The 72,089-nt window shown below is 51.4% G+C and overlaps 1 protein-coding gene across 1 annotated transcript; it reads right to left on the bottom strand.

Moving 5' to 3' along the window:
• Positions 1–42,772: 42,772 nt before the first annotated feature.
• Positions 42,773–61,387, bottom strand: LOC119964201. The gene is made up of 2 exons (XM_038793487.1): positions 61,297–61,387; positions 42,773–43,828 (listed from the first exon to the last, which is right to left on the bottom strand). Exon 2 carries the CDS (start codon positions 43,817–43,819, stop codon positions 42,911–42,913), a length of 909 nt encoding a protein of 302 aa, XP_038649415.1. The 5' UTR covers positions 43,820–43,828; positions 61,297–61,387; the 3' UTR covers positions 42,773–42,910.
• Positions 61,388–72,089: the final 10,702 nt, after the last annotated feature.

Here is a 72,089-nt window from a genome sequence, read left to right as displayed (position 1 = left end):
CTCAAGCGAGAGCCCAACATGGCCGGAGAATCACGCCCCAAGTCTTGGAGTTGGGCTGATGGCTCAACGCTCGGACTATCTGTAGTCTCACCTTCACTAAAATATTGAAACAGGAAGAGGCCATTCCTCCCCTTGAGTCCATTCTACTATTTAATTATATCACGGATGATGTGTACCTTGACTCCATTTATCTGCTTTAGCTCTCTTATCCCTTAATTAACTTACCCAACCATGAATCAATCAGCAGAAAATGCTGGACATACTCAGCAGGCCAGGCAGCATCTGTGAAGAGAAAGAGTTAACAGGTGTAACCTCCCCCTGTCCCAGGTGGCATGCTTGGAGGCATGAAGGGTATTTCATTTGGCTGGTTGGTAGCGTACCTGAACCTACCTCCTTCCTGCTTCCACCAGAATTAGATTGTGACCATGGGAAGGCCCATGGCCAACCTTCCGGCCCTATCAACAATTGAGGCCTTGAGTGGGCCAATTAATGACCATTTATCCCACCGTCGCTGGTATAAACCCAGCAGCAGATGAGCCTGTCGCCATGTACCGCACATGGCAGCTAAAACCATGTGACCAGCCTGTCATCTCCAGGGGGAAATGGGGGATGGGGAGGTGATGGAGAGGCTCGACATCGGGAAGGGGTGGTGCCGAGAGCTACCCCCCTCCCTACCTTTGCTGCCAAACCTACCCTACATCCCTCTCCCCACATAGACCCCCTCCCCCCATACTACTGACCTGTGACCTAGGTCTCTCTGCAATACTGGGGCTGTGGTGTCTGTCCTTCCAGCAGCAGCCACTACATCCTCCGTGGCACTGCTGAGCAGAGAAGCTGCCGGCCTCTGATGGGACATCAGAGGCCGGATTCTTCACAATTGGCGCGATGGCTCGACGCTGGGGTAAAAACCGGCATGAACCACTCTGGCGTCGGGCTGACCGGAAGTTGCAGAATTATCCGCAGGAGAGGTCGGCGCCGGAGGGGTTGCTGCCGCGCCAGCCGGCGTCGAAGGGACTGCGCGAGTTAGCACGAGCGCAGAACCGCCGGTGTGGTTCAGCGCATGCGCAGACCGGCCTGCGTATTCTGGCGCAATGGCAGGGGGGTGTCTTCTCCGCGCCGGCCATGGCGGAGCCCTACAGGCGCCGGCGCGGAAGGGACAAGTGCCCCCACAGCGCAGGCCCACACGCAGGTCGGCGGGCCCCGATCGCGGGCCAGGCCACGGGGGGGGGGGGGGGGGGGGGCTCGGGGTCGGATGCTCCCGCGCCACCTTGAGGACCGCACCAGCCAACTTACTGCCAGGAGGGTGAATGCGATGATTTGATGGTTTGTTTGGTCGGGTAAAGCTCGGCGGGTGAAGAAGCTGCTGCCGGAGCGGGGTCGAGGGAGGGTGTGGTTGGCTCTCCCGAACTTCATGAATTATTACTGGGTGGCGAACACAGCTATGGTTCGGTAGTGGGGGAGGGGTCGGTGTGAGAGTGGATGGAGGCAGCCTCTTGCAGGGATACGCGTTTGGGGGTATTATTGACAGCGCCTCTGCCGTTCTCGCCTGCCAGGTACGCCACAAACCCAGTGGTGGCGGCAACCCTGAGGGTGTGGGGACAGAGGCGGCAGCACCTGGGGCTGGAGGAGGCCTCGGTTTGGGCACCGATTTGTGGAAATCACGGGTTTGTTCCGGGGAGGCTGGATGGGGGGTTTTGAGGGTGGCGGGTGGGGATTGAGCGGTTTGGGGATCTGTTCATTGACGGCAGCTTCCCGAGCTTGGCGGAGTTGGAGGAGAAACTTGAGCTGCCCGTCGGGAATGGGGATTTGCAGGTGAGGGACTCTGTTCGGAGGCAGGTAGCGTCCTTTCCTCACCTGCCGGCCCAGGGCTACAGGACAAGGTGGTGTCAAGAACAGGGGTAGGGGGGGGATGGTGTTGGAAATTTACAAGGAGCTGATGGATTGGGAAGGAGCCCCGATAGGGGTAGAGAAGCGCAAGAGTTGGGTAGGGAGTTGGAGGCTGGGCTGTGGGAGGAGGCCCTGAGGAGGGTGAATACATTGTGGCCGTGCGCTAGGCTTAGCCTTATTCAGTTTAAGGTGGTCCACAGGGCACAAATGACTGTGGCCAGGATGAGTAGGTTTTATGAAGGGGTGGAGGATAGGTGTGGGCAATGTACAGGTGGGCCCGCGAATTATGTCCACATGTTTTGGGCTTGTCCGAAGCTTGAGGGATTCTGGAAGGGGTTTGATGACGTTATCTTGGAGGTCCAGAAGGTGAAGGTGGTCCCGAGTCCAGAAGTGGCGATCTTCGGAGTGTCAGAAGACCCAGGAGTCCAGGGGGCGAGAGCGGCCGATGTCTTGGCCTTTGCCTCCCTTATTCGCCCGGAGACGGATATTGTTGGAATGGAGGGACTCGGTGTGGGGGGGGGGGGGGGGGGGTTTGCCCAAAGATGGCAGCCGCTTATCGACTTCTTCGAGAAAAGTTAAGATGCCAGCCAGTGGGGTGGGGGGTGTTTAAAATGAGGAGACAGGGGAGTTGGGAAGCAGAGGCGGGCAGGTGGGGTATTTTGTTGAGTTTGTTAACTGCAGCCCTGTTGTCATTATGTTTGTTGTGTGAAAATATAAATGCCTCAATAAAAGATTTTTCCAAAAAAAACTAAGATTCTAAAGCGATGCCAACAATTGGAGCAAAGGGAAAAAACATAAGCTAAAAGCAGCGATAACATGAGCGGATATTCATTCACAGATTTCTGAGCTTGCTTATTGAAAAAAAGGATTGCAAACAATTTATGAATTGCTGATGGAGGTATTTTTAGTTACGGCCTTTAGTTTAATGTCCTGTTTATCAGAGCTGCTAAAAATAAAATCAGCGCAGTATCTCCCTCCATACTTCAGCCTTAAACTTCCTCTCCTGACATTGATTCAATCTGGCCAGATCTTGTGAATTGATTCCAGATACACAATTGCCACAGCTTGTTAATCCGCCTCTCCTCCCTTTGCACTGGACTATCAGAGATGATTCCACACACTCTGTGCAGACACTGCTCCGTCCTGCCCACCTCTCCCCTCACACCCACTCTAGCTGGCCTGCTCTTGTCACTGTTCTCTTCCTCCAATGTTCCTGCCCGACTCTCTGGTCTTGCTTCCTGCTGCTGTACACTGACACTCCTGTACCCATGCTCCCTGCAGCCTTGACTATGACCCTCTGAGCTGACAGCCCTTCCCCAGCCAGCAGGAACTGTCTCCATTCATTCCTGGCATTGCAGGCAAGACCACCATTTTGGGCCCTTCGCTAATTGCCCTTGAGAAGCTAATGGCGGGGTTTCATCTTGAATGGCTGCAGTTCCTGAGCTGGAGATGATTCCCATAATTTAGTACAACTGAGTGGTATGATCACCTGTTTGGCGGGGAGTTAAGGATCAAACACATTGTTGTGTCTCTGGGATCACATACATGCCCAGACTTGATAAGGGCAATAGATTTCCTTCCCTAAAGGACATTAGCAAACCAGTTGGAATTTCACCTCAATCTAACAACGTTGTGCTCACTTTTAGTGTTCCTTGTTGTGGGATCTTGCCTCCTGCATTTCCGACATTACAACAGTAACTACATTTCAGGGAGTATTTCCCTGGATGTGAAGTGCTTGGGATGTCCTGAAGTTGTGAAAGGTACAAGATTTTCTTCAATTGCGGCCCCGCCGAACGCGATGGCGGACTCAGTCGGCGGACCTGGACCAACAAACAAGGTCCCACCGATCTGCCCCGCGCCGACCCGTATGACCCGCTCGATCGCCGCCCCGGCCGCCCATAAGGCCGCCCCCCCCCCCCCCCCCCCCCGTGCTTGATTTCCCACCCCCCCCCCCCCCCCCCGGCCCCCACTAGGGCGGCAACGGACTGAGTTCCCAGCCGCCGCGCAAGAGTCCCGACCAGCCAGACATGGTTAGAACCACGCTGTCAGGAATTCTGCCGGTCAGGACCGGAGTATCGCTGGGATGGTCTCTGGCAATGCCCCCCCTCGCCCAGCCGTGTCGCGTAATTCGCACGTGAGCAATTCTCTGGGGACCGGAGAATCGCGGGAGTGGCACCGGGCCCGATTCGGGCGTAAACGTCGATTCTCAGCCCCCGCGCCAAACGTGATTTCGGTGCAGGGCTGCGGAGAAACCAGCCCCATAAATCTCTACTCATCCTAGCTCACAGTCAGCCCCATGCACCCATTGTACCTGTGCTCACTGACCTGCACTGCCTCACAGTCCAGACAGGCCTTCAGTTTAATATTCTCATTCTTTTCAAATCCCTCTATAGTTTCTCTTTAATCTCCACCATCCCTACAACCCTCCAAGAACTCCTTACTCTTCCAATTCTGGCCTCTTGCCTATCCCTGATTCTAATGACGGGTTGGTTATGAGGGGGGGGGGGTTGGTGGCAGTGGAATTAGTGTGGGGTGGGATTTCTTTCGAATTGATACAGAGTGATGAGGAGAGAGAGGAGCAGGGAAATTAATTTGGGATTGACGCAGGTGATGGAACCATCAATTCAGCGAACACGTGTAGTTGGATCTGAACAGAGGCTTTAATACACTTACAATACGGGCAGCACGGTGGCCTAGTGGTTAGCACAACCGCCTCACGGCGCTAAGGTCCCAGGTTCGATCCCGGCTCTGGGTCACTGTCCGTGTGGAGTTTGCACATTCTCCCCGTGTCTGCGTGGGTTTCGCCCCCACAACCCAAAAATGTGCAGAGTAGGTGGATTGGCCACGCTAAATTGCCCCTTAATTGGAAAAAATAATTGGGTAATCTAAATTTTAAAAAAAAAATACACTTACAATAGAGCCAGCCTATTCGTCATTGAACTTCAGGTGAACTGGCAGGCTGGCTCTAAGGCACTGATCTTTATACATCGGTCCCAGGGGGAGGAGTCCTGGGAGGAGCCCAGTACAAACTCTCGCGTACTCCCAGAGCGACTCCCCCTGGTGGTCGGATAGTGCAACTGCACTTACAATGGGTAGATAATGAACATATATACATGGAGTGATATTGGCAACTATAGTGTGAATCATATTCACCACAGCAGGGCTTTGAGAGAGTGGGGCACTGGGGTTAGTTAGGGTTGATACAGGTTGATAGTGGGAGCAGTGGCCTGAATTCAGGATTGACGCAGGGCAAGAAGGCTAGAATGGAGAAGTGAGATTGGAATTGATACTAATGTCCATTTAGGGACCGAAACGTAACATCCTCAGGCATTCAGGGCCTGTACGTGACTCCAGCCCCACAGTAAAGCTGGTGTTCCTTAGCTGCCCTCTGAAGTGTATCAAACTCATTACCTCCAGCCGTGCAGCTGAGCCTGCCATCACCTTCTCAGCGAAACCAGGCGATTGGCAATAAACTGTCAGCAACACCCACAATCCAAGATTGAAAAGTATTGGAACACCGATGATCTGTGCTTGGAATTAATTTATGCAGAAACCCAACTGAGCATTCTCCGGGGAAGACTCCTGCCTGTGGATCAAGAAACAGGATCAGGAGTCAGAGGTTTTTTTTGGCTGGGTTTGGAGCCCAGCCCAGAGGAAGTCAGACCTGGGCCTCAATGGCAGAGCAGGGACTCCACTGGCCAACATTAAAACAAAAGGCCTGTTTCCTGTGTCAAGCCCCCCCCCCCAAAAAAAACCTCGACTTCCTGCTCTGCCGTGTGTTCTTTTGAAAGGAGCAGAGCGTGCACAACTTCCCAACTGTGCAGCTTAACCCTTCCAGACACAAATTTCCTATAAGCTCCTGGCGGATTGGGCTGCAGGATAACTTTCCCAGATTCGAAGAACAGTCACAGCCCCCTTGCAGGTGTGAGCAGATGGCAGCACAGTGGTTAGCACTGCTGCCTCACAGCACCAGCGACCCGGGTTCAATTCTAGCCTTGGGTGACTTTTCCCCCATGTCTGCATGGGTTTCCTCCGGGTGCTCCAGTTTCCTCCCACAGTCCAAAGATGTGCAGGTTAGGTGAATTGGCCATGCTAAATTGCCCTTAGTGTCAAAAAGGTTAGGTGGGGTTGCTGGGTTGGGGGGGGGGGGGGGGGGTAGGTTGCGGGCGTGTGCCTAGACAGGGTGATCCTTCAGAGGGTCGGTGCAGACTCGATGGGCCAAATGGCCTCCTTTGGCACTGTAGGGATTAAATTGTTCTTTGACTGGGTCTAACATGGGTTTGTGATACAGAAAGAGAGATACATGAAGACTCCACATATTATCATTAGAGGGAATGGGATCCAGCTTTGCTACGCTTGCTCCAACCAGAGACGCAACATTTTCTGGATCCCTGGACAGTGGGGGCGAAGGGGCATGAAGACCCCTGACTCTCCACGTGCAAAATCCTCAGCAGTAGATGCCAACACTCTGCCAACCCCTACTTCCAATTCTCTGGAGTCAACTCAGTATTCAAACAACACAAAATGGGAACACATAAAATCAGCTTTAGTGCAACAATTCTCCCAGCGATGTATCACTCAACAGGAGCAGGAGGTGATGGGAGATTGGTGTTGGGGTAAGGCATCTCCAAAGGCTGCTGAACCAGCAGCACTGAGGGGGAAGCCCCTGTCAGGAGCGGTGTAGCCCCACAGGCGTTTTGACCAATCGAGGGGCCTGGGAGCTGGCGGGGGTTGATTGATAACGCCAGACTTGTGACTATTCAAGTCCAACATCACCGTGGACCAGAGTCGACCCCGTCCTCCGTCCTGGAACTGGCCGCAGCCCGTTCTTCCTCCCCCACACCTCCACCTCTGATCTGAGTTGGATTTCATCCTTTGCCACCCCACACTTATCATTGACCCCCCCCCCCCTCCACCGCACAACCAGGTGTCAGTGTCTTAGCAGATGGAGGGTGCACAGGAAAGATGTGACGGTGGAGGCTCCGAGGTATCTTCATCTTCCTCTGGCTCCTCAGGAACTTGTCGTCTTTGTGGGGCCTCTTGTCTCTGCAGCTGGCCCTGTAGGAGTTATCAGAGAAGAACATAGAACAGTACAGCACAGTACAGGAGCTTCAGCCCACGATGCTGTGCCGACCATTTATCCTAATCTAAGATCAACCTAACCTACACCCCTTCAATTTACTGCTGTCCATGTGTCTGTCTAAGAGTCACTTAAATGTCCTTAATGACTCTGACTCCACCACCTCTGCTGGCAGTTCATTCCACACACCCACCAATCTCAGTGTAAAGAACCTACCTCTGATATCTCCCCGATACCTTCTTCCAATCACCTTAAAATTATGTCCCCTCTTGACAGCCATTTCCACCCTGAGGAAAAGTCTGGCTATCCACTCTATCCATGCCTCTCATCACCTTGTACACCTCCATCAAGTCACCTCTCTGCCTTCTTTGCTCCAGTGAGAAAAGCCCTAGCTCCTTCAATCTTTCTTTATAAGACATGCCCTCCATTCCAGGCAGAATCCTGGTTAATCTCCTCTATCCCCTCTCCAAAGCATCCACATCCTTCCTATAATGAGGTGACCAGAACTGGACACAATATTCCAAGTGTAGTCTAACTAGAGTTTTATAAAGCTGCAGCAAAACCTCGCGGCTCTTAAACTTAATCCCCTGTTAAAGAAAACAAACACACCATACGCCTTCTTAACAACCCTATCAACCTGGGTGGCAACTTTGAGGGGTCTTTGTACGTGGACCCCAAGATCCCTCTGTCCCTCCACACTTCCAAGAATCCTGCCTTTAACCTTGTATTCAGCATTCAAATTCGACCTTCCAAAATGAATCACTTCACATTTATCAAGGTTGAACTCCATCTGGCACTTCTCAGCCCAGCTCTGCATCCTGTCAATGTCCTGCTGTAACCTGCAACAACCCTCAACACTATCTACAACTCCCTCAAACCTTTGTGTCATCGGCAAACTTAATAACCCACCCTTCCACTTCCTCATCCAAGTCATTTATAAAAACCACCAAGAGCAGAGGTCCCAGAACAGATCCTTGCGGGACACCACTGGTCACTGACCTCCAGGCAGAATACTTTCCATCCACTACCACTCGCTGTCTTCTTTCGGCCAGCCAATTCTATACCCAGACAGCCAAATTTTCCTGTATCCCATGCCGCCTAACGTTCTGAATGGGACTACCATGGGGAACTTTATCAAATGCCTTACTGAAATCCATATACACCACATCCACTGCCCAACCTTCATCAATGTGTCATGTCACATCCTCAAAGAATTCAATGAGGCTTGTGAGGCATGACCTGCCCCTCACAAAGCCATGCTGACTATCTTTAATCAAACTATGTTTTTATAAATCCTATCTCTCAGATCCTTTCCAATATTTTGCTCACCACAGACACAAGGCTGATGGGTCTGTAATTCCCAGGGATTTCCCTATTCCCTTTCTTGAACAGGGGAACAACATTCGCCTCCCTCCAATCATCCGGTACTACTCCAGTGGAGAGTGAGGACACAAAGATCATCGCCAACAGTGCAGCAATCTCCTCCCTCGCTTCCCGTAGTAACCTTGGGTATATCCCTGATGCTTTTCAAAATTTCCAGCACATCCTCCTTAATATCAACCTGTTCGAGTCTATTAACCTGGTTTACACTGTTCTCATGAGCAACAAGGTCCCTCTCTCTAGTGAATACTGAAGCAAGGTATTCATTTAGGGCCTCTCCCATCTCCTCAGACTCTAGGCATAAGTTCCCTCCACTATCCCTCTCACTCTGATCATCCTCTTATTTCTGACATAAGTGCAGAATGTCTTGGGGTTTTCCCTAATCCTTCCCGCCTGGGCTTTATCATGCCCCCTTCTAGCTCTCCTCAGTCCATTTTTGAGTTCCTTCCTGGCTGCCTTGTAACCCTTTAGAGCCGAGTCAAATCCTTGCTTCCTCAACCTTACGTAAGCTTCCTTCTTCCTCTTGACTAGAAGCTCCACTTCTCGTCATCCAAGGCTCATTCACCTTCCCATTCCTTCCTTGTCTCAGTGGGACAAAACAATCCAGCACTCGCAGCAAGTGCTCCTTAAACAATCCCCACATTACTGTTGTGCATATCCCCCAAGAACAATTGTTCCCACTTTATGCTCCTCAGCTCCTGTCTAATAGCAGTATAATTTCCTCTCCCCCAATTAAATACCTTCCCATTCTGTCTGTTCCTATCCCTCTCCATGACTATGGTAAAGGTCAATTAGTTGTGATCACTGTCACCAAAATGCTCTCCCACCGAGACATCTGACACCTGGCCTGGTTCATTGCCGAGCACCAAGTCCAATATGGCCTCCCCCCTAGTCGGCCTATCTACATATTGAGTCAGGAATCCTTCACACCAGACAAAATCTGCTTCATCCAAACCATTTGCTCTAAGGTGGTTCCAGTCATTATCAGGGAAGTTGAAGTCACCCATGACAACAACTCTGTTACTTCTGCACCTTTCCAAGATCTGCCGCCCAATCTGTTCCTCCATCTCTCTGCTGCTATTGGGGGGTCTGTAGAAAACTCCCAATAAAGTGACTGCTCCTTTCTTGTTTCTAACTTCCACCCATACTGACTCAGTAGACAAACCCTCCTCGACTACCTCCTTTTCTGCAGCTGTGGTGCACTCCCTAATTAATAGTGCCACTCCCCCTCCTCTTTAACCTCCCTCCCTATTCTTCTGAAAACATCTAAACCCCGGAATATCGAACAACCATTCCTGCCCCTGTGAAATCCATGTCTCCGTAATGGCCACAACATCGTAGTTCCAAGTACTGATCCATGCTCTACATTCATCTCCCTTATTCCTGACACTCCTTGCATTGAAACAGACACACTTGAACCCATTCCACTGAGTGCAACTTTGCCCTATCAACTGTCTATCCTTCCTCATAGACTGGCTGCATACTATTTCTGCCTGTTCAACAGCTACCCTATCCTCTAATCCATAGCTCTGGTTCTCTCCCCCCCCCCGGCCAAACTTGTCAAAGATGGCAATGGAAGATTTGGATGGCCACCAGGTTCCAGAGCTGACAAGGAGATTGAAATATTTCCGGCGCCTGCACTCCTGTTCTGTTGCTGACCTCCAGCTTTGCCCCTGTTGGTCAGTCTTTGAGGCTCTCTCACACCATTTGCATGGAACAGAGTATGTCTGTCCTCCAGTTACTGGCTCCAGCAGAACCTTCAATGAGGTGTCCATAAAACAGGGGCACTGGGAGGGGTGGGCGTGGGTGTGGGCAGGGGGCTGCCTGGCACCAGGGGTCCTCCTTTCTCAATGCTCCTTCTTCCATGCCTTGTGTGAATGGCAATCTCAGCAATCTGGCCCGCCACTCCCTCTGACTCACTCCCTTCACTTGTCTGCCATCACTCATCGGGCAAGTGCATCTTTCAGTCAGTAGCAGCTTTGCAGAACAAAATTGCAACCTGTGGACATTGGCGATCAGTGTGGGCTCAGGACTCAGAGATGTCGGTAGTTTCAGGCCCCGACGCCCCCCACTCACCACTCAATGGAAATCCTGCCCTCTCACTACAACTCCTCTCAAATCCTCCACTCTCTCTAAATTGTCCAATATCCAGTGCTGAATGAGGTAACATTTTCTCCAGTTAAATATTGGGAAGACCGAAGCCATCGCCTCGGTTCCCACTCCAAATTTTATTCCCTATCCACAGACCCCATCCCTCTCCCTGTCCAACATCCTGTGGCTGAACCGGCCTTGGTGTCATAGTTGATGCTGAGCTGAGCTTCCAACCATATATCTGCCCTATCACCCAGACTCCCTGCTTCCGCCTCTGTAATAACGCCTGACTTCACCCCTTCACCTGCTTCCAAAACCCTCCTCCATGCCTTTGTCAACTCCAGGCCCGACTATCCCAACAAAGTCCTGGCTGCTCTTCCACATTCTACCCTCCAGAAACTTGAGGTCATCCAAAATGCTGCTCCCCGTGTCCTAACTCCCAGCATGTCCCGCTCCCCTATCACCCGTGTGCTCGCTGACCAACACTGGCTCCCAGTCAAACAAGAAATATTTTGATTTTAAAATTCTCATCCTTGTTCTCAAATCTTCCAAGGCCTTGCCCCTCCTGATCCCTGCAATCTCCTCCAGTTTCATAACCCCCCCCCCGCCCCCTCCTATTCTGGCCTCTCGAGATCCCCGAATCGCTCCACCATTGGCAGCTTTGCTCTGAAATTCGCTCCCTTCACTTATCCACATATCTCTGTCAACCCTCAAAATTACAGACATACCAATTAGGAGGGGGGGGGGGGGGGGGGAGTAGGCCAACAGTCAGCCCCTGGAGCTTGCTCTGCCATCCAATAAGACTGATCCAATTGTGGCCTCAACTCTGCATATCTGCCTTCCGCCCAATAACCTTTAACCCCCTTGATAGTCAAGAATCTATCTACCTCGGCCCTTAAACGTATTCAATGACCTGCCTTCACCCCTCCCTGGGGAAGAGAAATCCAAAAACTCACAATCCTCTGAGAGAATAAAATTCATCTCTTTATAATCTTTATTATTGTCACAAGTAGGCTTACATTAACACTGCAATGATGTTACTGTGAAAAGCCCCTAGTCGCCACACTCCGGCGCCTGTTCGGGTACACAGAGGGAGAGTTCAGAATGTCCAATTCACCTAACATCTCCTCAAACGGGGCTGGTTTAGCACACTGGGCTAAATCGCTCGGTTTTAAAGCAGACCAAGGCGGGCCAGCAGCACGGTTCAATTTCCGTACCAGCCTCCCCGAACAGGCGCCGGAATATGGCGACTAAGGGCTTTTCACAGTAACTTCATTGAAGCCTACTCGTGACAATCAGTGATTTTCATTTCCTTTTCATTTCCAAATGCTTTAAAATCTATCTCTTTGGCCAAGTCTTTGTTCATAGAACATACAGTGCAGAAGGAGGCCATTCGGCCCATCGAGTCTGCACCAACCCACTTAAGCCCTCACTGCCACCCTATCCCTGTAACCCAACAACCCCTCCGAACATATTTGGTCACCAAGGGCAATTTATCATGGCCAATCCACCTAACCTGCACGTCTTTGGACTGTGGGAGGAAACCGGAGCACCCGGAGAAAACCTACACACACACGGGGAGAACGTGCAGACTCCGCACAGACAGTGACCCAGCAGGGAATCGAACCTGGGACGCTGGCGCTGTGAAGCCACAGTGCTAACCACTTGTGTTACCGTGCTGCCTAAATATCCATCTGGCCTAATATCCCTTAATGGGACTCTGTGTCTTATGGGCAGCATGGTAGCACAGTGGTTAGCACTGTTGCTTCACAGCGCCAGGGACCCCGTTTTGATTCCTGGCTTGGGTCACTGTCCGTGCGGATCTGCACGTTCTCCCCGTGTCTGCGTGGGATTCCTCTGGGTGCTCCGGTTTCCTCCCACAAGTCCCGAAAGACGTACTGTTTGGTGAATTGAGCATTCTGAATTCTCCCTCTTTGTACCCAAACAGGCCCCGGAGTGTGGCAACTAGGGGCTTTTCACAGTAACTTGATTGCAGTGTTAATATACGCCTACTTGTGACACTAATAAAAACTATTATTATTATACTGCTCCTGTGAAGTGCGGTGGGATATTGTCTTATGTTACAGATGCTACAAGTTGCTGTTGCTTATTCAGTAGTTTGACTATCAGGTTGCCTTTTGGTTCAGGTTTGTGACAGCTCTCTTTCGTTCGGTGCTTCCCCCTCCCCCCCGCTTTACTCTGTTGCATTTAATTTACTGCAATTTGTTCTGTGCAGAGGTGGTGTTCCTTCCCTCAATCAGCTCCTTCCTCCTTCCTCCTCAGATTCGAACGGGAGTGTTTGTTTTATTTTGCATTGGCTCCTGTCGAACCCACATCCTGTCGCAGGAAGCTCCAATTCCCAACGGACGCCGTGTGCCGGAGGACACATTTCCCAGCTAGGCCGCTCTGAGACCGCCAGCGTTTGCCGAGGCCCCTTCTTTCTTTTCTCTGTGGAAGGCTCGGACAGGAAAACGTCGAAGAACCTGACGGCAAATAGGATTTTCCCACCCAGGCTGAGACTGCCCACTTGGGTGGATGTAGAAAATCCCACGATCCCAGTATTTCAAAGAAGACCAGGGGGAGTTCTCCCGAGTGTCATGCGAACATACCAAATAGGAGCAGGAGTAAGCCAGGGGCTGGTTTAGCTCACTGGGCTAAATCGCTGGCTTTTAAAGCAGACCAAGCAGGCCAGCAGCACGGTTCGATTCCCGTACCAGCCTCCCCGGACAGGCGCCGGAATGTGGCGACTAGGGGCTTTTCACAGTAACTTCATTGAAGCCTACTCGTGACAATAAGCGATTTTCATTTCATTTCATTAAGTCCCTCGAGCCTGACCCGCCATTTGATAAGATCGCGGCTAATCTGTCATCCCCTATCGAGGAGCCAATGTTTATTCCCCCAGTCATGGTAATAAAGTTGGAAAATGGTTTGGCTATCATCTCATTGCCATTTGTGGGATCCTGCTGTGCACAAATTGCCTGCCACATTTCCTACATTACGACAGTGACTTACTCAGCCGGGGCTGCGTACAGAAACGCAAACCTCTCGTTCTTGGTTGAGAGGTTTCAGAGGCCGCTCTCTATGGATTCCTCAAGCCCTGGAAAGCTCCACCTTACGAAAAGATCCAACAAGTCTCTAGCCGCCCCTGCCTAACCCCACAAAGATGCTGAAGCCACAAACATGTCCAGACAAGTCAGCCGTGGCGTTCGGCTTGCGGAGGCCGTGGTGACTCTTCCTCACCAGCTTATCCCAGCCAGTGATCGCGAGCAATACCCTGTCGAAAAGGGTGCTGGCTGGTGATTCAACAAGGATAAATATTCAAAGATGGAAAATTTACAGGGTTTGGCGGGGGGGGGGGGGGACTAATTGGCACAATGGGCCGAATGGCCTCCTTTTATGCTGTACAATTCTCTGAGTTGACTTGTGACTTGTGTTTCTATCACTACATTCACAACCCCGGGCCAGTGTAAAACAGTCAATGAAGTACTTTTGAAGAGTAAGTCACCATTGGAACATAGAACAGACAGTGCAGAAGGAGGCCATTCAGCCCAACGAGTCTGCACCGACCCAGTTAAGCCCTCACTTCCACCCTATTCCCGTAACCCAATAACCCCTCCTAACCTTTTTGGTCACTAAGGGCAATTTATCATGGACAATCCACCTGACCTGCACGTCTTTGGACTGTGGGAGGAAACCGGAGCACCCGGAGGAAACCCACGCACACACGGGGAGGACGTGCAGACTCCGCACAGACAGTGACCCGGCGGGGAATCGAACCTGGGACCCTGGCGCTATGAAGCCACAGTCCTAACCACGTGTGCTACCGTGCTGCCCTCTTGCTACCATGCTGCTCTCTGTTGGAAATGCATCAGCCAATTGTTGCACAGCAGGATCCCACAAATAGCAATGAGATAACGGCCAAATCACCCGCACCTTTAGTGATGTTGACTGAGGGATGAATGAGCGTTGGCTCTGGATTCCAGGTAATACTTCTCTGCTCCTCTTTTAAGTAGTAACACTATGGGACCTTTTACATCGACTACAGCGGGCAGCCTCTGTCGGAACGAGAAATTCCCATTTGTCACCAGATTGTCCCGGTCTTCAATGTTTTACTGCCTGAGATGTCCACGGAGGAACGAAAGAAGGATGATGGGGTAAGGTGGGTGTTATGTTTCTTAAAAGAATGCTAGAAGCTGAAGGATGGTTTATTGTGCTCCACAGTAAATTACTTTGTTAGCTTTTACTTACAGAATGGCACTTGTAAAGATACTGCTTTTCTATGCTCTGCAACTAGGCCTAACCACTTGCAGCCCTGAGCTCAACTTCCGACCTGTCCTGCTCCCTTGCTCCTCCGGCCAAAGTGGGCGAGAGCGGGCCTTCGGCATCACTCTTATATGTCCCTGCGCTGCCCCCTGGTGGTACTTCCATTTCCCATCAGCCCCTTCTGTACACACTCAGGCGAGGATCACGACAGTGGGTTTGAGGTAAACAAAATCCATGGTGGAATCGAATGATGGGGCAGGTTGTTCCTATGTTTCACTACAATTTGGATTTGGATTTACTGTCATTTACCGAGATACAGTGAAAAGTATTGTTCTGCGTACAGTCCAGGCAAATCGTTCCACACATGAAATAACATAGGACATACGATAAATACACCATGTAAATACATTGACACAGACATCGAATGAAGCATGTGGAATGTAGGGAAGATGTGTGGAGAGATCAATTCAGTCCATAAGAGGGTCATTCAGGAGTCAGAGAAGAAGCTATTTTTAAATCTGTCAGTGTGTGTTCTCATACTTTTATATCTCCTGCCCAATGGAAGAGGTTGGAAGGGTGCATAACCTGGGTGGGGGGGTCTTTGATTATGCTGTACACATTTTCAAGGCAGCGGGAGGTGTAGAGTCAATGGATGGGAGGCGGGTTTGTGTGATGGTTTGGGCTGTGTTCATGACTCTGTAGTTTCTTACGGTCTTGGGCCGAGCAGTTGCCATACCAGGCTGTGATGCAGCCGGATAGGATGCTTTCTATGGAGCACCTGTAAAAATTGGTAAGAGTCAATGTGGACCTGCTGAATTTCCTTAGTTTCCTGAGGAAGTATAGGCGCTGTTGTGCTTTCTTGGTGGTAGCGTCGACGTGGGTGGACCAGATTGTTGGTGATGTGCACACCTCGGAATTTGAAGCTGTTAACCATCTCCACCTCGGCCCCATTGATGCAGACAGGAGTGTGTACGATACTTTGCTTCCTGAAGTCGATGGCCAACTCCTTAGTTTTGCTGACATTGAGGGAAAGATCAGTGGGGCATTGATGTTGCTGCCGTGCTTTCAGCAGATCCATTCATGTCTTTTCGGCTGTGGTCTAGCCTCGTTATAAAGCAGCCTGGCTTGTCGAGCATGCGGCAGCCCATTCACCTGCAGCCGCAGGAGGCCTGAAGCAAGAGCCTGACTTTTCTCGAGTGAGACAAGCAGCCGTCCACGGCTCCATGGAGTAGCGGGCCCTCAGGAGGGCGCGGGGTCGAGCCCCACGCCATGAGATTTGACCTCAACAAACCAGGTTGGCATCTTACTGAGGGAGCATGGCACTCCCTTTCTGGGTGAGATGCTCCTCCCCTGCTCTCTCTGGTGGATGTAGAAGATTCCACAACACAAGAAGAGCGGGTGGAATCCTCCCTGGCGTCCTGACCAATATTTATCCGTCCATCAACATCAATAAAGAACCAAGTATCTGGCCACGGCAATGTTAATGTTTGTGGGATATTGCCATGCACAAATTGGCAGCTGTGTTTCCTACATAACAACAGGGCAACACTTCAGAAGGTGCACTATGGGCCGTAAAGTGCTGCATAAGGTGTGACAGAAATCCAGTTGCTTCTTTCTGGTGCTTCTGACCTCCCCCCGCGGGTCTAACGCTCCATTTCCTCAGACACTGGTCTCCTCCCTTCACAATTGTCAACACTCCCTTCCTTTCATAAGCGGTGAACTCTGACTAACCTGAAAGGAATTGATGGGTTGCACAGGGCACACTGCCAATTACACTCATTTTATTTTAATTAACGTTTACAATTGCTCTGGTCCGCCTCAGCTTCAACAATGCGGCAGATGATCACCCAAGCCAACAAAAACATTTCCATCACTCCGACGCCAGGAGTATGCTGGTTGGAATTGCATCACGTCTTTATCACAGACAGAGCGAAAGAAACCGGTGGGCAGATAGATAGGGAGACAGTTAGAGAGACAGATGGACAAAGATAGAGGGAGTGATTTTGCCACCTTATTGCGCAAGGCACTGATCTCATTGCGCTGGGAGTATCTGGCTGAAGTCTGCAGCTTATATGTGCATTGCCCTCTCCTCCTGTGAACCTGATTGAAGTGAGATCGTGAGGACGCGGCGTGGGTCACAAAGGTCAGCCACATGGCAAAAGTGGGTCCAGAGAAAATAAGTTTGAAAACCACTGGGTTGGACTCTCCACAGACGGACGTCATAGCCGTAGCCGGCCTGTGACAGAGAATCCAGTTTGATACTGAAATCGGCGTCACCGTGCAGTACGCCGTGTCGCCGGGGGGGGTCATTGCCAGAGGCCCGCTCAGCAAACCTCCGCTCCCAACCGGCCACATTCCCAACGCAGTGGAACTAACCACCTATTGCCGGTCGAGGTGCTTACGTGGCGGCCGTGAACACAGTCCACAGCCACCCTGGTCGGGGGCGGGCGGATCGGAGACCAGGGGGGCGAGCCTTATGGGCAGCCGGGCATTAAATGTGTGGAGTTTGAGGTTTGGGCACGCGGCCGATCGGGGGTGGGGGGGTGTCTTTCTTGGGGCTGGCTTGCGGTCCGAGTCCGCCAAGGAGCACGGCGCGGCCGCTGGAGGTCGCCGCCGTACACATGCGCAGCCTCTGACACAGAAGTGCAAAAGCTGCGAGATTTACTCTGGGCCCCTGCTAGCCCCTTACAGGGTTAAGATTTCGTTGAACTTTTTTCAAGGAATTGCGGAAGTAAAACTCCACAGTTTTTACGACAGCGTGGGGACATAGTCGCAAAAACGGAGAATCCAGCCCATTGTTTTCACTGGTAAAACAGAACAATATTCAACCAGCAGGTGGTGATATTGCACTGTGCTGAGCAACAGTTCTCATAATCCGAGAGTTTACACTGTTTCTCAAACATTTGTCTCTGGACACTAGGATTTGTCCATTTCTTTACGGGGAACTGTTTCAAATGAAAGGTGTAAACACTCCAGAACAATAACACAAAGCTTTGCACACACATTCACATATTAAATCTTGGAACAAGGCCTTACTGTTACTACCACTCTCTTCCTCCATTTCACCTTGTTACCATTCTCCTCTTCCCTCTTTCCTACTATTCCCTCCTTCTAACTTTTCTTCTTACCATTACTTCCTTGTTACCCTCTTTGCCGCTATCCACCGCTCACTCTTGTTACCTGTGACCCACCTCTTTCCTCCAACATCTTTTGACATCTGTGATAAAGCGAGGGGAGTCCAACAAGTTCCTTAAAATACTTTTTATTCAGCAACAGCATTATCTCTCACACACACAGGGCCCAGTTACACTGCACCAGGTCCTCGCTCCTTTTTAGCTGTCTTTACAGCTGCCGGACTTTTGTACTAGTGCTGGGTTAACTCAGTGCAATGAGCACGGGGAAACCATCATCCCCAGCTGGATTAGTCCTGTGCAAACCCCATCTGACCAGCCCATCTATATCCTCCTGTAATCTAAAGCCATCCTCCTCACTACAGTATTTACCACCACACCAATTTTCGTGTCATCCATGTAGTTGCTGATCGACCCTCCCATGTACAAGTCTAAGTCATTTATATAAACCACAAACAGCAAGAGCCCCAACACTGATCCCTGCAGGACCCCACTGGACACAGGCTTCCAGTCAGAAAAACACCCCTCAAACATCACCCTCTGCTTCCTGCCACTCAGCCAATATTGGATCCAATTTTGCCAAATTTCCTTGGATCCCATGGACTCTTATCTTCGTTATCGGTTTCCCATGTAGGACCTTGTCTTTTGCCTTGCTGAAGTCCAAGTCGACTATGTCAAATGTATTTTCCCTCATTTACACACCTGGGGCGGGATTCTCCCCTACCAGGCGTGATGGGGGGTCCCGGCGTAGGGGAGTGGCGCCAACCACTCCGGGGTCGGGCCTCCCCAAAGGTGGGGAATTCTCCGCACCTTTGGGGGCCAGCCCCGCGCCGGAGCGGTTGGCACCAGAAGACTGGCGCAAAAAACCGACGCCCCCGGCAGCGGGGCTGGCCGATAGGCTTTCGCCGATCGGCGCATGCGCCAGCGGTGACGTCAGCGGCCAGCTGCCGCTGACGTCACCACCGGCGCATGCGCGATGTGGGTTTCTCTTCCACTTCCGCCATGGCGGAGGCCGTGGCGGCCGTGGAAGAGAAAGAGTGCAGCTAGGGCACTGGCCCGGAGTCTGAGCGGGGGGCCCCGATCGCGGGCCAGGCCACCGTGGGGGCACCCCCCAGGGTCCGATCGCCCTGCGCCCCCCCCCCCCCCAGGACCCTGGGGGCCCGGTCGCGCCGCCGATCCCGCCGCCACCAGAGGTGGTTCAAACCTCGGCGGCGGGAGAGGCCTCCCAGCGGCGGGACTTCGACCCATCGCGGGCCGGAGAATCGCCGCAGGGGCCTCGCCGATCGGAGTGGTGAGATTCCCGCCGCCGCCACTTCCCGGGTGGCGGAGAATCTCTGCCACGGCGGGGGCCGGATTTTTGGCGGCCCCAGGCGATTCTCCGACCCTGCGGGGGGTCGGTGAATTTCGCCCCTGGTCACCTCTTCGAAAAATTCAATCAAGTTGGTCAGACATGACCTCCCCTTAACCCTGTTCTTTATTAATCCCTGCCTCTCCAAATCCAGATTAATTGTGTCTCTCAGAATTGCTTCCAATTGTTCCTCCACCACTGAGGTTAGACTGACTGGCCTGTAGTTTCCTGGTTTATCCGTTCCACCCTTCTTGGTACCACATTGGCTTCCTCCAACTCTCCGGCACCTCTCCTGTGGCCAGAGAGGAATTGAAAATTATTGCCAGAGTCCCTGCTACTTCCTCCCTTGCCTCACTCTTTCCTCTCCACCACCCCCAATTTTGAACAAGGTATCATGGACTCCAGGGAGTATTGATGAATGATGACTGGGGAGGTTTGTCTACACTTTTACGCCAAATAGTAATTGTGCAGTTCAGCCTATTGGCTGATGGATCAGCCTTGCAGAGTTAGATGATCTTCTCCCATTGTCGGCACAGGGATTCCAATGGTGCTACTTGTGGTCGCTGGACCTTGAGTTTTACATTGATGGTAACCAAGGACAGGTCCCTGCACATCGGTAGACCTGCGATCACTGGACCTGAAGTGTCCACAGTATAACATTCTGAGCTTTGGTCCCACATTGTTACAGAGTTTCATTTTGAGTATGTGGTGAACTATAAATTCTAATAATCCACACGGTATTGTACAACATGTGTTGAGCCTGTACCTTGTCACGTGTAGTTGCGCGGCTCTATCCATAGGGGGAGATGAGGAGCTTGTACTGGGCTCCACCCTTGGCTCCGCCTCTGGCTCCACCCATGGCTCCACCCATGGCTCCTCCCCTTAGCCGGAAGTATAAAGGTTGATGTTGTGAGCCTGCCTGCCAGTACACCTCGTCACAGGCAGGCTCTGCCAGCACTGCCCGGCCCGCAACGCGACCTGCAGCAGCTGCGGTCGTAAAGGACACTATGCCAGAGTGTGTCTGGCGAAGAAAGCCCCAGCCTCTAACCCTCCCAGAGCCCAGAGCACTTGTTCTCTGAATTCGCAGGCCCGTAGGCCCCGTAACGCTGCGGCCTGTACCTTGACTCCGCCCCCACCCACCACGTGCAACCCATGGGGGACCCCAACCACGTGGCCGACCACGGGCGACTCATGGGGACCGCCATCTTGGATGCCATCTTCCTCGCCGCCCGCCACGTGCGATCCACGGGGGCGGCCATCTTGGGCTCCGTCCTCTCCAAACTCAGAAACTCTGATCGAAGACTGCGACCTCAGCGGGCATTCACCACGGGGCCACACCAGCACAGCTGACCGAGCCGCCGACTACCCACAACTCGGCGCAGTCACGTTGGGCCAGTCGCGTCCAAAACACCTCCGCAACTCCATGATGACCATTCAAGTCAACGGGTACAGTACACCGTGCCTCTTCGACTCCGGGAGCACCGAGAGCTTCGTACACCCAGATCTGGTAAGACGCTGTTCGCTCCCTATCTTCCCAGCACGGCAAACTATCTCCCTCGCTTCGGGCTCCCACTCTGTTCACCTCCAAGGGCGCACCGTCGCGACCCTGACGATCCAAGGCGCTAGTTACTCTAATTTTAAACTATACGTCCTGCCCGAACTCTGCGCCCCACTCCTACTGGGACTTGATTTCCAGTGTAACCTCAAGAGTCTCACCCTCAGCTTCGACGGACCCCTACCCCCACTCACCATCTGCAGCCTCGCCACGCTGCGCATCGCCCCCCCCCCCCCCCCCCCCCCCCCCCCTCCTCTCTTCGCCAATCTCACTCCAGACTGCAAACCCGTAGCCACTCGCAGCAGGTGGTACAGCCTGCAGGACAGGGTGTTTATCAGATTGGAGGTCCGGAGGCTCCTACGTGAGGGGATCGTAGAGGCAAGCAACAGCCCCTGGAGAGCTCAGGTGGTGGCCGTCAAGACCGGGGAAAAATTCCGCATGGCCGTAGATTACAGTCAGGCCATTAATCGGTTTACGCTCCTCGACGCGTACCCCCTCCCCAGAATTGCAGACATGGTGAATCAGATCGCCCAGTATCGTATTTTCTCCATGGTGGATCTGAAGTCTGCATACCACCAGCTCCCAATCCGCCCGGAGGACCGCCACTACACGGCGTCCTAGGCCGATGGCCGCCTCTTCCATTTCCTCCGGGTCCCTTTCGGCGTCATGAACGGGGTCTCGGTGTTCCAACGAGCAATGGATCGAATGGTGGACCAGTACGGACTGCGGGCCACTTTTCCGTACTTGGATAACATCACCATCTGCGGCTATGACCAGCAGGACCACGATGCCAACCCCCATCGATTTCTCCAGACGGCCCAGAAACTCAACCTCACTTACAACAAGGAGAAATGCATTTTCCGCACAACCAGGCTAGCCATACTCGGCTATGTCGTGGAAAACGGAGTCCTGGGCCCCGACCCAGACTGTATGCGCCCCCTCTTAGAACTCCCTCTCCCTCATTGTCCCAGGGCCCTCAAACGGTGCCTGGGATTCTTTTCATATTTTCTTTTCATATTATGCCCAGTGGGTCCCTCAATATGCGGACAAAGCCCGCCCACTATTTAAGGCCACACTTTTTCCTCTGTCAGCTGAGACCCGCCAGGCCTTCAACTGCATCAAGGAGGACATCGCCAAAGCGGCTATGCGGGTGGTGGATGAAACCGTTCCCTTTCTGGGAGCGATGCCTCAGAGGTCGCTCTCGCAGCCACATTAAATCAGGCAGGGAGACCAGTCGCATTTTTCTCCCGGACCCTCTCCGCTTCAGAACTTCGACACTCCTCGGTCGAAAAAGAAGCACAAGCCATTGTGGAGGCTGTTCGTCACTGGAGGCACTACCTTGCAGGTAGGAGGTTCACCCTCATCACCGACCAAAGATCGGTTGCCTTCATGTTTGACAACTCGCAAAGGGGCAAAATTAAAAATTATAAAATCCTGAGGTGGAGGATTGAGCTCTCCACCTACAAATACGACATTATGTATCGACCGGGGAAGCTCAACGAGCCCCCAGATGCCCTATCCCGCGGCACGTGCGCCAGCACGCAGAGCGACCGCCTGAAAGCCATCCACAATGACCTCTGCCCGAAATCTACCTTTCTCCACTGAGGAGGTAAAAGCAATCACCAGGGATTGCCCGATCTGCGCGGAGTGCAAACCGCACTTCTATAGACCAGACAGGGCCCACCTGGTAAAGGCTTCTCAGCCCTTTGAACGCCTCGCTATCGATTTAAAAGGGCCACTCCCCTCGACTAACTGGAATGTGTACTTCCTGAACGTCATCAACGAGTTCTCCCGCTTCCTTTTTGCTATCCCGTGCCCCGATATGACCTCCCACACAGTCATTAGGGCCCTGCATAGTATCTTCACCCTGTTCGGTTTCCCCAGCTACGTGCACAGCAACCGGGGTTCGTCCTTTATGAGCAACGAGCTGCGTCAGTACCTGCTCGACAAGGGCATCGCCTCGAGCAGGACTACCAGCTATAACCCCAGGGAGAACGGGCAGGTGGAGAGGGAGAATGCGACGGTCTGGAAGACTGTCCTACTGACTCTCCGTTCCAGGAATCTCCCGGCCTCCCATTGGCAGGAAGTCCTCCCAGACGCGCTCCATGCTATCAGGTACCTCTTTTATATACCGCCACCAACCAGACCCCTCACGAGCGGCTCTTTGTTTTTTCCAGGGACACTACCACGGGGGCTTCGCTCCCAGCATGGTTGAAGACACCGGGCCCGGTTCTCCTCCGGAAGCACGTCAGGGCACACAAAACTGACCCACTCCTACTCCACTCAAACCCCCAATACGCCTTCGTAGAGTACCCTGATGGCCATCAGGACACTGTATCCCTCCGGGACCTAGCGCCTGCAGGATCTAACCCCACCACTACCACCGCCGATGTACCCCTCACACTACATCCCACCCAACTCGCGCGCCCCACGCCCTCGCATCTACCAATTCACTACACATGTCCCGCACGCCCGCACCCACAAGCTTCCAGCGCCCTCACTCCCCAGTCGAACCAGACGAGTACGAAGCTCGGACAGAATCACCCCCGGAGTCCGCCATCGTACCCCAACCGACCGTGATGATCCAGCAACCAGAAGGGGCTGCAACCCCGGTGCTCCGCCGATCACAACGGACAACTCGACCACCGGACAGGATCAATCTGTAAGCCACCACCCCGCCGGACTTGATTTTTTTCACAGGGGGTGAATGTGGTGAATTATAAATACTAATAATCCACACTGTATTGTACACCATGTGTTGAGCCTGTACCTTGTATTAGATCACGTGTAGTTGTGCGGCTCTACCCATAGGGGGAGATGAGGAGCTTGTACTGGGCTCCACCCTGGGCTCCGCCCTTAGCTCCACCCATGGCTCCTCCCCTTAGCCGGAAGTATAAAGGTTGATGTTGTGAGCCTGCCTGCCAGTTCATCTGGAGTTCATCTCGTCACAGGCAGGCTCTGTTGTAAGACGATTAAAACCACTGTTCACTTCTAACCACGTGTCATGTGAATTGATGGTCTCATCAGAGTACAGAGTGTTCTTAAAAGCTTTTCCCCTATGTAATTGTTTTACTGCCATTTGTCGACGATTCTGAGCATGTGCGAGCTTTGGGCAGGCTTTTTGAGTCTGTAAGAGGTGACCTGGAATCAGGACCTGTTTTACTAGAGCTCCTGTTTTCATAGTTATTACCGTTACTCCATTTCTGCTGAGTTACTGTTGTTGTTAAACTTTGTTAATTATTGATGCAAAGAAGTTCCTTCTTTAAAAAATGCATTTGATTACCTGCTCTGTAGTCTCAAGTTACTGCATCTTCTGGCGACGAGGAGAAAACGGCACGAAAAGAAAACAAAGTTTTTCGATGTTCAGCGCGGCCACACAAAGTTGCATTCAGTGAGTAGTTTGTTTTTATCATGGGTTTATTCAATAGAATTTAAAAGTAGCAGCACCATGTCTATGCTGGGGGCAGTTGGAGACTTTAATGAGTGAAGTCAGGACTGGGGCAAACGCGTAGAGAGGCTGCAGCACTTACTGTCGCAAATGGAATAGAAGATGTGGTGAAGCAGCATTCAATTCTCCTGAGTGTGTGCGGGGCGAGGACTTGTACATTGATGAAAGATTTGGCCACACCACAGAAGCCAAGACAAATTTCATTTGAAGAATTAGTTGCCCTGGTCCAGAATCACCATGATCCGAACCCCAAAGATCAAAGATTCAAATGCCATAGACATATTGGAAAAGTAAGTCAATTGGTTGCTGAATTTGTGGCAGAATTACACCAACTTTCAGAACACTGTGATGCCGGAGCATTTGCAGAAGATATACTTAGAGATAGGCTGGTCTGGGACATTAGCAAGGACAACGTTCAACATCGGTTGCTGGGTGAAGCCACATTGACTTTTAAGCAGGCTCTGGAAATTTCCAAGAGTTTGGAAATGGCTGCCAACAATTTTTTGACTTATTCAACAGGCTAATGGTGGTGCCCAGGCATGGGTACAGAAAGAAGCTGCAAGCAGAAAGGCGAAAGCAATGGGGTGTTTTAGCTGTGGACGGCCAAACGATGTGAATCAGTGCAAGTTTCTGGATGCAGTGGAGGTGGATTCAGGTGCTTCTGCATGCATCATTAGTGAAGAGACCTACAATTCGACATGAGACTCTAACCGAGCACCAACCCTTACTCCGGCATGAATGAAACTTAGGACATACACCAGAGAGTCCATGGGGCGTTGGAAGTTCATGTAGCGTGCAGCGGTCGAGAACCAAGGGTACGCCACCTTGTGGTCAAAGGGAAGGGGGCCAAGTTGCTAGGGCATGACGGCCTCAGCAAAATTCTATTGAACTGCGATGAGATCAAGCACATGAGGGTGACCGAGGATGGTTTTTTTTAGAAAATATCTTATTAAGGCATTTATAATTTTGACATTTTAAAGAAAGAGATCCAACACACACAAAAACCCCACATGAGGATGTTGTTAAGCAGCAACCGGACGTGTTCAAGGATGAACTGGGTACATTATGTGGTACTACTGTGAAGTTGTACGTAGATCCTCAGGAAACTCCTCGCTTTTTCAAGCCCAAGATAGTTCCCTGTGCCATGAGGAGGAAAGTGGAAAGCGAGTTGGAATGGCTGCCATGGCTCGGAATCATTTGGTTTTCTTGTTGGGCAGCTCCAGCCAATCCCATCCTTGAGAATGATGGTACAGTGCCCAAATATAGTCACTACAAGCTCCTCATGGATCAGCTTCCCAATTTAGATGCTTATCCATTACCTCAGGTAGAAGATTTATTTTCAACAGGACGTTTTCTAAATTGGACATGAGGCAGGCATATCAGCAACTCCTGCTCGAAGAAGATTCGAAGCGGTACGTGCCCATCAACTCACACAAAGGGCTGTTGAAGTACAATCGTCCTGCGATCTTTCAGAGGGCGATGGACAACCTGTTACATCCCTCAGGCGGGAGTCTATTTGGATGACATTAATTACGGGGAAGACTGAGGAGAAACACCTCTGCAATCTGGATCGAGATTTAAAAAGGTTTCAGAGGTGGAACTGCGTCTGAAGTGGAGCAAGTGCGTTTTCCAGCCACAAAGTGTAGAGTATCTGGGCCACAGAATCTCTGCACAAGGCTAATCTGTTGAAGGAAACCTTCGAATGCTTAAGGAAGCTCCGGAGTCCAGGAATGTGTCAGAGCTCAGGTCATTTTTTGGGCTTGGTAAACTATTATGGGATGTTTTTGCCAGACCCATCCACAGTGTTGGCTCCACTGTATCTACTTCTGCACAAAGAAACAAATGGATGTGGGAGTCCGCACAGAAGAAGGCTTTCAAGGATGTGAAAGTGCCGTTGCAATTGACTAACCTGCTGGTCCATTTTGATCCAGGCAGATTAAATTAGATTTAGATTTATTGTCACGTTTACCGAGGGACAGTGAAAAGCATTGTTCTGCGTACAGTCCAGGCAGATTGTTCCTGACATGAAAAAACATAGGACATATGAATGTAAATCATCGGCATAGACATTGGGTGAAGCACACAGGGTGGAGTACTACTCAGTAGAGAAGATGTGTGGAGAGATCAGTTCAGTCCATAAGAGGATCATTTAGGCGTCCGCTGACAGCGGGGAAGAAGCTGTTTTTTAATCTGTTGGTGCGTGTTCTCAGACTTCAGTAAGATTAACCAGTGGACAGACAGATCGTATTCTGTTGCAAGTTAAATGATTTCTGATGCATGGATGGCCAACTATAATAGAAGATGATGAGTTGAAACCTCATGTGAATCTTAGGGTTGAGTTAAGTGTGCAGGGTGGTTGCATACTGTGGGGCTCACAAGTCGTTGTTCTGCCCCCCCCCCACCCCCGGGTCGTTTGCAGGTCACGGAGGAAATTCATGAGGCTCACCCACGTGCTTCTAGAATGAAAAGTCTGGCCAGGTTTGGTGGCCTAATATGGATCTGGACTTGGAGACCCAAGGTAAAATCCTGTTCGGTATGTCAGATAAACCAGAAGATAGCTCCACCAGACATTCATACAGTTAAGACATTACTTTCGTTGTATTTCTGTCCTGAAGGGAGAGAAGGGTTACAGAGGGTCACTTTGAGTACAGAGTGTTCTTATAAGCCTTTCTCCTACGTGATTATTTTACTGCCATGTTTGAGGGTTCTGAGCATGTGCGAGCTTTGGGCAAGCTTTTACGGTTAGTAAGAGAGGGCGGGATTCTCCGACCCCCCCAGGTTGGAGAATCGCGGGGGGGTGGCGTGAATCCCGCCCCCGCCGGCTGCCGAATTCTCCGGCACCGAAGATTTGGCGGGGGCGGGAATCGCGCCGCGCCGGTCGGCGGGCCCCCCCTGGCGATTCTCCGGCCGTGATGGGCCGAAGTCCCGCTGGTTCTATGCCGGTCTCGCCAGCGTAAATTGGACAAGGTCCCCTACCAGTGGGACCTGGCGGCGCGGGCGGGCTACAGGGTCCTGGAGGGGGGGGGTGCACGGCCCGCGATTGGGGCCTACCGATCTGCGGGCGGGCCTGTACGTGGGGGCACTCTTTCCCTATGCGCCGGCCATTTCAGCCTCCGCCATGGCCGACGTGTAGGTGAACCCCCCCCCCCCTCGCATACACGGGGATGACGTCAGCAGCCGCTGACGCACCCACGCATGTGCGGACCCACGCCGGCTGGCGGAGTCCCTTCGACCCCGGCTGGCGTGGCGCCAAAGGCCTTCCATGCCAGCCGGCGGGGCGCCAACCACTCCGGGGCGGGCCTAGCTCTTGAGGGTGCGGAGGATTCTGCACCTTTGGGGCGGCCCGACGCCGGAGTGGTTCCACGCCACTCCGTCCCGCTTGGACCCCATGGCCTGCTGGCTACAGGAGAATCCCGCCCAGAGTCTTTTATAAGCGAGACCTGTTTTACTGGAGCTCCTGTTTTCATAGTTAATACTGTTATTGTTAAACTTTGTTATTTATTTATATAAAGAAGTTCCTTTTTTAAACACATTTGACAATCGTCTGTGGGCTCTCAAGTTACCTCGGGCACAGAGCCATTGTATGTGGTAAGTTTGGCAGTAATTGATTGAATCGCACTTGTCACATCGGTGGGTATATACAATTCAGTGAGTGATGTTTGGACATGCACCGTATGCAGCTTCACAAACAGGTTACTCTGCACTTGTGGGCAGTGGTAACAGCTCCTGTCGGTACCACTGTGCCAATGCATTCTTTGATGGTCACCATGCAGAATGGTGGCTCATTTTGTGTATCAAAGATGTGGCCTCCTTCAGTCATCTGAATGTGTAGCTTGGCTGGACATTTGAGGATCGTGTCTTGATGCTGTTTGGTGTGGGCTCTTGGTTGATTGGAATGCTACACCTGTCTGGCTTCTGTTTGCGGATTCTCATGAGGCTGAATCACTTGTTTTGTTTGCTTTCTGCATTTGCATTTCCAATGTCTCCCAGTGTCACATGCCTTGCATTAACAACCACACCATTTTTCCATGTATGTGTGAGGTCACACCGCACGTTGCCCACTTGATTTGCCTGTATTGGCTATCATGACAATGGTGGATACATTACGCATAGCCTGCAGAATGTGTCTTCCCATTAGCATAACTTCATACTTGCTTTGCAGTATAATACTTCCTAAGGTGCAAATTTGATGAATAATATCAAGATGGCGCCAGAGAGTGGCGACTTCCTTCGAGCTCTCTCCCATAGATCCTCTTCCTACATCTCTTATAAACGCACTAACCTTTTAAAACTTAATTTTAACACTAACACTATCTCTAACCTTTGTCTTTTATTTTCACTTACAGGTCTGAAGTTCCTCCGACGTCCATGGGCTGGCCCACATGACCCGACCCGACCCAACAGGACTCCGCCAACAACCCGACCCTGGCCTCGACCTGGAAGTGGAAGAGGCCCGACCCGGAAGACCAACCCCGACCTCGCGTAGGACCCGACCCGGCTCCCGGAGCGCCCATCCCGGCCTCGGAAGCGACCCCAGTCCTCAGAGTGCCCGTTCCAGCTCCAGGATTGCCCGACCCGGCCCCCGACCACAAGACCTGGCACGACCGGACCTGAGGGGCTCGCCTACCAACCCAACCCAGAGAGATCCACCCAGCAAACCACCCGGACCCCCCCCCCCAGAGACCCCACGCGGGGACCCGAACGCAACAAAAGGTAAACCCGCCCTCACAAAACCCCGGGACATGACCGGTTTGCGAATATGTCCCCTTGGTGACCCCGAAATTGCCCGAAATTTGCGTTGCCAAACGCAACGACTTTCCTTCCACAATGTCAAACTTTCCTCATCGGAGCCCGGGACCATCCAGCCGCAGCCGCCAAGCGAGGAAGCAAGGGAAATGCAGCAGTCTGTAGGCGAGTATAAAACAACGCGGTTCCAGGACTCCTCTCCCCGGCATTCTCCTGGCAAACATCCAAGCGATCGAAAACCAGCTGGACGAGCTTAATGCTAGACTTTTCTCCCAGAAGGAAGTCAGAGACTGCTGTGGGCTCTGCTTCACGGAGACGTGGCTCACCCCTGCCTCACCGGATGGACCGCACGGCATCATCAGGCAAAGCAAAGGGTGGAGGGGTTTGCCTCCTCATCAACTCCTCCTGGTGCTCCGACCAGGTGACCCTGGTGAATTACTGCTCCCCAGACATGGAATATCTGACCGTGTAGTAGTGCCCGTACTACCTTCCACAGGAATTCACTTCTGACATCATCATGCCGGATTACATCCCGTCCCAGGATGAAGTGAAGAAGGTGCTTGATGAATTATACACCGCTATTAATAACAGTGAAACAGAATACCTGGAGGTCCTGTTCATCGTGGTCGGGAACTTCAACCAGGCCAACCTCAAGAGCATACGGCCAAAATTCCACTAACACATCTCAGATAGTGCTCCTTCTCCCGCCATACAAGCAGAAACGTTAGCGGGAGAATCGGGTTAAGAAGGTTGGTTAATGCTGGTGCGAGGCAACAGAAGAGCTCCTATGCGACTGCCTGGAGTCAGTGGACTGGTCCATATTCAAGAACTCAGCGGTCAACCTAATCGAGTATGCCACCACCGTCACAGACTTCATCAGATTGCGCGTGATAGAAGGTAGTACGTATGTTCCCCAACCGGAAACCATGGTTTAAGCAGGAGATCCACTAGGAGAAGGCTAGGATTGAGGCGTTCAAGACAGGTGATTCTGACTTCTGACCTGTACAAGAAATCCAGGACAGCACGACGGCGCAGTGGTTAGCACTGCTGCCTCAAGGGGCAGCACGGTGGCACAGTGGTTAGCATTGCAGACCTGGGTTCGAATCCCGGCTCTGGGTCACTGTCCGTGAGGAGTTTGCACATTCTCCCCGTGTCTGCGTGGGTTTCACCCCCACAATCCAAAGATGTGCAGGGTAGGCAGATTGGCCATGCTAAATTGCCCCTTAATTGGAAAAAATAATTGGGTACTCTAAATTTCTATATTTTTTTAAAAAGCACTGCTGCCTCACGGCGCCGAGGTCCCAGGTTCGATCCCAGCTCTGGGTCACTATCTGTGTGGAGTTTGCACATTCTCCCCGTGTTTGCGTGGATTTCGCCCCCACAGCCCAAAGATGTGCAGGTTAGGTGGATTGAACACGCTGAATTGCCCCTTAATTGGAAAAAATGAATTGAGTAGTCTAAATTTTAAAAAACAAAATAAATCCAGGTACGACGTCAGTGAAGCCTCCAGTGATGCCAGGCGACAATATCAGACTATGTTACAGTCACAGACTAATGACACGGACTCTCGTTGGTTGTCGCAAGGCTAAAACAACACAGCGGGCTACAAAGCAAATCCGAGTAGAATCTCTGGCAGCAGAGCACCCCCTCCCCAATGAACACACTGCATTCTATGCTCATTTTGAGCAGGAAACCAACAAACCGTTGTCAACTGCCCCAACAGCCTCGGACACACCCATACCTTCTGTCACAGCCTCCAATGTCAGAGTGGCCTTTGTGAAAGTGAACCCTCGGAAAACAACGGCTCCTGACGGAGTTCCTGGTCGGGCACTCAGATGCTGCGCAGACCAACTGCTGGGTATGTTCGTGGACATCTTCAACCACTCCCTACTCCATTCTGAGGTTCCCACCTGCTTCAAGAAAACCACCATCATACTGGTGCATAAAGACCCAGGCAACATGCCTCAACGACTACCGTCCGGTGGCCTTGACATCTATCATTATGAAGTGCTTCGAGAGGTTGGTCATGAGACACATCAACTCCATACTCCCAGAATGCCTTGATCCACTGCAATTCGCATACCACCACAACCGGTCCACAGCAGGCGCCATCTCCTACACCTATCCCTGGAGCATCTCAACAACTAGGATTCCTACGTCAGACTCCTATTCATTGACTACAGCTCTACCTTCAAGCTCATATCCAAACACCAAAACCTAGGACTTGGCTCCTCCCTCTGCACCTGGATCCTCAGCTTCCTGACCAATAAACCCCAATCAGTAAGGATAAACAACAATAGATCTTAATACCGGGGTCCCTCAAGGCTGTGTACTTAGCCTTGCTTTGTGAAAATCAGAACATTTCAAAACCTAGACTGGTCTAGGGAAAGGAATATCGGTGTCGCTCGCTGGTGACCTGATTTTGATTTTGAAAAGGTGAATGTTCTCGTGCTCCAGTTTGAGTCCCAGGGAGGGGAGGCGGAGGGCGGTGCAGTAACGGGGTCCTAACGGGCATGAGGGTCGATAGGATCGGCTGAGGTTCTTCCTGCAGATTCAGAGGCGTCGGGCAAGGTGGCCAAATCCTCAATGGAGAAAATACCCAGCAAGAAGCTGTGGCTGCTCCTGCACTACGTGGGAATCATTCTCAGTTACTTTAAATCCTGGATTTTACAACAGACGATGTAAGTGCTTAGTGCCCAAGACAGAGCGCAACCAGTGAAAATAAGCCATTCAATGATCATACGCAAAATATCCTTCCACCAAGGATTGAAGATTCATATGCATCTGCATCTTTTATGTGTGGCCCTGGACAGTGCATTTTCATAGATAGGAGGACATCAATCTCTGCTGCGCATGCCTCATCCTGTCCTCACTCAATTCTGGCATAAATTCAATGCACCAGGAGCTACAGCGTAGTGGTTGTGAACAGGAAAACTAGGATGATTTTCCTTCCCTCCCTTGCCTAGGGCAAGAAAACATTTGTGTCCTAAACATTGCGTTGAACTGGATAGACTTAGAAAGCGAATGTGGAGTTCTTCCCGAAGAACAGCCAGTGTGGGTCCCAAAGGCCGGCCAATGTGGGTCCCAAAGATCAGCCAGTGTGGGTCCCAAAGGCCGGCCAATGTGGGTCCCAAAGATCAGCCAGTGTGGGTCCCAAAGGCCGGCCAATGTGGGTCCCAAAGATCAGCCAGTGTGGGTCCCAAAGGCCGGCCAACGTGGGTCCCAAAGATCAGCCAGTGTGGGTCCCAAAGGCCGGCCAATGTGGGTCCCAAAGATTGGCCTGACAAATATGGGTCTACTTTCTCGCCGTGTGTGCGTGGGTTCCCTCCGGGTGCTCCGGTTTCCTCCCACAATCCAAAGATGGGCAGAGGTGGATTGGTCATGATAAATTGACCCACAGTATCCAGGGATCTGTAGTTTAGATGGGGTTGCGGGGATAGGGCAGAGGAGTGGGCCTGGTTAGGGTGCTCTTTCAGAGGGTCGGCGCAGACCCGATGGGCCAAATAGCCTTCTTCTGCACTTTAGGAATTCTATGGTTACTTTTAAAAATAAATTTAGAGTACCCATTTTTTTTCCAATTAAGGAGCAATTTAGCAAGGCCAATCTTCCTACTCTGCACATCGTTGGGTTTTTGGGGGGTGAGACCCCCATATACGGGGGGGGGGGGGGATTTGTAAACTGCATGTGGACAGTGACCAGGGACTGGGATTGATCTCGAGTCCTCAATGCCTTGAGGCAGCAGTGCTAACCACTGCAACACCACGCGGCCTTTCTATGATTTTATTCTAATTGAAATTAACTATAACTTTGTAAAAATACCTGAAGCCTTTGGCTGACCAACAACATCAATCACTGGGTTTGTAACTTTAAATACAATCAACTTTTAATACAACGAAGACCAAAGATGTGTGGGATAGGGGCACTGACGTGCTAATTGCCTCCTAGTGTCCAGGGATGTGCAGGTTAGGTTGCAGTGATTGGACCCGGGAGTGGGCTTTGGGTAGAGTGCCCTTTCGAAGGGTCAGTACAGACTCGATGGGCTAAATGGTCTTCTTCAGCACTGTAGGGATTCTATGAACTGTAATTAAATAATAGCAAATACCAACTGGTTAACTGTTATCTAATGTCTAATCCCTCCTCTTTAACTCAGTCCCACCCTCTACACACATTCACACACACACACACAAGACAAACACAGAGAGGAAAGAGGGGTATTACACTAACACTAAAAGTAAGAGGATAAGAGACTGTTTCAGATGGATGTCTCCCGGTTAGATCTTTCTTCAGTCCAGGCCTCTAGTTGGATGTTGTTGCTTTCAGTCTGTAATGGTTTTTTGTCATGTGAGAGTACCTTTAAGAAATGGGTGTTTATCAAATAGCTGAAGTGGATGTACCTTTAAGAAATGGGTGTTTATCAAATAGCTGCAGTGATGTCAGAGTGTGGGTGGAGCTGGGCTGTCTGTCTGCTTTTACTTTAGTTTTTGAGCTGGCAGCGACAGTGTGTGTTTAGTTTCGTTTTCAGAGTTGGAGCCGCATCCAGTCAAACAAGGTGTAATTTTGATCTCTCCTCTGCATGAAAAGAATGTCTTCAGATCACTTACTAATTTAAAAGTGATAACTGCTCTCAGTAGAGAATTTAAACTTGATGTCTTTGTTAAAGCGGGTATTTGTCTCGTGGATGTTGCTGGGAAAGATTAAGGGTTACTTATAGAGTACTGTATTCTTTGGGGGGAGTATTTGAGTTGATAGTTGCTAAGATGTTTACTGTGTGTTTATTAAATGTTAACTGGATTCAGAGAATAAACATTGTTTTTGTTTAAATATACTTTCGATCTCTGTTGGATCACACCTGTACAGTGGGCCCTTATGCTCCCCATAACCACAATCCATTAAAAGCTGTGGGTCAGGTGAACTCCATGATACACTTTGGGGTTCTCTAAACCCTGGCCCGTAATATTTTCACCATACATTCATCAGGGTCGCGAGACGTCTCGACAGACCCAGAAACACCAGGCAGGAAACATGATAATGATAATCTTTATTAGTGTCTCAAATAGGCTGACATTAACACTGCAACAAAGTGAAAATCACCTCGTCGCCAGAGTTTGGTGTCTGTGGTGTGCACCAGATAGTACCCCAGAAGCCTCTTTGCTAAAGTGCCCAACCGAGGTGAGTGTCTATGTGATGGTGGAGGGTGTTGGAGATAGCTGTGACGGGAAGTTAGTATCGTCCCGAGACTTGGCGCTCCGGGGTAACTCGGGCTGCGGTTCAAGGGCTCTCGTCACTGTCCGCCTCCTCTTCCCCTATGGGGTGTTGGTGGTCCTGGTGGTAGGGGTGGGGTGGGGGTGGGGGCTGGTGACACATGTGCCATGGGGAACCTCAATTCAGCAGGCTCTCACTTGCTTGCCCGATACCGACCTCTGCCTCGGCGACTGCGCTCTTTCCGGGCCCACCGGTCAGGTGCAGAGCCCGCTGCTCCGCTGCGGTGATGGTCCAGCAGGTCCAGGTCCCTCTGGTCTTTTCCCTCTCCCTACGGTTGTGGGCCGCCTTCTCCTGAGGAGGAGAGACAGAAAGCGCACACGGTTAGGCAGTCGGACACATGCAGCACAGGGGTGGGTAACTGGTGGACTTTGCAGCCAGGGCACCTGGCCATGGTGGCTGGTGTGGGTGTTGGCATATGGTGCAGGGTGGGGAGCGCGCACACCGCTGGTGGGTGGTGTCTGGTCGCCCTCCGAGGAGGACTAGGTTACGGGTGTTTGGGACGGGGATTAGTGCCAGGGGCACAGTGCTGCCTACTCACGCTGACCGACCTGAGGTGGTTGTGCAGTTTTTTGCGGCACTGCTGGCTGGTCCTTGCTGTGGGGCCCACAGCGCTCACGTGTGCCCGGGCCCAGCGTACAGTGGCAGGTGGGGCAGCCTCCTCCCCACCCCAGGGTACAGGGTAGCCGGCCTCCCCTGCACGGCGTCCACAAGGCCCCGGGCTCTGCGTCCGCTCTTCCTGCTGCCACCTTGTTGCCTGGGATGAGTGTCTGTGTGGGGAGTGGGCAGCCAATATACAACTGCGGCAGCCAATCTCGCAAGTGTCAATCCTGACCGCGGCAAATCCGACACCGTTTCTCATTGAAATCCCTCGTGTCCCACGTGGCGCCAATGCTAGCCCATTAGCGGTTGTTGAATTGTTCCGGGAGCGGCGACAATTTTGCTGTCGTAGAATTCCACCGACCCTGTCCTGGCATCAAGACTTGGGGCGGGATTCTCCGCCGGCGGGATGCTCCGTTTTGCTGGCAGCCCGGGGGTTTCCCGACGGCGTGGGTCTGCCCCACAATGGGAAACCTCATTGACCAGCCGGCGTAAAGTAACATCCCGCCAGCGGGGTGAAACAGAAATGTGGCGTGGCGGGAAGGGGAATCCAGCCTTAGTCTCTGAAACGGCGAATCCCGTCCATTGTGTTTAGTTTTAGTAAGTTGATGTAATTATTGGGAGGAGCTGAAGATGATGTAATTATTGGGAGGAGCTGAAGATGATGTAATTATTGGGAGGAGCTGAAGATGATGTAATTATTGGGAGGAGCTGAAGATGATGTAATTATTGGGAGGAGCTGAAGATTATGTCGTTATTGGGAGGAGCTGAAGATGATGTCGTTATTGGGAGGAGCTGAAGATGATGTAATTATTGGGAGGAGCTGAAGATGATGTAATTATTGGGAGGAGCTGAAGATGATGTAATTATTGGGAGGAGCTGAAGATGATGTAATTATTGGGAGGAGCTGAAGATGATGTAATTATTGGGAGGAGCTGAAGATGATGTCGTTATTGGGAGGAGCTGAAGATGATGTCGTTATTGGGAGGAGCTGAAGATGATGTAATTATTGGGAGGAGCTGAAGATGATGTAATTATTGGGAGGAGCTGAAGATGATGTAATTATTGGGAGGAGCTGAAGATGATGTAGTTATTGGGAGGAGTTGAAGATGATGTAGTTATTGGGAGGAGCTGAAGATGATGTAATTATTGGGAGGAGCTGAAGATGATGTAATTATTGGGAGGAGCTGAAGATGATGTAATTATTGGGAGGAGCTGAAGATGATGTAATTATTGGGAGGAGTTGAAGATGATGTAATTATTGGGAGGAGCTGAAGATGATGTAATTATTGGGAGGAGCTGAAGATGATGTCGTTATTGGGAGGAGCTGAAGATGATGTCGTTATTGGGAGGAGCTGAAGATGATGTAATTATTGGGAGGAGCTGAAGATGATGTAATTATTGGGAGGAGCTGAAGATGATGTAATTATTGGGAGGAGCTGAAGATGATGTAATTATTGGGAGGAGCTGAAGATGATGTAATTATTGGGAGGAGCTGAAGATGATGTAATTATTGGGAGGAGCTGAAGATGATGTCGTTATTGGGAGGAGCTGAAGATGATGTCGTTATTGGGAGGAGCTGAAGATGATGTAATTATTGGGAGGAGCTGAAGATGATGTAATTATTGGGAGGAGCTGAAGATGATGTAATTATTGGGAGGAGCTGAAGATGATGTAATTATTGGGAGGAGTTGAAGATGATGTAATTATTGGGAGGAGCTGAAGATGATGTAATTATTGGGAGGAGTTTAAGATGATGTAATTATTGGGAGGAGCTGAAGATGATGTAATTAATGGGAGGAGTTGAAGATGATGTAATTATTGGGAGGAGCTGAAGATGATGTAATTATTGGGAGGAGCTGAAGATGATGTAATTATTGGGAGGAGCTGAAGATGATGTAGTTATTGGGAGGAGTTGAAGATGATGTAGTTATTGGGAGGAGCTGAAGATGATGTAATTATTGGGAGGAGCTGAAGATGATGTAATTATTGGGAGGAGCCAGGGGATGAAGCAGTCAGGTGATCGGGTTTTTTTGAGTTCAGTTTGGCTCTGTCGGTTAACAGACTAGCTTCTTTTCCCAAAGCAGTTTAGTTAAAGATTTGCCTGTGTACAGAGCAGGAGCAATTTCTCAGGCTGGTAGTTTAAACCAGGCATTGTCAAACTCAGGGGCGTTACCCCGCGGGTGGGTCATGGGCGGGTGTTGGGAGGGTTGCGGAGCCTTCTGTCGTGGCGCTCCCGATCGTGCAAATCCGCGCGCAACAGCTGCAGCAGCTGGCGTTTAATAATGTTGGCTGCGAGCGGCCTTCAAAATGGCCAGGAACAGATGGAAAAAATGCAGCCGCACTGCGCATGCATGCCTGATCATTGGGCACGCATGCGCAGTGTGGCCACATTTTTTTAAAATATGGTCGCAGCTTTTTTTTACAAGTTCAGGGGACCAAAGGGACCCAAAACCACTTCCTCCAGTTTTGACAGCAACCAACAAGGTAAGAGAAAATGTTGGGTCGCGCAGGTCGGCCAGCGTGGGCCGCAAAGGGTGGCCGGCGTGGGTCGCAAAGGTCGGCCGGCATGGGTCGCAAAGGTCAGCTGGCGTGGGTCACAAAGGTCAACCGGGTTGGTTTTTCCCGAAGGTTGGCCGGTTGGTAAAAATGGGTCCCCGGAAAAAAAAGTTTGAAAAACACTGGTTTAAACAGTAGTTTGAGACCAGCAAGAATCTGCAGCTGGTTCCTGAAGGATCTCTCTTTCTCAAAGTGGTTTATCCATACATCCTTTTACAGTGAGTATTCCTGCTTTGACTATCTATGCAAAAGTGGATTTTGACCTGAGCTGGGTTTTGCTTGAGTGGAGATAAAGATAGCAGTTTGGAGTTAGTTTCATTGTCATTGTTAAGCATTGTAATACTGTGTGACTAATCAGTGAGTTTCAATATACTATATCCCTATTTGTGCGTGTAATCACTCCAGGAGCGAAGTATTCTTTCCTCATAGACTTGTAAATTTAATAAAATATTGGAGGTTTTGTCCAGTATCCTAGCAACTGTTGGGGTCTGGTCCAGGATCACAATAGTCCCCAAGGATTGGTGATAAGACCACTGCTCTTTCTAATCTATGTTAATGATCTAGACGTTGGTGTACAGGGCATGCAGATGATACAAAACTTGGAAACGTTGTGAACCATGAGGAAGAGAAAACTGAGATGAGGAAGAATTTCTTCAGCCAGAGGGTGGTGAATCTGTGTAACTCTTCCCCACAGAAGACCTTGGAGGCCAAATCACTGAGTGTCTTTAAGACAGAAATAAATAGGTTCTCGATTGATAAGGGGATCAGGGGTTACAGGGAGGAGAATGGGGGTGTGAAACATATCAGCCATGATTGAATGGCGGAGCAGACTTGATGGGCCGAGTGGCCTAATTCTGCTCCTATGTCTTATGGTCTGATGGATGAGAAAAATGGGCAGCACAGTGGTGCAGTGGTTAGCATTTCTGCCTGACGGCGCCAAGGTCCCAGGTTCGATCCCGGCTCTGGGTCACTGTCCGTGTGGAGTTTGTACATTCTCCCCATGTTTTGCGTGGGTTTCACCCCCACAACCCAAAGCTAATTCCCGGTGGATTGGAAATTAGCAAACGTGACGCCACTGTTTAAAAAAGGAGGTAGGCAGAAAGCAGGAAATTATAGGCCAGTGAGCTTAACTTCGGTAGTAGGGAAGATGCTGGAATCTATCATCAAGGAAGAAATTGCGAGGCATCTGGATAGAAATTGTCCCATTGGGCAGACGCAGCATGGGTTTGTAAAAGGCAGGTCATGCCTAACTAATTTAGTGGAATTTTTTGAGGACATTACCAGTGCAGTAGATAACGGGGAGCCGATGGATGTGGTATATCTGGATTTCCAGAAAGCCTTTGACAAGGTGCCACACAAAAGGTTGCTGCATAAGATAAAGGTGCATGGCATTAAGGGTAAAGTAGTAGCATGGATAGAGGATTGGTTAATTAATAGAAAGCAAAGAGTTGGGATAAATGGGTGTTTCTCTGGTTGGCAATCAGTAGCTAGTGGTGTCCCTCAGGGATCCGTGTTGGGCCCACAATTGTTCACAATTTACATAGATGATTTGGAGTTGGGGACCAAGGGCAATGTATCCAAGTTTGCAGATGACACTAAGATGAGTGGTAAAGCGAAAAGTGCAGAGGATACTGGAAGACTGCAGAGGGATTTGGATAGGTTAAGTGAATGGGCTCGGGTCTGGCAGATGGAATACAATGTTGACAAATGTGAGGTTATCCATTTTGGTAGGAATAACAGCAAACGGGACTATTATTTAAACGATAAAATATTAAAGCATGCCGCTGTTCAGAGAGACTTGGGTGTGCTAGTGCATGAGTCACAGAAGGTTGGTTTACAAGTGCAACAGGTGATTAAGAAGGCAAATGGAATTTTGTCCTTCATTGCTAGAGGGATGGAGTTTAAGACTAGGGAGGTTATGTTGCAATTGTATAAAGTGTTAGTGCGGCCACACCTGGAGTATTGTGTTCAGTTTTGGTCTCCTTACTTGAGAAAGGACGTACTGGCGCTGGAGGGTGTGCAGAGGAGATTCACTAGGTTAATCCCAGAGCTGAAGGGGTTGGATTATGAGGAGAGGTTGAGTAGACTGGGACTGTACTCGTTGGAATTTAGAAGGATGAAGGGGGATCTTATAGAAACATTTAAAATTATGAAGGGAATAGATAGGATAGATGCGGGCAGGTTGTTTCTACTGGCGGGTGACAGCAGAACTAGGGGACATAGCCTCAAAATAAGGGGAAGTAGATTTAGGACTGAGTTTAGGAGGAACTTCTTCACCCAAAGGGTTGTGAATCTATGGAATTCCTTGCCCAGTGAAGCAGTTGAGGCTCCTTCATTACATGTTTTTAAGGTAAAGATAGATAGTTTTTTGAAGAATAAAGGGATTAAGGGTTATGGTGTTCGGGCCGGAAAGTGGAGCTGAGTCCACAAAAGATCAGCCATGATCTAATTGAATGGCGGAGCAGGCTCGAGGGGCCAGATGGCCTACTCCTGCTCCTAGTTCTTATGTTCTTATGTTCTTATGTGCAGGGTAGGTGGATTGGCCATGCTAAATTGCCCCTTAATTGGAAAAAATGAATTGGGTACTCTAAATTTATTTTTATAAATGGATGAGAAATAGATTAGCCATGATTGAAAGGCGGAGCAGACTTGATGGGCTGAATGGCCTAATTTTGCTCCTATATATTATGGTCTTATGATCTATGACATTGTAGAATTTGAAAAGAATGTATGCAGGTTGGTGGAAGAGGTGGACCAGTGGACGATGAAATTTAATGCAGCAAAGTGTAAACTCATTCATTTTAATAGGAAGAACGCAGAGAGAATATAAAACATATATTCTTGGAAAAGAGAGTTTGTCAAAGCTTTTCCTCGTGCACTCATCAAGACAATCGTAAGAATCCCAATGTCATGGGAAACAACAACAGTATGCTGGATGAGAACAGAGTGCTGATTGGTTGGCAAGTAAACTCTGATTGGTAGAGGCGTTGCCATGGGGAACGCACCAATTGATGGTGTCTGACAGTCAACTGCCAAGCATTGTGTGAGGTTTGAACAAAGCAGCTTGACTCTGATTGGTCAAGGCATTACCCTGTGGAATGAACCAGAAAATGGTCATCACTTATTTTGTTTAGCCACAGCAGGCGCAATGTGTGCACATGTTCTTTCTGTCTGCTGTTCGGGGCTTTCAAGAGGGAATTGGATGTTTATGTGAAAAGGAAGCATGTGCAGAGTTACGGGAAAATGGCACGAGGTGAGTTGCTCCTTCGGAGGGCTAGAACCAACACTGTGGATTGAATTCTCTGTGCTGACACCATTCTATGTTTCTGTTTCAATGTAATTATTGAAACTTAGAGCACAGAAGAAGGTCACCCAGGTCATTGTGCTAATCTTGGCTCTATGAAAGAGCTATCCCATTAGTAGTCACCTTTCCCCAGAGCCCTGTACAATTTTCCTTTTCAAGTATTTATCCAATTGCCTTTTAAAAGTTACTGTTGAATCTGCTTCCCTTCCAGCTCACCGTGACGTGCTACTTTAAAAATAACCTCTCCTTATCTCCCTGCTGGATTTTTAAAAACAATTATCTTCAGCCTGTCTCCTCCGCTCACTGACTTCTCTGCCAAGGGAAATGAATTTGTGCTGTCTGCTCAATTCAGAACCCGACAGAAATGATAAAAGGATAATTCAGAATCTATAGTGGAGTCCATGGGATTTGATAGTGGCTCGTTAGACCGCTTGCCAATCAGAAGAGACGCCTGCCAACCGCCAGGGGCGTGTTACATCTCAGACCCTTTCAAACTGCGTAGGGCAAGGGCAGACTCGATGGGCCCAATGGCCTCCTTCTGCACTGTAGAGATTCTATGATTCTAAGAGGCTCGACGGGAAATTGTAAAAACTATGAATGCAAGGAGTGGGGGGGGGGGGGGCATGGATTACAGATTGAACGTGAATGAGTGCAAGGGAATGTTGATAAGCAGGCACCTGACACTGGAGGTGAAAGTTGGAGTCAACGGAAAAGTCCTGGAACAAGTGAAAAGGTTCACTTAACTCGTGCAGCTTATCACGGACAGAGTGAGATAGTGAGTGGTTTCCGGTGACATCACCCTCCTCGTTGTTGGAGGGGGCGTTGTCAGTGATGGGGTTGTGGTAGGGGGGGGGTCAGTTTGGCGACTTATGGGAGAATTCTGGAGGCGGATACAGCATATATGAAGAGGGTTAATGCCAAGTGGGAGGAGGAGCTGGGGGAGGAGGGGGATGGGGGGCATTGGAGGAGGGGTTGCGGAGGGTGAACGCCATAACCTCGTGCACGAGACTGGGATTAATACAATTGAAGGTGGTGCACAGGGCGCATCTGACGAGGTCAGGGATGAGCCGATTGTTTGAGGGGGTGGAAGAATTTACGAGCGGTGTGGGAGGGGCCCGACCAATCACGTGCGTATTTGCTGGTCGTGCTCGGGGTTGGAGAAGTTTTGGGGTCCAATCTTCAGCACCACGTCGCCTGATCTTGCTCGGACCCAGTTCCCCTGGGGGCAATATTTGGGGTGTCGGACCTGCCGAAGCTGCAGACGGGGATGTGGGGGGGGGGGGGGGGGGGGTGTGTGTGTGTGTGTGTGTGGATGTTTTAGCCTTCGCCTCGCTGATTGCTCGAAGGCGGATCCTGTTGGGGTGGAGGTCAGTGCCTCAATCTGGTGGAGTTCCTGTATCTTGAGAAGGTTAAGATCACCTTGAGGGGGGCGATTGAGGGATTCCACAAGAGATGGAGTCTGTTTTCTCTGCATTTTAAAGAGTTAGTCACTGTCCGCTGCTAAAGCGTGGTGGTGGGGGAGGTTATTTTCCAAGTCATATATGCGTTAGTTGTGTGTGTGGGGGGGGGATTCTGTTATCCTTTCTACTTTGTGTTGTTTTGTTTTATGTATAAAATGTTAAAGAACGAATAAAAATATTTTTAACATAATACTTTTGACATTAGCCTCAAAAACCTGGACAACCGGCAAAAAGACCATTGGGAAGCTGTAAACATTCGAGATATGGGCAAATAGGAGAATGTTTTGTGTCCAGACACAGGAAGACTACTGAGGAAGTGCTGGAAATAAATGGCTGCAGAATGGAGGAAATTAGCGCACAGCAAGTTACAACATTTTGGTCACGTATTTAGAGAAGAGGGTAGACGGAGACAATTATTGGAAGGAAAGATCGATGGAAAATGTGGGAGAGGGAAGTAAAGGAGAAAATGGATGACAGGTATAATGGTCTGGATGAGGTTGACCAATGCACAATGGGTAAGGGAGCGAGGACTAGGCAGAGGCGGAGATCGATGGAAAGGTGAGACCAAAGAACAAACAAAATCTACCTGCTCATCTTCAAAATCCTTCAGCTATCGATCTTCTTAGATTAACACAAGCAGAAAGAAAATGGTGTTATCATATCTTTATTCTGTCACCAGCAAATCATCACACAGCTGAAAAGGGAACATCACAAAGTAAAAGCTCCGCACTGATCTTTCATGGTGGGACAAAGGTGGGGGGGGGGGGGGGGAGTTACTCAGAAGCTCCTGTGAAGACCCCTACTTCATGGGGCAAACTCCGTCTGTTTGCTTCACAGATCTAGGTTTAGGTTTGGGTCTGGACTCTGCTCGGCGTTTTGGATAAGTCTTGCGCATTGGTTCTGGTTCCAACTCAAGTTTGCAAACTTTCGGCGGGACCGAGTACTTGACCCGTGAACCCTGGCGCATGCTTAAGCGTGCCCTGGCTTTCGCTCTTGCTGCTCGTTTCAACGGACAAATCTTGGGTTTGGCTTTGCCTCGAGGTCTCCTGGTGAGATTCAAATCCTCTGAGTACTCACTTTCCTCTTCAAAGGATGTTAATGATTTGGGGTATTTGTAGTTCCACTGAACTGGCACCAATAAATCCTCACCGTATTCAAAGTCACTCGAATCCACATCATACTGGCAGGTCTGTTTTGGAGGCTTTTTTGGACACGTTTGATTCTCCACCTCCACAAGCTCTTCTTCCCCCTCTTCCTTCTTCTCCTCTTCCTTTCCCTCTGTCGCCTCCTCCTCCTCCTCCAACAGAAGCAGGTTAGCCGTGGTCTCAGTCAACATGTCCATCACCAATTCCAATTTCAGCTGCAGGACATTGTTCTGGTCTTGGAGGATCCGGTTTTCTTCCCGGGCGTTCTTCAGCAGATCAGTCTGGCTGGAAGGAAAGAGACCATGGCAGGACTGTGATGTCCACCTTCCTTTCTTAAACGTCAATCTCTGCCCGATGATTTGGAAAGCAGGGGGCTCGTGCTCCAAACCCAGCTCAGCAATCCGACGATCGTAGTCTAACAAGTAAAATGAAGAGACCGGGGCATGGCAGCGCGGGCGACACTTCCTCGGCCAAAATTTGGAGCGACAAGGCAGCGGGAGTTGTTCGAAGAAGGCCTGAACGCAGTAACAACACTGTCTACAGTTGTGGGCTAGCTGTTCCATTCAGCAGCGCTAGAAACAATAGTCAAAATGAAACATTTACTCAGACATTCTCAGCACCATTTTCACAAAAACCCTCTGGATTCTCCGATCCTCCGGCTATGTCCGCAGGATTCGTCTGGTCTTACGACCAGAAAGTCAGCGCCGCCCCCGCACCGATCCTCCATCCGGTGGGGGGGGGGGGGGCTAGCAGCCACACAGCGTAAAGCCCCCCGGCTTTATCTGCGGATACAGCCGCAGAATGGCCAGGTCCGTGGTTGCGCATGCACATGGCGGCAGCCGCGGCGGCTCCGCATTGCAACATGGCACTGGCTGCGCGTGGACTCGGCTTGTAACCCCCCCCCCCCCCGGACCACCCCCCATTAGTACCCCCAGCCCCGCCGAAGCACCCCTGCCAGTGGAATGCCCCCCCCCCCCCCATCCCCCCCCGGACTGGGCTGCGCTGGACACAGTCCGCAGCCAACACGGGAAAGTCCCCGAACGGTGTGAACACACGCGAGCGACGCTGTCATGAACTCGGCTCATCGGGGGGTGGAGCCTCGGGGGAAGGGCCTCCACCGACGTCCTGAGGCCATCCATATGCTAATTGTGAGGGGCGGAGCATCGCAAAGACAACGCCGCCCCCCCGGTTCCAGCATGACCGTGGATTCCCCGGCCGATCGCCAAATGCGATTTCTGCGTCAGCGATCGGACAATCCCGCCCCCTGTTTCCTCACCAATGCAAGACGTTTTCTTACAGGTATACACAGGGTCACATTCCTCACATTAGCATTCATAAAACACACACTCATACACACACAAAGACACAGTCACTCTCATAAACTGTTAGGAAAACAAAGATAGTTTCAAGGGATGTTTATTTGTATTGGTAAACATTAGAAATAAGGTATAGTTTTAAGTGAGTATAATTCGATGACTCTATGTCTGGAAGGGTAAAATCTATAGTTAGGTTAATGCTGGACAAAGGTGTTTGCCTGAGTGGGTTAAGTTCCAGTTGTGTTTCTATTGCGCTTAGAGAGCGCTGTGATGTGAAGAATAAATATAGTAGCAGGAGCGTTGCCTAGCAACACAAGGCCACCTTCCCTTGTTCTGAGTTGTAACTGGAAGCAAGGGCAGTTGGAGACAGGATCCCGGGGAGTGAACATTTTGTAACTCTGCCAGGAGGAAAACTGGACAAGATGGGAGCTGCAAACAAACAGACTTCCTTTTATTTATGAAAAGTATTTTTATTCACATTTTTAGCATTTTAACATTTTACAAAACAAAAACATTGCCCCCCCCCCAAATACAATAAACCCTGCACCAACCCCCCACCCAACAGTTGATGGTAACTAGCTCTCCGAAATTCAAAATAAACAAACCCCAACTCTTGTGGAACCCCCCCCCCCCCCCCCCCCCCATTTGCAGCCCTTCGGGCACATTTCACCTTCTCAAGATGTAAGAACTCCATTAGGTCCATAGGCCACGCCGAAGCACAGGGTGGAGAAGTTGACCTCCACCCCAACAGGACTCGCCTGCGAACGATCAACGAGGCGAAGGCTAAAACATCTGCCCCCGCTGCAACTCCGGCAGGACCGAGACCCCAAATACGGCCCCAAGGGTCCCGGCTCCAAATCCACGTGCAGGATCGCTGACATGGTGCTGAAAGGTGACCCCAAAACTTCTCCAACTTCGGGCAGAAGGATTGCTCAGGAGAACTATTGGACATTCGATATGTTTGTGCGGGACTGTGCTGCCTCGCTCTGATGAAAAAAGACCGGGTCATAGGGAAGAGCGATGACAGAGGAATGCAGGTGAGGGTGGGGGAACTGGCAGAGAAAGCGGGCAATCAGTGGGGGTAAGGTAGGGGCTAGATCAGTCCCTGGAGGGGGGAGGGAGGGCACTACACTAGCAGGGATAGCTAACATTGGAAGATAGACAGCAAGGGGGGCCCACTGGACACCTCCCGCAGGGAGCAGGTACCTTGCTGGGATGGGGGGGGCAACGCAAGGAGGGTGGGATGAGGGGAATAGGGGGGGGAGGAACACTAAAGCAACAGGATGGGAAGAAAGGGCTGTTTTTTTGATTGGCTTCAGCAGATAAGGAATGGGTTGAGGAAACAAGATGGCGCCGCAAGCAGCCACTTCGGAAGGTCCCTGGACAAACGGAGACCATGGCGTGCAGGGGCACCAATGTGGCGTACACACGATTGGCGGTCAACTTCAACTGTGTACAGGACCTGCTGACTGACCGATCGAACCCCAAAACGGGGCAAAGGACAGGCGTGGCTAGGAACTGGGAGCATTCATGGAGCAGATGGGGGCAGTGGATCCATGGCGGTTCCTACACCCCAATGAGAAAGAATTCTTCTTTTCGCCAGTGCACTGAGTATACTCACGGACAGACTTCTGTGCAGTGGGGAAATCAGTGCTTCCAGGAATAGGAAGGGCTGAATTCTCCGCGATAGTCATCTCAGACCACGCTCCACATTACATAGCTGAGAGGTTGGAGACGGGCTGTGCCCAGTGCCCCACGTGGAGGTTGGACACGGACCTCTTGGCCGATAAAGCCTTCTGCCAAAAAACATCACAGACCGTGGGCGAGTACATCACCAACAACCAGAATGGGGAAGTCTCACCTCACACGTTCTGGGAGGCACTGAGGGCTATGATTAGAATTAGATCATAAAATCATAGAATTTACAGTGCAGACGGAGGCCATTCGGCCCATCGAATCTACACCAGCCCTTGGAAAGAGCATTAAGCCCATACCTCCACCCTATCCCCGTAACCCAGTAACCCCACCTAACCTTATGGAAACTAAGAGTAATTTATCATGGCCAATCCACCTAACCTGCACGGTCTTTGGACTGTGGGAGGAAACCGGAGCACCCGGAGGAAACCCACGCAGATACGGGGAGAACGTGCAGACTCCTCACAGACAGTGACCCAGCTGGGAATCGAACCTGGGACTCTGGCGCTTTGAAGCAACAGTGCTAACCACTTTACTCCCGTGCTGGGGGAGAGATTATAGCCTACAAGGCTATAGACTGGGACGCAGAGACAGGGAAGAGAGGGCGGCCATGCAACAACTGATCGACTCCATTCTGGAGGTCACAGAAAGTACTCCGAGGCCCCGACTGTAGAGTTTCTGGCGGACAGGGAAAAGCTACAAATGGACTTTAACCTGTTATCCACCAGGAAAGCAGTGCACCAACTCCGCCAGACAAGGGGTGCTTTCTGCAAACATGGTGAAAAGGCTGGCCACCAACCGGCTCGCCAGCTGAGAAAGCAGGCAGCCACGAGGGAGATAACAAAGGTGAAGAATAGCAGAGGCAGACTGGTAGCAGAACCAAGAGGTCAACCCAGCATTTAAGACCTTTGACCGAGGGCTGTACACCTTCTAACCTCCCAACGGGAACACAGGGATGAAACAGTTCCTCAATGGACTGGATCCATTTCACTACTCAATGTGGATGCGAAGATACGCGCAAAGGTTCTGGCTAAGAGATTGGAGAACTGCATGCCAGAGGTGGTTGCAGAGGACCAGACAGGCTTTGTCAAGAGTAGGTACCTAATTGTGAACATTAGGCAACTGCTGAATGTAATAATGACCCAATCCGGGGAGAGAATGCCAGAGGTGATCGTCTCCCTGGATGCAGAAAAGGCCTTCGACAGAGTCGAGTGGAAGTACCTTGTTGAGGTTCTGGAGCAGTTTGGACAGGGGGCAGGGTTCACCTCCAAGACGAACATTCGGACCAACACCACCAACTCTGGATACTTCCAGCTGCACAGAGGCACGGCAGGGATGCCCACTGTCCCCACTCCTCTTCGCCCTGGCAACCGAAACCCTGGCGATCGCCCTGTGAGACGCGCAAGGCTGGAAGGTCATCCAAAAGAGGAGGCAGAGAGCACAGAGTCTCACTCTCTATGGATGACCTGCTCCTCTCTATATCTCGGAACCGCAGAACGGTCTGAAAGCAATCATGAAGCTCCTGGAAGAGCCCGGAGCCTTCTCAGGTTACAAACTCAACCTGGGCAAGAGCGAGGCATTCCCGATGAACCTGAACAGGGGAGGTACAGGGCTGGAGGGACTCCCATTCAAACTAGCCCAAAGCAAATTCCGCTACCTGGGTATCCAGATAGCCCACGACTGGACACGGATCCAAAAGTAGAACCTGACCAGTCTGACGGAGGAAGTTAAAAAGGGCCGACAGAGGTGGGGTACACTGCCTGACAGAGAGGGTGCAGACGATCAAGATGAACTTGCTGTCGAGGTTCCTCTTCTTATTCAGATCCAGACCGATCTTCATCCCCAAAGCCGCCTTCCAAAAGATAGACAAAATTATCATGGCGTTTATGGGGGGGGGGGGGGGGGGGGAACCAAAGGATCCCAAAGCCGTCACTGCACAGGAAGAAACATATGGGCACTCCAGCCCTACCAAACCTGCAGTACTACCACTTGGCAGCCACAGCCGAGAGGGTGAAGGGATGGATACACAACTCAATACTGAATGGGTGTGGCTGGAGGAGTCCTCCTACAAAGGAATGACCCTCTGGGCCCTTGCCATGGCAACGCTCCCATCACCCCCCCGCCGAAATACACATCCTGTCCAGTGAGGTAGTCACATTGAGGCAGCATTTTGGTCTGACCGAGATGTCCCCCATGGCCCTCATCTGCGGTAAATACAAATTCCAGCCAACCGTGATTGATGTCACATTTTTAAAATGGAGACAAGACGGGGGGGGGGGGGGGGGGGGGGGGGGCGCCAGCAGTCAGGGGCTTTTACATTGGGCACCAACTTGCCACCTTGGACGAACTGATGGAGGACCTGGACTTGCGGAGGGGACAGGACTCAGGCACCTCCAAATTAAACACTGTCTCTGGAAGGAGACGGCGAAGCAGCCTCAGGCCCCGAGGTACCTCCAGGCCCCGAGGCACCTTCAGGTCCCGAGGCACCTTCAGGCCCCGAGGCACCTTCAGGCCCCGAGGCACCTTCAGGCCCCGAGGTATCCTCAGCCCCCGAGGCACCCTCCAGGCCCCGAGGCACCTTCAGGCCCCGAGGCACCTTCAGGCCCCGAGGCACCTTCAGGCCCTGAGGCACCTTCAGGCCCCGAGGCACCTCCAGGCCCCGAGGTACCTTCAGGCCCCGAGGTACCTTCAGGCCCCGAGGCACCCTTCAGGCCCCGAGGCACCTTCAGGCCCCGAAGTACCTCCAGGCCCCGAGGCACCCTCCAGGCCCCGAGGTATCCTCCAGCCCCGAGGCACCTCCAGGCCCCGAGGCACCTTCAGGCCCCGAGGTATCCTCCAGCCCCGAGGCACCTTCAGGCCCCGAGGTACCTTCAGGCCCCGAGGCACCTTCAGGCCCCGAGACAACCTCAGGCCCCGAGGTATCTTCAGGCCCCGAGGTATCCTCCGGCCCCGAGGCACCTTCAGGCCCCGAGGCACCTTCAGGCCCCGAGGCACCTTCAGGCCCCGAGGCACCTTCAGGCCCCGAGACACCTCCAGGCCCCGAGGCACCTTCAGGCCCCGAGGCACCTTCAGGCCCCGAGGCACCTTCAGGCCCCGAGGCACCTTCAGGCCCCGAGGCACCCTCCAGGCCCCGAGGCACCTTCAGGCCCCGAGGCACCTTCAGGCCCCGAGGCACCTTCAGGCCCCGAGGCACCTTCAGGCCCCGAGGCACCTTCAGGCCCCGAGGCACCTCCAGGCCCCGAGGCACCTCCAGGCCCCGAGGCACCTTCAGGCCCCGAGGCACCTTCAGGCCCCGAGGCACCTTCAGGCCCCGAGACACCTTCAGGCCCCGAGACACCTTCAGGCCCCGAGGCACCCTCCAGGCCCCAAGGCACCTTCAGGCCCCGAGGCACCTCCAGGCCCCGAGGCACCCTTCAGGCCCCGAGGCACACACTATTGGAAGAGCTAATAAACACAGACAAAAAAGAGGGGGGGGGGGGGGGGGAACTGTGGGGACATCTATGGACAGTTGCTGGAAAGGTCAAGAACACCACTGGATGGAGCCAATGGGAGGACGAATTGGGGGCGGAAGTGGGGTGGGGATTCTGCAGCGAAGCACTGAGCAGGGCCAACCCCACCTCCTCCTGCGCAAGGCTCAGCCCCATGCAGCTCGAGGTGATGCACAGAGCTCACCTGACCAGAACCTGAATGAACAGGTTCTTCCCGGAGGTGGAAGATAAATGTGAACGGTGCCAGGGAGGCCCAGCCAATCACACCCACATGCTCTGGCCTGCCCCAGACAGTCAGGTTCTGGACAGCCTTCTCCGTGACCATGTCCAAGGTTGTGGGGGTGAGGGTGACGCCATGTCCGAGAGTGGCAATCCTCGGAGTATCGGAACGGCCAGAGCTACACATGGAGAAGGGGGCCGACACCCTGGCTTTTGTTTCCTTAATCCTGCTCGGCCGGCGATTGGCAGCACCGCCCACAGCTGCGGACTGGCTGGCAGCCCTGTCGGAATTCCTCCATCTGGAGAAGATCAAGTACGCCATCCGATGGTCAGAAATGGGCTTCCACAAAGCGTGGGGGCAGTTCGTAGGCATGTTCCAAGACCTGTTCTTGGTCAACAGCAATTAGGAAGAGAGGAGGGGAGGAGGGGTAAAGGAAAGCAAATGGCAGCACACACAACGGAGAGGCGAGGAGGGGGAAGGGGGGAAGAGGTGAGGAGGGAACCCAAGAGAGTCTCAGAGCGAAACAAGTCCCGAAAGACGTGCTTGTTAGGTGAATTGGACATTCTGAATTCTCCCTCTGTGTACCCGAACAGGCCCCGGAATGTGGCGACGAGGGGCTTTTCACAGTAACTTCATTGCTGTGTTAATGTAAGCCTACTTGTGACAATAAAGATTATTATTATTATTATTTAGGCTCCAAACGTTAGCTCCTTTTTCTCTTCCGACAGATGCTGCCAGACCTGCCGAGATTTTCCAGCATTTTCTCTTTTGGTATTATGGGAAGTCGTATAGGGCCGAGCTGGGCGGAGAGATGGGGGATATGGGATGGCTTTTGGATGGATTGGAGTTCCCAGACCGGGAGGAGGGGAAGAGGCAGGGAATGGAGGAAGCGCTGGGGCTGAGGCAGGTGATGAATAGGATCAGGGGAATGCAGTCGGGTAAGGCCATAGGCCAGGATGGTTTCTGGCGGAATTCTGTGCGCCGTTGGTGATGGAGTCGGCCCCTCACCCGTTGGAGGCGTTCAGTGATGCAGTGGGGGGAGGGGGAGTTGTCAGTAGCATTGTAGCAGGCATCAATTTTGTAGATTGCGAAGAAGGGGAAGGACCCACTGGAGTGTGGATACTACTGAGCCATCTCTATGTTGAAGACGGGTGTGAAAGTATTGGCGAAGGTGTTGGCGCGTAGGTTGGAGGGGTGTGTGCCCGATTTTCCAAGGACCAAACAGGTTTTGTGAAGGGTAGGCAGCTCTCCAGCAACATTAGGAGGCTGTTAAATGTAGTTAAGACTCCATCGGGGGGGCGGGCAGTGGAGGTTATTGTGTCCATGGATACGGAGAAGGCCTTTGACTGGGTAGAGCGGAGATATCTGTTTGAAATTCTGGGTAGGTTTGGATTTGGGCGCAAGCTTGTGGCGTGGGTGAGTCCTCGGTAGCGCGTGTGCGTGCGAACGAGATGAGTTCACAGTACTTTGGGCTACATTGGGAAACGAGGCAAGGGTGCCGTTGTCGCCGTTGTTATTGGTGATTGAGCCCTTGGCATTGGCCCTCCAGTGGTAGGCCGAGTGGCGAGGGATTGAGGGGAGGGCAGGGAGCACCGGATATTGTTGTACACAGACAACCTGCTGGTGTTTGTATCAGACCCACTGGAGAGTACGGACAGAATCATGGACCTGCTGGAGAGGTTTGGGGCCTTCTCCAGGTATAAGCTGAATGTTGGGAAGAATGGCGTGGGGCGGGGTGGGGGGGGGGGCAATTTAGGGGTACTACCGTCTAAGGTGGCACGAGAGAGAAGTTTAGGAGATTCAGGTGATGCATGAGTGGGCCTCAATGCACAGGTGGGACTTATCAGCGTTAGTGGAAGAGGTTAAGGGGGATCTCGAGAGGCGGGGTACCTTACACTTAACTTTGGCAGGGAGTGGGCAGCACGGTGGCACAGTGGGTTAGCCCTGTTGCCTCACGACGCTGAGGTCCCCGGTTCGATCCCGGCTCTGGGTCACTGTCCGTGTGGAGTTTGTACATTCTCCCCGTGTTTGCGTGGGTTTCACCCCCACAACCCAAAAAAGATGTGCAGAGTAGCTGAATTGGCCAGGCTAAATTGCCCCTTAATTGGAAAAAATTAATTGGGTACTCTAAATTTAAAAAAAAACTTTGGCAGGGAGGGTGCATGTGGTCAAGGTGAATGTGCTGCCAAGGTTCCTGTTTGTCTTTCAGACTCTCCCGATTTTTCACCCTAAGGCCTTTTTCCGGAGGGTGGAGGCATTGGTCTCGGAGTTTATATGGATGGGCAATTTTGGACACTAAGGGCAATTTATCATGGCCAATCCACCTAACCTGCACATCTTTGGACTGTGGGAGGAAACTAGAGCACCAGGAGGAAACCCACGCAGACGCGGGGAGAACGTGCAGACTCCTCACAGACAGTGACCCAAGCTGGGAATCGAACCTGGGACCCTGGAGCTGTGAAGCAATAGTGCTAACCACTGTGCTACCGCGCCGCCCAAACTCCACACGTACAGTCACCCAAGGCCGGAATTGAACCCGGGTCGCTGGCGCTGTGAGGCAGCAGTGCTGACCACTATGTCACCGTGAGTAACTTCTTGATGTCAAACGGATCACCACCCACACAGTGACACCGAGTTCACCAGCAATGCTGCTCAGCAAAATAACAAACCGAGAAAACCACAGTTTGACCTTTTGATACAACCTGATACTTCAGAGATTGTCAAATGACAAGAAGCACAGAAATCAGCACCTGCGGCTTTCCTGAGAAGAACAGGTCCAATGTCACACACCGTACAGATAGAGGATGAAAGTTTGGTGGCATCGTACTGACCAACTATTAGCTTTCACAAAGTGAAATCCCTGAAACTTCTCGAGAAATGTTTCTATCAGAAAATCTGGACAGTGATACTTCTGTACAGAGACTAAACACGGAGAGAAATTTTCTGAGGACTTTCCAATCCAATAGAGACGGACACTGGAGTAACGTCCCAGGAAGTACCGTCTACTGAAAGAACAGAGGACACTCTGTAGCCAGGTTCCAGAACGCCGAGGGCAACCCATAACAGATAGAGGTCCACCTGAGCGACTGTGGAAACCCCTCATGGACAGTGACCCGAGGCCGGGATTGAACCTGGGACCTCGGCGCCGTGAGGACGCAGGCTTCAGTTCTCCATCTTAGATTGTATGAGCAACACCTCCTAATCCAACCTCACATTGTGTCTTTAAGAATCCAAGCGTGTGCGACAGCTTCATACCTTTTCACTTTGCAGCACTTAGAAAATATATCAGTGCCAATGTGAACGTCTATGCCAGGCTCATTTCAGGGCTGCACAGGTGACCCAGTTAGCCACACACACAAGTACATAAGGGAGGTCACAGGAGCGCTATTCGCAAGGGCCCACATGTACATGAATTTGAACCCGGACCAGGCAAGCCAAGACGCCAGAGCCATGGGCTCTGCATAGCCCTGGGCCCTGCATAGCTGTCATGCCCCAGGGGCAGGGTGTTATCTACGTTTCCCATGGCACAAAGGGACACCATTTCTGTACCGCAAGGGATACCAATCGTTCAATGTCCAGCTCGTCTGTAACCATGCAATGTGTATCATGCAGGTGCTTCCCATTTCCAGGTGTGTGCCCGTGGTGTGTGCCCGTTTCCAGGTGTGTGCCCGTTCCCCGGGCAGCATCCATGATAGTTACTGATGGAACCATCAATTCACCAGACACGTGTTTCCGATATGAATCTGGGCTTTAATCGACTTACTACAGAGCCAGCCTGTTACCCGTTGATGAATTCTCAGTGAACTGCAGGCTGACTCTGGACAAGGGTATTTATACAGCAGCACTGGGGGGAGGAGTCGTGGGCGGAGCCAAGGGTGGAGCCCTGTACAAGCTCCTGAGCATTCCCAGAGCTACTCCCCCTTGTGCTCGGATAACGCTACTGCGCTTACAAAGACATAGTGTGAATTATCATATTACATTCACCACATTCACCCCCTGAAAAAAAATCAAGTCCGGCGGGGGTGGTGGTCTACAACGTCAGTCTGTCCGGTGGTCGAACTGTCCGCTGTGATCTGCGGAGCACCGGGGTTGCAGCCTCTTGCGGTGGCTGGATGGGTGTTGTGTGCAGGGGTACGATGGCGGACTCCAGGGAGAGTTGTATCCGAGCTTCATACTCTCCTGGTTCGACCGGGGACTGGGGGCTGGCCGGCGCGTGAGCGCTGAACTGGTGGAGCGAGCTCGCGGGCTCGGGAGCGCGAGGGGGCGACAGCATAGGGTGTAGGGTGAGGGGTCCTTCTGTAGGGGTAGAGGGGGCGCTGGATCCGGTGGGTGCCAGATCCCGGAGGGATACGGTGTCCTGACGGCCGTCAGGGAACTCGACGAATGCGTACTGGGGGTTGGAGTGGAGCAGGCGCACCTTTTCAACAAGGGGGTCGGTTTTGTGTGCCCTGACGCGTTTCCTCAGAAGTATGGGGCCTGGTGTCCTCAGCCATGCCGGGAGTGAGACTTGGAGCTTTCTAGACCGGAGGGTTAGTAGGACGGTCTTCCAGACCGTCGCGTTCTCCCTCTCCACCTGCCCGTTCCCCCTGGGGTTATAGCTGGTAGTCCTGCTCGAGGCAATGCCCTTGTCGAGCAGGTACTGACGCAGCTCGTTGCTCATGAAGGACGAACCCCGGTCACTGTGTACGTAGCTGGGGAAACCAAACAGGGTGAAGATGCTATGCAGGGCCCTAATGACTGTGTGGGAGGTCATGTCGGGGCACGGGATAGCGAATGGGAACGGGAGAACTCGTCTACGACATTTAAAAAGTAAACATTCTTGTTAGTTGAGGGGAGTAGCCCTTTGAAATCAATCGCGAGGCGTTCAAAGGGCCTAGAAGCCTTGACCAGGTGGGCCCTGTCTGGTCTATAGAAGTGCGGTTTGCACTCCGCACAGATCGGGCAGTCCCTGGTGACCGCTTTTACCTCCTCGTTGGAGAAAGGTAGGTTTCGGGCCCTGATGTAGTGGGCGAGCCGGGTGACCCCCGGGTGGCAGAGGTCATTGTGGATGGCTTTCAATTGGTCAATCTGCGCGCTGGCGCATGTCCCGCGGGATAGGGCATCCGGCGGCTCGTTGAGCTTCCCGGGTCGATACTTAATGTCGTAATTGTAGGTGGAGAGTTCGATCCTCCACCTCAGAATTTTGTCGTTTTTAATTTTGCCCCTTTGCGAGTTGTCGAACATGAAGGCAACCGATCTTTGGTCGGTGATGAGGGTGAACCTCCTACCTGCGAGGTAGTGCCTCCAGTAATGGATAGCCTCCACGATGGCTTGTGTTTCTTTCTCGACCAAGGAGTGTCGGAGTTCTGAAGCGGAGAGGGTACGGGAGAAAAATGCGACTGGCCTCCCTGCCTGATTTAAAGTGGCTGCAAGAGCTACCTCTGAGGCGTCACTCCCTACCTGAAATGGAGTGGATTCATCCACCGCCCGCATGACCGCTTTGGCGATGTCCTCCTTGATGCCGTCGAAGGCCTGGCGTGCCTCGGCTGACAGGGGAAATCGTGTGGCCCTACAGAATGGGCGGGCTTTGTCCGCATATTGAGGGACCCACTTGGCGTAGTAGGAAAAGAAACCCAAGCACCGTTTAAGGGCCTTGGGGCAATGGGGGAGGGGGAGTTCTAAGAGTCCGGTCCGGGTCGGGGCCCAGGACTCCGTTTTCCACGACGTAGCCGAGGATGGCTAGTCTGGTTGTGCGGAAAATGCATTTCTCCTTGTTATACGTGAGATTCAGTTTCTGTGCCATCTGGAGAAAACGGTAGAGGTTGGCGTCGTGGTCCTGCTGGTCATAGCCGCAGATGGTGACATTGTCCAAGTACGGAAACGTGGCCCGCAGCCCGTACTGGTCCACCATTCGGTCCAATGCTCGTTGGAACACCGAGACCCCATTAGTGACGCCGAAAGGGACCCGGAGGAAATGGAAGAGGCGGCCATCGGCCTCGAATGCCGTGTAGTGGCGGTCCTCCGGGCGGATTGGGAGCTGGTGGTATGCAGACTTCAGATCCACCGTGGAAAAGAGCCGGTACTGGGCGATCTGGTTTACCATGTCTGCAATCCTGGGGAGGGGGTAGGCGTCGAGGAGCGTAAATCTATTTATGGTCTGACTATAGTCGACAACCATGCAGAATGTTTCCCCGGTTTTAACGACCACCACCTGAGCTCTCCAGGGACAATTGCTGGCCTCTATAACCCCCTCACTGAGAAGCCTTCAGACCTCTGCTCTGATAAATACCCTATCCTGCAGGCTATACCGCCTGCTACGAGTGGCTATGGGTTTACAGTCCTTTGTGAGATTGGCGAAGAGAGGAGGGGGGGGGGATTCACAGCGTAGCGAGGCTGCAGATAGTGAGTGGGGGCAGGGGCCCTCCGAAGCTGAGGGTGAGGCTCTTAAGGTTACATTGGAAGTCTAGGCCTAATAAGAGTGGCGCTCAGAGTTCGGGCAAAACGTAGAGTTTGAATTTAGAGCAGCTATCGCCTCAGATTGTGAGTGTCGCGGCGGTGCGCCCCTGGATCTGGACCGAATGAGAGCCTGAAGCGAGCGAGATAGTTTGCTGCACGGGGAAAACGGGGAGCGAACAGCGTCTTACCAGGTCTGAATGTATGAACCTCTCAGTGCTCCCGGAGTCGAAGAGGCATGGCGTTTTGTACCCGTTGATATGGAACTCTGCCATCGAATTTCGCAGATGCTTCGGGCGTGATTGGTCCAGAATTACGGCGCTGAGTTGCGGGTAGTCGGCGGCTCGATCAGCTGTGCTGGAGTGGCCCCATGATGACTGCCCTCTGAGTTCATAGTCGTATTCTTCCGATGAGTTGTCCGAGCGCGGAGATGCAGGTCGGGCCCGTGGAGGGCGGCGAGGAAGATGGCGGCCCCCAGGAGTCGCATGTGGCCGGCCACGTGTTGGAGGTTTGCCAAGATGGCGGCCCCCGTGGATCGCACGTGGCTGGAGGGGGCGGAGTCGGGGCATAGGCTGCAGCGTTTCGGGCCCCGCGGGCCTGCGGGTGAGGGGAGCGATTACTTTGTGTCGCTGGGGAGCTGGAAGCAGGGGCCCTTTTAGCAAGGCACACTCTTGCGTAATGGCCTTTCCGCCCGCAGCTGCTGCAGGTCGCGTTGCGGGCTGGGCAGTGCTGCCGCGGGTGCTGGTTCTGGCCGTAGAAATGGCAGGCTGGAGCAGCATAGTGGCTGGCTGGGGCAGCATGGTGGCTGGCTGGGGCAGCATGGTGGCTGGCTGGGGCAGCATAGTGGCTGGCTGGGGCAGCATGGTGGCTGGGGCAGCATGGTGGCTGGGCGGCTGCGTAGCACAGGCCTGGGGGAGTCGCTGGTCGGAGGCCCATGATTGGGTTGCGGGGTCCGCGGGGAACGAGTTAAGGCTGCGGAAGGAGACCTCCATCGTGGTAGCAGCTTCCACAGTCATTTCTAAGTCTTGGGCCCCCTTTTCCAGTAATTGTTGGCGCACATAATTAGACCTGAGGCCCACTACAAAAATATCGCATACAGCAAGTTCTCTGTGTTCAGCCGCGGTAACCGCTTGATAATTACAGTAATTTGACAAATTATTGAGTTCCCTTAGAAATTCGGCGAGTGATTCGGTAGGCCGCTGGTGACGAGTCGTGAACACATGGTGTGCGTAAACTTCGTTAATGGGCCTCACATATATCTTATCGAGTACAGCTAGCGCTGCAGTATATGAACCGGCCGAGTTTAGTTGCGTAGAGATTCTGTGGCTCACCCTCGCGTGCAGTAGACTCAACTTCTGTTCCTCTGTCGTTTCGGCTGTGCTCGCTTCTGCCAGGTAGGCCTTGAAGCACCGCAGCCAGTGGGAGAAGATTTCTTTAGCCTCTGCATCCTGCGGGTCGAGTTCCAGGCGTCCAGGTTTGAGGGCTGATTCCATGATCGATCTTGATTGTTCTTAAGTCGATTAAATTGATGGAACCATCAATTCACCAGACACGTGTTTCCGATATGAATCAAGGCTTTAATCGACTTACTACAGAGCCAGCCTGTTACCCGTTGATGAATTCTCAGTGAACTGCAGGCTGACTCTGGACAAGGGTATTTATACAGCAGCACTAGGGGGAGGAGTCGTGGGCGGAGCCAAGGGTGGAGCCCTGTACAAGCTCCTGAGCATTCCCAGAGCTACTCCTCCTAGTGGTCGGATAACGCTACTGCGCTTACAAAGACATAGTGTGAATTATCATATTACATTCACCACATTTACATCTTGGGGTGCTCGCAGAGCTATTTTTGCGGGAGAGTAGCAGTTGGAGGGATGGCTCCTCAGTGACATATCCACGCAGGAGGTTGCTGATGACGCCAGTGAGACACGTTACCACAAACACCTGGTCAGACTCGTTACTACGAGTCTCATGTGTCAACCCATGCGTTGGCCGAGGAGGTGATTGCACAGCTCAGGATGTGAATCTGGTGCCTGGACTGTGTGGGGGGAGGTGGGGGGGGGTTACTGTCTCTACTACAGCCCCAGAGGGTGTCCATGCTCATCTTAACCTTCACAGAATGTCTGACTCCTGCCTGACAGAGAGCTGAATGTGACCTACCACTGAACAGGGTGGTCTAGGGCCCCAGCGAGGCTGAATGTCAGAGCTGTTATTGCAGCTGTTATTGAGGTCAGGGGTCATGGTGTGTTTTGCCTTCTCTTGTCGAGGTGAACAGACTTTCAACCGATGGCAGCCTCATAGAGAATACTGGCACACATGAGAGGCACATGAGGGGGGGGGGGGGGGGGGGGGGGGGGGGGGGGGGGGGGGAACAGGGTTACCTCCCATGGGCGGGGGTCTGGAGTGGGACAGGAGCGACACGGTATCACTACATCGTCAGTGTAGGAGGTACTTTGCGCTGCCATCCTTACACTGTACAGGGAGGAAGCGCCGGAAAAGTGGGGGTTTGTGAAGCATGGTGCCATGACATGACAGCGTGGAAGTTATTTATGGGTGAAGAAAGTGAGTTTGTTGGGCTGAGATTCACCCATCGCTTCTTCCTCTTCCTCACCCTCCTGCTACATCCAGCTGTATCCCCAGGATCCACATCTGAGCTTGAGATGGACTGCTGCCGCCGCCCCCCCCCCCCCCCTCCCCGCTGCCTGAGGTGGCCTTGGTGGCCTTCCTTTGGGGGACCTGCACCTTGAGGTCCCTGGCCTGCATTCGGCTGCAAGGATGTTGCAGTGCTTGGCGTGCAGGGCTGGAGGTGTGTCATTCACAGGGAGGGGAGGGAGGGTTCCCACGGGGTCTCATGGGTTGGATGGCCCAGGGCTGTCCTCCTGCTGATCCACTTCCCTGGTCAGTGGCTAAAGGCCCCTGTGCTCCTCCTTGGGACGGGGGGGGGGGGGGGGGAGCCCCGCCATCCTCTGGCACTGACACTCATGGATTCGCACTCGTGCCTGCACCATGGAGCTCACGCCCTCAGCCATGGAGTGGACAGCCCCCGCTAGGGAGTGCAGGTTCTGTGCTAAGGTCTCCAATGCAGTGGCCACCCTCGCAGTGTTGGCCTCCTTGTGTCGGAGTGACGGCATAATCTCCTCAGGCAGAAGGCGATGGGTCTCCTCCAGTCGGCCTTGCAGTCCGAGGCGGGACACTGTCAACTCTTCCTGATACTCGTGGCTCTGCCTTGGCAGCGCCTGACCCGCTGCGGAGGCCGGATCCAGGGACATGTCATCGGCCTGGGGCTCAGAAGAGTCCCTGGCTTCAGCATCCCTGGGACGTCCCTGCCTCCGCTTGTTGTGGATCATCAGCTTTGAGGTGCTCACCAGTGAGTGACCCAGAATCCTGCCGACTAGTTAATCCCACCCAGGGGTGAGCAACTGCTCTGGTGAAGGGTGCGGGTGACAGGTGTGTCATCTCTTCGATGCTTGACTCCAAGATGTCTCCCTCGGAGCTGATCGGGTCTGTGGTCTTCAGAGGGCCCAGGGATGGCCCAGGCTGATCGCCTGATTGACCTGCAAGGGAAGCGAGATGACATTAGTGCCCCACAGGGGGCAGACTGATGGGAGAAAGTTAACTCACGTGAGGCTTGCCCCGTGACTGGATGTGTTGAGGGTTAGACTTTTGTCTTGCTCTCCCTCTTCACGGGTCTGGCCTTGCTACTCACCGGCCAACTCAAGGGCTCTCTACTCAAAGGGGGTTAGCATTCTCAGTTTGGGCATGACTCCGGCAGGCTGTGCCCACTCTCGCCAGTTGTGCTTGATTTTGTCCAGCAATGAGGCAGATGGGGAGAGTGCAGGCGGGAGTGAGATGGTGACAAAGTCTGGCATGTGTGGGTAGTGAGGGGGAGTGTGAAGAACAGATTATCAACTGGGGAAACCATGAGGGGCGGGTGGGAAGCACAACATGACAAGTGTTGGGACCCCGTGAGGTGTCTGGGAGCGAGATCACCGTGGCGGTGTGATGGGTGTGTGAAGGGGTGAGCGGTAGACATGAGGAGGTAGACTTACCCTGGCTGCACGAAGATCATTCATCTTCTTCCAGTACTGTAGTTCTGTCCTCTCATAGAGCGAGCGATATGGGCAGCAGGGTAGCACAGTGGTTAGCACAGTTTCTTCACAGCTCCAGGGTCTCAGGTTCGATTCTCGGCTTGGGTCACTGTCTGTGCGGAGTCTGCACGTTCTCCCCGTGTCTGCGTGGGTTTCCTCCGGTTGCTCCGGTTTCCTCCCACAGTCCAAAGATGTGCAGGTTAGGTGGATTGGCCATGCTAAAATGCCCTTCGTGTCCAAAAGGGTTAGGAGGGGTAACTGGGTTACGGGGATGAAAGGGGATAGGGTGGGAGCGTGCGGCTGAAGAAGGGTGCTCTTTCCAAGAGCCGGTGCAGACTCGATGGGCCGAATGGCCTCCTTCTGCACTGTGAATGCTATGATTCTATGAGCTGCCGCTCACTATCGCGGCCACAGCCTCCCAGGCGCGGTTGGTGACTCTGCTTGTTGGACATCTGACCAATCGCAGGTACAGGACATGACGCCTCTGCTCAACACCATCCAGCAGTGTGGTGAGGATTCCCTCTGTGAAGCGTGGAGCCATTTACCTGCCAGCCAACTCCCAACTGGACTTGGAAAATGTGCTGGCGAGGCGTTTGATTACAGAGATTACGTTTGCTCGGAGTGAGCGAAGCAGAAGCAAGCCACCCGTCACAATTGAATCACAGGAGGAAAAAAATGATTTTGTATTCGGTGACTATTCCCACCGGCGGGATTCTCCCTGGGTTTTTGTCGCCAGGATAAAGCACTCGGAAAACATGTCCATCCTCTCACTCATTCACACCATACACAAACCGAAATTTCTACCTGGCCTGCTGTACTGGATCTTGTGAATAGTTTGCCCCAGTGAGATGCGGTTCTGATGATAGCACATGTCACACAGGCAACTCAGAGAGTAAAGAAATGGAGAAAAGCAAAATGGAAATTCAAATACAAAGTTCATTGCTTCAAATATATTTTACATCATTTGATGATGTCACAATTACCCTGGTGTTACAAAGCTGCCTCTGGGCTGCTTCAAGCACACAACACAACGCCATACATACACATTACACCATATACACATGACATGACAACACATACACATGCACAAGACACCACACATACACATGACACAACACCACACACACGTGACATGACACCACATACACCTGACACCACACTTACACATGACACCACACACACATGCACATGACACCACATACACATGACATGACTACACATACACATGACACCACACATATACATGGCACCACACCACACACACATGCACATGACACCACACATACACATGACACCACATACACCTGACACCACACATACATATACACATGACACCACACCACACACACATGCACATGACACTGCACATACACATGACACCACATACACATGGCACCACATACATAAGAACATAAGAACTAGGAGCAGGAGTAGGACATCTGGCCCCTCGAGCCTGCTCCGCCATTCAATGAGATCATCGCTGATCTTTTGTAGACTCAGCTCCACTTTCCGGCCCGAACACCATAACCCTTAATCCCTTTATTCTTCAAAAAACTATCTATCTTTACCTTAAAACATTTAATGAAGGAGCCTCAACTGCTTCACTGGGCAAGGAATTCCATAGATTCACAACCCTTTGGGTGAAGAAGTTCCTCCTGAGCTCAGTTCTAAATCTACTTCCCCTTATTTTGAGGCTATGTCCCCTAGTTCTGCTTTCACCCGCCAGTGGAAACTACCTGCCCGCATCTATCCTATCTATTCCCTTCATAATTTTAAATGTTTCTATAAGATCCCCCCTCATCCTTCTAAATTCCAACGAGTACAGTCCCAGTCTACTCAACCTCTCCTCATAATCCAACCCCTTCAGCTCTGGGATTAACCTAGTGAATCTCCTCTGCACACCCTCCAGTGCCAGTACGTCCTTTCTCAAGTAAGGAGACCAAAACTGAACACAATACTCCAGGTGTGGCCTCACTAACACCTTATACAATTGCAACATAACCTCCCTAGTCTTAAACTCCATCCCTCTAGCAATGAAGGACAAAATTCCATTTGCCTTCTTCATCACCTGTTGCACCTGTAAACCAACTTTCTGTGACTCATGCACTAGCACACCCAGGTCTCTCTGCACAGCGGCATGCTTTAATATTTTATTGTTTAAATAATAATCCCGTTTGCTGTTATTCCTACCAAAATGGATAACCTCACATTTGTCAACATTGTATTCCATCTGCCAGACCCTAGCCCATTCACTTAACCTATCCAAATCCCTCTGCAAACTTCCAGTATCCGCTGCACTTTTCGCTTTACCACTCATCTTAGTGTCATCTGCAAACTTGGACACATTGTCCCCAACTCCAAATCATCTATGTAAAATGTGAACAATTGTGGGCCCAACACGGATCCCTGAGGGACACCACTAGCTACTGATTGCCAACCAGAGAAACACCCATTAATCCCCACTCTTTGCTTTCTATTAATTAACCAATCCTCTATCCGTGCTACTACTTTACCCTTAATACCATGCATTTTAATCTTATGCAGCAACCTTTTGTGTGGCACCTTGTCAAAGGCTTTCTGGAAATCCAGATATACCACATCCATTGGCTCTCCATTATCTACTGCACTGGTAATGTCCTCAAAAAATTCCACTAAATTACTTAGGCACGACCTGCCCTTTATGAACCCATGCTGCATCTGCCCAATGGGACAATTTCTATCCAGATGCCTCGCAATTTCTTCCTTGATGATAGATTCCAGCATCTTCCCTACTACCGAAGTTAAGCTCACTGGCCTATAATTTCCCGCTCTCTGCCTACCTCCTTTTTTAAACAGTGGTGTCACGTTTGCTAATTTCCAATCCACCGGGACCACCCCATAGTCTAGTGAATTTTGGTAAATCATCATTAGTGCATCTGCAATTTCCCTAGCCATCTCTTTTAGCACTCTGGGATGCATTCCATCAGGGCCATTCTACTTTTAGCCCCATTAGCTTGCCCATCACTACCTCCTTAGTGATAACATTCCTCTCAAGGTCCTCACCTGTCATAGCCTCATTTCTATCTGTCGCTGGTATGTTATTTGTGTCTTCCACGGTGAAGGCCGACCCAAAAAACCTGTTCAGTTCCTCAGCCATTTCCTCATCTCCCATTATTAAAACTCCCTTCTCATCCTCTAAAGGACCAATATTTACCTAGCCACTCTTTTTTGTTTTAATATTTGTAAAAACTTTTACTGTCTGTTTTTATATTCTGAGCAAGTTTACTCTCATACTCTATCTTACTCTTTATAGCTTTTTTAGTAGCTTTCTGTTGCCCCCTAAAGATTTCCCAGTCCTCTAGTCTCCCACCAATCTTTGCCACTTTATATGCTTTTTCCTTCAATTTGATACTCTCCCTTATTTCCTTAGATATCTATGGTCGATTTTCCCTCTTTCTACCGTCCTTCCTTTTTGTTGGTATAAACCTTTGCTGAGCACTGTGAAAAATCGCTTGGAAGGTTCTCCACTGTTCCTCAACTGTTCCACCATAAAGTCTTTGCTCCCAGTCTACCTTAGCTAGTTCTTCTCTCATCCCATTGTAATCTCCTTTGTTTAAACACAAAACACTAGTATTTGATTTTACTTTCTCACCCTCCATCTGTATTTTAAATTCCACGATATTGTGATCGCTCCTTCCGAGAGGATCCCTAACTATGAGATCATGAATCAATCCTGTCTCATTACACAGGACAAGATCCAGGACCGCTTGTTCCCTCGTAGGTTCCATTACATACTGTTCTAGGAAACTATCGCGGATACATTCTATAAACCCCTCCTCAAGGTTGCCTTGACCGACCTGGTTAAACCAATCAACATGTAGATTAAAATCCCCCATGATAACTGCTGTACCATTTCTACATGCATCAGTTATTTCTTTGTTTATTGCCTGCCCCACCATAATGTTACTATTTGGTGGCCGATAGACTACCCACATACACATACATATGACACAATACCACATACACATGACATGGTACCACACATACACATGACAACACCATATACACATGGCGCAACATGTGCATAATGCAACACCACGGAAACGGTTGTGGAGGCAGATATCATAGCCTTCGCCTCGTTGATCGTCCGAAGGCGGATCCTGCTGGGATGGAGAGCAGCCTCTCCACCCTGTGCCCTAGCGTGGCGGGGGGCCCTGTTGGAATACTTGACACTTTAGAAGGTTAAGTTCGAACTGAAGGGAAACTCGGAGGGGTTCTACAAGTCATGGTTATTATTCATTATGCACTTTCAAGAACTGGATAACATCGAACATTAGTTGTGGGGGTTGGGTGGGAGGGGTGCAGTGTGTATTAAGGGTGACTATGGGTAATCCCTGATTCCTTTTTGTCATTTGTTTATGTAAACATGCGGGCTAATGTTTGGGGATTGGTGGGAGGATGGGATTGTTGTTATTGTTATGGGGATTGACATATTTGTTGCCGATTACTGTTTATTGTTGGTGGGTGTAAATTCGGGAGAAAATGTGAAAAAGGAGGAGAATAAAAATATATATTTTTTAAATGACACACGGGCGGCATGGTGGCACAGTGGTTAGCATTGCTACCTACGGCGCTGAGGACCCGGGTTCGAATCCCGGCTCTGGATCACTGTCCGTGAGGAGTTTGCACATTCTCCCCGTGTCTGCGTGGGTTTCACCCCCACAACCCAAAGATGTGCAGGATAGGTGGATTGGCCACGCTAAATTGCCCCTTAATTGGAAAAAATACTCTAAAAAAAATTTTTTTTTTTTTAAATGACACACCACATACACATGACACATACCCATGACAGAACCCCACATACACATATAGAACATAGAACAGTACAGGTCCTTCGGCCCTCGATGTTGTGCCGAGCAATGATCACCCTACTCAAACCCACGTATCCACCCTATACCCGTAACCCAACAACCCCCCCCCTTAACCTTACTTTTTTTAGGACACTACGGGCAATTTAGCATGGCCAATCCACCTAACCCGCACATCTTTGGACTGTGGGAGGAAACCGGAGCACCCGGAGGAAACCCACGCACACACGGGGAGGACGTGCAGACTCCGCACAGACAGTGACCCAGCCGGGAATCGAACCTGGGACCCTGGAGCTGTAAAGCATTTATGCTAACCACCATGCTACCGTTCTGCCCTATACATATATATGATACAACACCACATACACATGACACAACACCACACATACACATGACAATGCCACATACACATGACACCACATACACATGACACCACATACACATGACATGACAACGCATACACATGCACATGACACAACACCACAGACACATCATATGACACCACATGAACATATACATGAAATTACATGACACCACATACACATGACATGGCATCACATGCATACACATGACACAACATAAACATGACACAAAACCACATACACATGACACATACACATGCCAGAACCCCACATACACATATATATGATACAACACAACATACACATACACATATTAGGACACCACTTACACATGATACAACACCACATACACATGACATGACACCACACACACATACACATGACACGACACCACATGCACATACACATGATTCAACACCACATACCTGTTACTATTTGATGTTTCAAACTTTAAAAAAAGCTGATCAATCCTAAAAACAGCTGCCAAAACTATGAAAAGTTTTATGCAGTGATAAAACCACCTGATCCTGTCTCTGCAACATTCAAATAATTCAGCAGAGCTGAAGACAGCAGGATGGAAAAAAATAACATGAGGGGGAGAGGGAGAGTGAGAGAGAGTGTGTGTGTGTGAGAGAGAGAGAGAGAGATAGCGAGAGAGTGTGTGTGTGAGAACGAGAGAGATAGTGTGTGTGTGCGTGTGTGTGAGAGAGAGAGAGAGATAGCGAGAGAGTGTGTGTGTGTGTGAGAGAGAGAGAGAGAGAGCTAGGGAGAGAGAGTGTGTGTGTGTGCGTGTGTGTGAGAGAGAGAGAGAGATAGCGAGAGAGAGTGTGTGTGTGTGAGAGAGAGAGAGCGAGAGAGAGCTAGCGAAAGAGAGTGTGTGTGTGTGTGTGTGAGAGAGAGAGAGATAGCGAGAGAGAGTGTGTGTGTGTGTGTGAGAATGAGAGAATGTGTGTGTGTGTGAGAGAGAGAGATAGCGAGAGAGTGTGTGTGTGTGCGTGTGCGTGAGAGAGAGAGAGATAGCGAGAGAGAGTGTGTGTGTGTGTGAGAACGGGAGAGTGTGTGTGTGTGTGGGAGAGAGAGAGAGATAGCAAGAGAGTGTGTGTGTGTGTGAGAGAACGAGAGAGTGTGTATGTGTGTGTGAGAGAGATAGCGAGAGAGTGTGTGTGCGTCTGTGAGAACGAGAGAGATAGTGTGTGTGAGAGAGAGAGAGATAGCAAGAGAGAGTGTGTGTGTCTGTGAGAACGAGAGAGATAGTGTGTGTGTGTGAGAGAGAGAGAGAGATAGCGAGAGAGAGTGTGTGTGTGTGAACGAGAGAGATAGTGTGTGTGTGTGTGAGAGAGAGAGAGATAGCGAGAGAGAGTGTGTGTGTGTGTGAGAACGAGAGAGAGTGTGTGTGTGCGTGTGAGAGAGGGAGGATAAAGAGGTGAACGGGAGAACATGAGGGACAACACGAAAGGACAATAAAAGTCACAAGAGTTAATAAGAGCAAGAACACAGAAGAGAGAAATCACAAGCTGAAAATGCAGGAAAGATGTGAAAAAAATGCCAAGCAGCGTTCCTTAATGACTATCGTCCAGTGGCTCTGACATCCATCATCAAGTGCTTTGAAAGGTTAGTCATGGCACGAATCAACTCCAGCCTCCCAGATTGCCTTGATCCATTACAGTTTGCCTACCGCTGCAACAGGTCCTCAGCAGACGCCATCTCCATGGCCCTGCACTCTACCCTGGAACACTAGGTAACAAAGATACCTATATCAGACTCTTATTTATCGACTGCAGCTCAGCCTTCAACACCATCATTCCTACGAAACTCATCTCCAAACTCCGTGGCCTTGGCCTTGGCTCCTCCCTCTGTGACTGGATCCTGAACTTTCTAACCCACAGGCCACAATCAGTAAAGATAGGCAACAACACCTCCTCCACGATCATCCTCAACACCGGTGCCTCACAAGGCTGTGTCCTCAGCCCCCTACTATACTCCTTATACACCTATTCCCCTCCAACTCGATTTTCAAATTTGCTGATGACATCACCGTAGTGGGTCAGATTTTAAACAATGACGAAACAGAGGAGAGGAATGAGATAGAGAATCTGGTAAACTGGTGCAACAACAATAATCTCTCCCTCAATGTCAACAAAACAAAGGAGATTGTCATCAACTTCAAGAAGCGTAGTGGAGAACATGCCCCTGTCTACATCAATGGGAACGAAGTAGAAAGGGTCGAAAGCTTCAAGTATTTAGGTGTACAGATCACCAACAGCCTGTCCTGGTCCCCCCATGCCGACACTATAGTTAAGAACGCCACCAACAACTCTAATTTCTCCGAAGACTAAGGAAATTTGGCACGTCCGCTACGACCCTCACCAACTTCTACAGATGCACCATAGAAAGCATTCTTTCTGATTGTATCACAGCTTGGTATGGAGCCTGCTCTGCCCAAGACCGCAGGAAACTACAAAAGGTCGTGAATGTAGCCCAGTCCATCACGCAAACCAGCCTCCCATCCATTGACTCTATCTATAATTCCCGCTGCCTCAGAAAGGCAGCCAGCATAATTAAGGACTCCACGCACCCCGGACATACTCTCTTCCACCTTCTTCCGTCAGGAAAAAGATACCAAAGTTTGAGGTCACGTACCAACCGATTCAAGAACGGCTTCTTCCCTACTGCCATCAGACTTTTGAATAGACCTACCTCGTATTAAGTTGATCTTTTCTCCACACCCTAGCTCTCACTGTAACATTATATTCTGCAGTCTCTCCTTCCTCCCCTATGTACGGTATGCATTGTTTGTACAGCGTGCAAGAAACAATACTTTTCACTGTACACTAATACATGTGACAATAATAAATCAAATCAAAATCAAGGGAGAAAAACTGAGGGCGAGGATTGTGGTGAGATAACCACTGTAGTTATGTGTACTGCAGTAGGGGGATGTATGCCTGTACCTGTAATACAGGTTCCTCCGGTAAGCCCCTGCCGGCTAGCTCCGCCCACAGGGAGCTTATGTATAAATGTATGAGAGCTGCTCAGACCCTCAGTCTACAGTTGCGGATGGAGGGACAACATCGTACAGCAATAAAGCCTCTATTGTACTAGTCTCTCGGCTTTGAGTATAATTGTTAGCACCACAAGGATACGAGGAAGAGAGGACACGAGACTAAACATGAGAGAGGAGAGGTCATGAGGGAGAAGACATGAGTGCAGGAGGCACGAGTGAGAATGTGAGAGATAATCTGACAGCGCTCGAGGGAAAGACAAGGGGCGAAATTCTCCCCTACCCGGCAGGGTGGGGGGTCCCGATGTAGCGGAGTGGCGCCAACCACTCCGGCATCGGGCCTCCCCTAGGGTGCGGAATTCTCCACACCTTTAGGGGCTAGGCCTGTGCCAGAGTGGCTCCCGCTCTGCCGACTGCCTTTGGCGCCATGCTGCCCGGTGTTGGGACTGGCCGAAAGGCCTTCGCTGGTCGGCATGAGTCCGCGCATGCACCGGAGCTTCAGCGGCCGCTGACGTCACCACCGGCGTATGTGCGGTGGAGGGGGTCTCTTCCGCCTCCGCCATGGTGGAGGCAGTGGAAGAAAAAGAGTGCCCCCACGGCACAGGCCTGCCGGCCGATCGATGGGTCCCGATCACGGGCCAGGCCACCGTGGGGGCACCCGCGGGGTCCGATCGCCCCGCGCCCCCCACCCAGGACCCCGGGGGCCCGCTCGCACCACCTGCTCCCGCCGGCACAGAGGTGGTTTAAACCACGTCGGCGGGAGAGGCCTGACAGCGGCAGGACTTCGGCCCATTGCGGGCCGGAGAATCGCCGTGGGGGGCCCGCCGACTGGCAGGGCGCGATTCCCGCCCCCGCTGATTCCCGGGTGGCGGAGAATTCCGGCCACGGCGGGGGCAGGATTTACGCCGGCCCCGTGCGATTCCCCGACCCTGCGGGGGGGTCGGAGAATTCCGCCCAAGGTAAGGGAGAAACATCACTGAAGAAAGAGAGAAGACTGGCTGAGCAAGACAATATGGAGAGATTACAAGAAGAGATCATGTTAAAAGAGAGAAAGGGGACATGAGAGAAATCAGCAGATGGAGTTAGAAACATAGAAACATAAAAAGCAGGTGCAGAAGCAGGCCATTCAGCCCATCGGGCCTGCACCAACTCTCATCCTTCTCAACTTGCACGTTGTGACTTCTGGATTGGCCCTTTGAGCGGTCGGCACCTTTTATGCTTGGACCACTGCTACACGAGCACAAAAAGTGCCTACCGCTCCATTCCCCAACCACACTTTGGCAAATCCAATCACAAGTCGGTATTCCTACTTCCGGCTTAGAAACAGTAACTCAAGCGTGCGAGCCAGTCAAGGAAACCGTGCAGTGCTGGTCTGAGGAATCTGAGGACATCCTCCACGACTGCTTGGAGACTGTGGGCTGGTCCATATTCAAGGCCGCGGCGGCTAACCTGGACGAGTAGGTAATCATCGTCACAGACTTCATCAGTAAGTGTGTCATGGTCTGTGTACCAAAGAAGACAATACGGGTGTTCCCCAATCGGAATCCCTGGTTCAACCAAAGGGTTCACTCCCTGCTGAAGTTCCGGACGGAGGCGGTCAAGCCTGACGACCCTGACCTATATAAGAAATCCAGGTACGACGTGCGGAAAGTCATCGGGGATGCAAAAAGACAGCACCCCATCAAACTAGAGTCCCTGGGCAACAGCACTAACCCACAACGACTATGGCAGGGCCTATACAAGCTATAAAGCAAGGCCAGGCGGAATCTCTGGGGCTGGAGCATCCGTACACGATGATCTGAACAAGCTCTATTTCCGCTTTGAGCCGTCAGCCAATGCATCAGTGCCACCTGCCCCAACAGCCCTGGACATATCCATACCCACTATTACAGCCTCTGAGGTAAGAACTGCCTCCTTCAACGTGAATCCGCGGAAAGTGACGGGCCCCGACGGAGTCCCTGGGCGAGCACTCAGAGCCTAGGCAGACCAGCTATTGGCAGATATCTTCACCACCTCACTCCTCCACTCTGAGGTCCCCACCTCCTTCAAGAAGCCCACCATAATGCTTAAAGCGGCTAGACATGAGACAGATCAACGCCAGCCTCCCAGACGGTCTCGATCCACTGCAGTTTGCCCATCACCGCAACCGGTCCACAGCAGATACTATCTCCCAGGCTCTGCAATCAACACTCGAACACCTTGACAACAAGGGCACCTATGTCAGACTGCTGTTCATAGACTACAGCTCTGCCTTCAACACCATTAACCCAACAAGACTAATAACCAAACTCTGCAATCTTGGACTTGACCCCTCCCTGTGCAGCTGGATCCTTGACTTCCTCATCAACAGACCGCAATCTGTCAGGATCGGCAACAGCACCTCCTCCACAATAGTCCTCAACACCGGGGCCCCGCAAGGATGTGTGCTCAGTCCTCTACTGTACTCCCTGTACACACATGACTGTGTGGAAAGATTTAACTCCAACTCAATCTATAAGTTTGCGGATGACACGACTGTGGTGGGTCGTATCTCAAACAACGACGAATCAGACTACAGGAGGGAGATAAATCACTTGGTTGCATGGTGTACCGAAAACAACCTCTCTCTAAATGTTGGAAAGACCAAGGAACTGATCAATGACTTCAGGAAGCGCAGCACGACACACACTCCCGTCTACATCAATGGCTCCCAAGTGGAGATGGTCGATAGCTTTAAGTTCCTGGAGGTCACCATCGCCAAACAGTCAAGAAAGCCCCAAAACATCTCTACTTCCTACGGAAGCTAAAGAAATTGAGCATGTCTGCATCGACTCTCACAAAATTCTACAGATGTGTGATAGAGAGCATCCTATCCGGCTGCATCACAGCCTGGTATGGCAACTGCTTGGCCCAAGATCGCAAGAAACTACATAGTGTGGTGAAACGCATCACACAAGCTTGCTTGCCACCCCCACATTCATTCTGTCTACACCTCCCGCTGCCTCAGGAAGGCAGGCAGCATTGTCAGAGACCCCTCCCACCCAGGCATTGCCTTCTTCCAGACCCTTCCATCAGGCAGAAGGCACAGAAGTCTGAAGAGCCGCACATCCAGACATAGGAACAGCTTCTTCCCCACAGCTACGAGACTCCTCAACGACGGACCCTCGGACTGATCTGTTCCCTGTAAGAACACTATTCACGACGCCCTATGCTGCTCTTGCTCATGGATTTGCTTTGTTTGGCCGCTTGTTCCGCACTGTAGCCAATCACTGTTTGACGATGTACCATTTGTATGTTCTCTGTTGATTATTCTTTTGCCTGCTATGTACGTACTGTGTACGTTCACTTTGCCGCAGAAAAATACATTTCACTGTACTTCGCTACATGTGACAATAAATCAAATCAGTC

Source organism: Scyliorhinus canicula, chromosome 4 (assembly GCF_902713615.1).
Source record: "Scyliorhinus canicula chromosome 4, sScyCan1.1, whole genome shotgun sequence".
Lineage (NCBI taxonomy): Eukaryota > Metazoa > Chordata > Chondrichthyes > Carcharhiniformes > Scyliorhinidae > Scyliorhinus > Scyliorhinus canicula.
Note: the sequence above shows the minus strand (reverse complement) of the source record. Positions and strands in the feature narration are given on the sequence as shown.

What these genes read in the sequence shown, in the direction of transcription:
- LOC119964201 (XM_038793487.1), bottom strand. Translation starts at nt 43,819, where the DNA reads ATGGAACAGCTAGCCCACAACTGTAGACAGTGTTGTTACTGCGTTCAG.